We start from the raw sequence: 67,633 nt of genomic DNA on the forward strand, positions 1-67,633 counted from the left end.
CACCCCTGTAAAGCCTTCCTTTCCTTGCCTTCAGAAACTGATGTCTGGAGCAGTGACTCCTTTCTCCTTTCCTTCGTTTCTTTTGCTGCAGATGCCTTTAAAATCAGCCGGTCTTGAAAGACAGAGGTCAGATCTCAGACAATGTTAAGCCCAACGATAGGAAGAAAAAGACCACTGACTCAAATCATCGTGGCCAAATTGATTAAAACAAGCAATAAGTTAAAGCAAACTTTTTATTTCTGAATACGGGCTGTCAACCCCTAAGGGGAGATTCGAGGGGTCACCACTAGATGTGAGGAAGACAAGGCTTTCATAGCTCAAGGGTAGGGGGTTTCCCGAATGGGGGATCTGGCAGGCAAAATAGGGGTTACAGGAGCAGAACATAAGCATGACCATTTAGTCCTAATGACCTCCTCAAACAAAGTCGTGGTAGAAGGTGGACAGAACAAGAAAGTCAGAACAGCAGGTGGTCATAACAAGGTGGTCATAGGGGGTCAGATAACCTTTTGAAACAAACTGTAGGGTTGCAAGATGGCTATAAACAACTTTTTGAAACAAAGACATGATTGCCATTCCTGGAACAGGCAGTACAGAACCATGTGTAGTCAAGGTTACAAGTGGGGCACAGTTCAATCCTGGAGAAACAGGTTTAATCATAAACAGGAATGAACCTAGTTTGTCTTTATTATAGGATGGTTTTTAGGGCTGGAGAGGTGGCTCTGAGGTTAAGAGCACTTACTGCTCTTCCAAAGGTCCTGAGTTCAATTCCCAGCAACCACATGGTGGCTCACAACCATCTCTAATGGGATCCGGTATCCTCCTCCTGGCTTGCAAGGATACACGCAGGCAGAATACTATACATAATAAATAAATAAATCTTAAAAAGAAAAATAGAAAGAAATAATAAGATGGCTTTTAAGTCTAAGATGGAGGCAGGCTGGTTCTTCATCACCACTTGTAATAGAATAAAAATTGAGTGCACTTCCTGTCTCCGACTGTTTGCTCCTTAGAGCACAGTCAACGCTAAGGTACCCTTGTCAAGAGACTTTAAGTAGAGTGGTGTCTACTATAGGCTAGCTGGCTCCTTCTGTGTCTGCCTCTCCATCTCAGCCACAGGAGTACTAGGATTGCAGCTGCATGCCACAGAATACAGCTTCTTACATGGGTTCCAGGTATCAGATTGAGGTCCTCGGGTTTGTGCAGCTAGTACTTTTACCTTCTGAGCCATCTCCCCGGCCCTAGGTAGGTTTCTTTTTTTTTTTTCTTTTTTTTTCAAGACAGGGTTTCTCTGTGGCTTTGGAGCCTGTCCTGGAACTAGCTCTGTAGACCAGGCTGGTCTCGAACTCACAGAGATCCGCCTGCCTCTGCCTCCCGAGTGCTGGGATTAAAGGCGTGCGCCACCACGGCCGGGCTCCTAGGTAGGTTTCTATTGTGGCAGGGTCTCCCTAGGTACCCTCAACTGACTTGCAACTCACCATGTAGTCCAGAGTGGCTAGCAATCCCAATGCCACAGGCTTCCAAGTGTTGAGATTACAGGCTGGTATCATCACCCTCAGCCTCATTTGAGTAGGGTTTTGACAGTGATTCCATTTGGATTCTCTGAGCAGTAGTTGGCCCATGGGCTGAAGACACAGCTCCATGCCAAGGCTTATGAAACTGGACTTCTTACTACACCCTAGGAAATTTCAGGATGAGTCAGTATGAAGTAAATTTGGAATTAATTAAGAAGAGAATTTAACACAGACTTACACATGATGGGGGGGGGGCAGGCTTATAGGAAATAGAAAAGTACCTGCCCAAGTGGGAATGTGGGTCTCTCCAGACGGTCCCCCTTAAATATCTTTACAGTGGCCATGCAAGATGCCGGTGTCATCTGAAGTTCCATATCAAAGGGTTGCTAAAGGATTTAAATGTGGCCATAAAGCGCTCCTGATGTGTACTGGACAGTATTACAGCTGATAAGGTAAAACACTAGGGTTCAAGGGTTGCGTGGAGGGTTTTTGTTTGTTTTGGTTTTGAAGACAGGGTTTCTCTGTGTAACAGCTCTGGTTGTCCTGGAACTGTCTTTGTGGACCAGGCTGGCCTTGAACTCACAGAGATCCATCTGCCTCTGCCTCCTGAGAGCTGGGATTAAAGGCATGCAACCTCATGCCCAGCTGCATGGAGCTTTTACTGTAAACTTTTGTCTTTGAAACTCAGAAATTTTCAGGTTCCAATGTGGGAAAGAAGTAAACCCATATTCTAAGGTCATATACACGCAGGGCTTAAGCATGGGTCATTGTTATTTTAACATTGTTATTTGAAATTACTTCTGTATAAAAGAAGCATATTGCTTCTATGCAGCCAGTCTTCACAACAAAAGTCAGTTGTGCCGGAATTCTTGACTTTCAGCTAGGGAGGGGCTCCTTTTCCTTCCCATGTCTCCTTACTTTTTTCCCTGTCTTTCTAGCCTGCTTCAATGTTTACAACTTTTAACAGTTTGTTAAAATACTCAACACCTTAATACTGAACCTTGCTCGGACACACAGATCTGTGAGTCTTCCGTTGAGTGCTTGCCTCTGGGCCCCCTGCAGCTCACTGCTCTGATCCGGTACGGCCCCACGCAGTATGTCGGCCCTGTGTTGGGTACACACATCGTTGGGTGTGCGACTGGACAATTCGGGGCTACAAAAGAGGGCAGGGCTGTTTCTCAGTTTCCATCCTGTACATGGGCCTTGAAGCAGCAGAGAGCGTGATGGGGTAGGCGGCGCCAAGACTGCATTGTCTGGGACTGAGACAATGGCCTGTAACAATTTGGAGAGGAGGTGATGTCAGGCCACGCGAGGTAAGAGTCCAGCACTGGTCGGCAGGCTTACCCTGCCCAAAGACAGCTCCTTCCGAGCCATCCTCCAGCGCCCACTTCTTGTAACTCCCTTCCGAGTTCCCTTGAAGGGAGATAGCTTTCCTAGTGTGGGTGTTTCTCCTGCGCAGAGACCGCAATCCTTCTTCCGAGACATTGCTGGAATGCTGCAACCTTTTCAGAGAGGAAAGACAGAATCAACCAGTCTGTTCGGCAAGGGACTGAGCCAAGGGCTGGCCGGCTCGGGGGCGTCGTCTGGGGCCGGCCCAGGGACAAGAGGAGGGGTTTCGGGTGGGCTGAGATGAAGGACTGTAGGCGGGGTTGGGGATCAAGGGGCGGGACGAAGGGCGTGGCCAGGCTCTGAGAGGCTGGTGGGCGAGCGGTTCGAGGGCGGAGCCGAACTGCTTAGGGGCCGGGCCCCGCAGCTCGTCGGCGTTGGGTAGTGCAAGTACCGGAAAGGGCGTGGCCTGCGAGGGCGCGTCCACTTTCAGTCGGACCGCGTGCAAATGTTAGGAATTACTGCGTCTGTTTGGCGACCTGTTATGGAAAAATTCTCCCAAGTTTCCAACGCTTTACAGGTCTAAACAACTCTTGGGTTTTATCTTTGCACCTTGTTTAGAAACAGAGATGCTGAACCGCGGGAATTTTAGCGACCTCCTCTCCCAACACTTTACAGGATCACGAAGCTTCTACCTGAACTCCAGAATTCTGCTGGCGCTCCTTCTGCTTGTAGGTTCGCACCGGCGTCTCACCTCCATCTTGTCTGCAGGCTGCGAATACCTGCAGTCCCTAGGGAGTGGGACATGGAGTGGCCTTTTCTCAGCTTTGAAGCCTCATGTCAGAGACCCAAGACTCTAGAGCCAGCCAGGGCTTAAAGGAAATGGCCAGTTCCGGCCTTACCCTGGGAAGGAGGGCGCCAAAGCTCACATGGGCGTGGTCTGGTCTGCCATCAGAGGGCAAGGTTTCCTTAGGCCCAGGGAGTCACATTGATGGTGGGAAGTAGTACAACACTGGCGGAAATGTTCTCTAAAAATACCCTTACAAGGAAAAAAGAGAAAGCCTGTGTAGTGTAGGGGAACAATGGCTGGTTTCTATTGGTGTGATAAATCTATAAAGCTGAAAACTCATTCCCAGCACACCTGCCACCTGAGAGTCTTTTGGTTTTTGTTTTTTTTTTGGTTTTTCGAGACAGGGTTTCTCTGTGGCTTTGGAGCCTGTCCTGGAACTAGCTCTGTAGACCAGGCTGGTCTCGAACTCACAGAGATCCGCCTGCATCTGCCTCCCGAGTGCTGGGATTAAAGGCGTGCGCCACCACCGCCCGACTTTGTTTTTGTTTTTTTAAGGAGCAAAGCAGAGAAACCAAGGAGTCCCTGTAGGAAGGCCTCACCCTATCTGCAAAAACACAAGGCCTGCTTCAGAAGAATAGACCTGATAGGCAAGCGACCTGAGAGATGGTTAGGAACAAGGTTGGGAAGCAGCCCAGAGAGAGAATGGGAAGCAGGGTCTTGGAGGCACCCAGTTCCACTTAGAAGCTTGGTCAGAAAATCAGCATATATTTACATCCAAGTCATCAGGATTGAGAGGCACATACCAGAAGGGCTGGAGGTCCTGAGGTCAAGGGGGAAAGCAGACAGTGCTTACTCCTGTCTGGAGTTTCACTGCCCTCTGGAGCCCTGCTGGCCTCGTCCTCCTGATCCACAGAGAGGCCGCTGGATCCTGGTTAGCAGCAGGTGCCTCTTGTACTTTGGCCCTTGGAAGGCACCAAAATTTGTAGCTGGAGAAATGAGGAAGGAGTAGAAAGGGAAGAGCCGGAGCCTCATGTGGCCTGGGCCAAAGTTCTCTACCTGAAAAGGCAGGGCAGCACAACCAACAGCCAAAGAGGCTGGGCCACACCACAGCAGTGCCTCATCCATGACCGGTCCCCTTCCACCTCAGCTGCACCCCGAATAGAGACCAAAGAATACATCAAGTCTGTGAAAAGAAGATTTGTAATACTAGATCATGATATGCTAATAAAGCAATTTAATAGTAAGCATCAAATGTGTGTGTGTGTGTGGTAGAAAATGTAAAAGAAACAAACATGGGGAAGAATCAATGAATTAAGCTTATACAGACAAATATCAATTTGTGAACCTACTTTTCCAGCATTTTCATATTTCTCAACTTAGTTGAAATTTCATGCTTCTCATTAAAAGCATTTTTCTATATTCTGGACTGTATTCTTTTTTTCTTTTTGTAGTGGGTGGGACGGAGCCCTGACCTCCAGTTTGTTATGCACACACTCTGCTGTTGACTTAAATGCCAGTCCTAAAGCATAATTTTGTTTATTTTATTTTTTAGAGACAGGATCTTACTCTAGCCTTACCTATCTCGTGGAAGTGCCCACATTCAGGGAAGTGAATACAGCCAGAGACGTTCTTAGCACTCTGATCTGGAGAGAAGTTGAGCCAATCTTTTTTAGACATCAGTCCCCAAGACTGATCAACAGCCTCAGAACTGTTTCTGGTGATGCATGTTAGCTTTGCTTCCTATAACTGTTCTGAGAGGGAAAATTTATATATATATATATATATATATATATATATATGGAGAGAGAGAGAGAGAGAGAGAGAGATGTCTTTTGTATCCAAGATTGTAACGTCTTTTGTATCCAAGATTGTAAACCATCTAGATGTTCAATAACAGGAAAAATCTGAGTAAACATAGTTTGTTTCACCCACTAAATCTTAGGCTCCTGCCTGGTTGGTGGTACATATTGGAAATCCCAGAGTTTGGGAAGCTAATGCAGGAGGAACACTGCAAGTTCCAGGTCCGTATGGGCTCTATAGTAAATTTTAGTGAAACTTCATCTCAGACAATGAAAGAAGAAAGAAATAGAGGATGGGGTGGGGAGACTGTGTCCTGGGCAGGTTCAAGTGGGACCTGGCAGAAAGACAAACAGCTGTAGTATGTATGGGTCTTAGTTTGGATTCAACCTTTGCAGATTCTCTTACTGGTTGTTTGAGACTGTCTGTAGGTTGAGGCTGCTAGGTACTGAAGGGTCTTACTTTCTTCTTTAGGAAAACAGAACACATTCTCCAGGCTTCTTTGCCTTTGTATAGTTATGTGACCAGACATGTGAGGGATGGGGTACCCTCCGTTCTTCTCTTTTTCTTCTGGTTGAGTGTGGATGCAATACTAGAAAATTTAGCAGCCTTCTTAGGGAGAAATGACAGTTCCCTGCTGAAGGACTACACATCCCAGCATCCCTTGCAGACTACAGAAGTAATTTCCACCCCTATAAGGGGCCACCTCCCATTTTCCTCGGTAGGCATTTTGGCCATCCACACATGTGGGTGATATGATGTCCCCTTGCTATGAATAAAACCTCTCTTTCTGCCTTCTGTCTCTCAACAGCTGCCTTTTAAAACTATCTAACAAATGGAATAAAGACCAAGTGTTTAAGGTGGCAAAGCCTAGTAAAGAAAACCTGGGCCCTTAAAAATTATGGAGTGAACGTATTAGTCCTCATTATCCAACTCTGGACTTCCTTCTTAGGAAAGAAAATACAGGAATGTGTGTAAGTCACTACCATTTCCATTCGTTACCCATATACTAGTATATCCTTCTGGATTGGCTTCATTCCTTACACAGTGTGGTGTTTAAATAGAAAAGGCTTATTATATATTTGAGTGCTTAGCCACCAGGGATTGGAGCTCTTTGATAGGATTAGCAGGATTAGGTGTGGCCTTGGGGAAGGAAGTGTGTCTCTGAGGTTCTCTCTCTCTCTTTCTGCTTTGGGATCGAGATGTAGTTCTCAGCTACTGTACCAATAGTACATCGTGGTAGTGCTCCCTGCCATGATGATAATGAACTAAACCTCTGAAAGTGTGAGCAAACCCCCAGCTTGCTTTTCCTTTGTTTGTTTGTTTGAGACAAAGTTTCTCTGTGTAGCCCTGGCTGTCCTGGAACTAGCTCTTATAGACCAGGCTGGCCTCGATCCGGCTGCCTCTGCTTTCCAAGTGCTGGAATTATAGGTGTGCGCCACCACCGCCCAGCTTCCAGTCTTCTTTTGTAAGAATTGCCTTGGTCATGGTGTCTCTTCAAAGCAATAGGACCGTGACAAAGAGTGTTACACAGTTTGCTCTCTCTCCCTCTCTTTTCTCCTTCCCTGGTTTCTGTTTTTTTTTTCTCCTCTTTGACCACTCACAATTCGATCCCGGAGCCTGTGGCTGCCACTACGCAGAAGTAGGAGCATGTCACTCTTCTGAGAACCCTGAGCAAGTATCCATTAGCTCAATGTTTGAACTGCAGGATACTAAAACACGGTGACACAGTGTTGAGCAGGTGACATTGGGTGCCTTCTGGCTGCCAGCCACCCTGTGAGACCTTCAGAGATCCTGTCCTGACTATCAGCCTCCTTCCTGTTTCCTCAGCTTCTTATTGGTTTTCAGACCTGGCAGGTGTCTTGTCTATAATGGCATTTACAGCTCAGTGTCCTCTGTCCCCTCCCTGGTGGAGGCCATTCACCCCCTGCCAGCTTCAGCGTCCTCAGGCTGCTCCCGCTTGTTGGTTACTCCTAGGCTGCCCATAGCTTTCTCCTGCAGCTGCCTCCTTGCAGGCTTCACAAGCAGGGCTCATGATCTCAGGGCCACCCCAAGACTTCAAGGTTTCAGGAGCCCAGGTGTGAGAAGAGAGTTCCTTTTGGGATCTATCTTGCCGTCCCCTCCCCGCTTTCCTCCCTCGGAAGTCAAGAGTACATTTGAAGGGTCAGAAATGAACTCTGCAGATGTCTTGAGGACAGGTGCTACAGAGTACCTGTCTGTTAAGTCATCTATGTTACCCCTCTGGAAGGGGGCAGGTGTCACGGACCCCACCTTGCAGTCAATGCATGCCTGCAGGGAGGATGATAGGGATCGAGATGTAGTTCAGTGCTTTTCTGCCCTCTTGCCCTACCTCACCCCTGAAAGGAAAATATTGGGGTTGCTGGATTTTCTTGGCGGGTCTGCGGCTGGCTCCTCCTCCTAGTGGCTCGCACACTAGGGCGAGCTATCGGAGGAGAGGGCGGGGCAGATCACACACGGAAGTCAGGTAACAGCAGGCAGCCTGGCAGCCGCTCTCATACCTGCCAGCACCAGCATCCAGAGCCCCACGTTGACTCAGCGACCAGCCACCAACATGCAGGTGAGCCTGGGTTCTAAAGGAACATGCCTTCAGCCCCTACAGGTGCCACCCTTCCTTGGAAGGTGGCAGGCAGTTCCCAACAACCTGCCATCCAGGGGGAATGTGGCTAGAGTTGGATCCAGACCTATGGGGAATGAAGTAGCTTTGTAGCCCTATCTTGGAATTCTGGAGATTCCAGGGCTGGGCTTAAGGTTTTAGTGAGTGTGTGACTTAGGGTTTTTCTGCCAGCGTTGTCTGTGCAAGGTGAGGACCGAGATGCTGTGGTGGAACCCCCAGACCTAGGGCTTGCACCGAGAGGGAGGGACTATGAACACTATGATAGACTGGCCTAGGCAGCTGTGTGCCACGCTCTCTGGGTCCTGCTCCAAGCAGGGGCCAGCTCTAATGCTGAACTAGAAGCCTAGGTATAGAGCAGAAGGTGAGATTTGTGTGTGTATGTGCATGCATGCGTGTGTGTGTGTGTGTGTGTGTGTGTGTATGCGTGCATGTATGTGAGCATGCATGCGTGTGTGTGTGTGTGTGTGTGTGTGTGTTTTGGGGGGTGCTTTTTGGAAAGCATCACTTCTCCCCTTGTCAACCGAAAGGCCACCCGTGGCAGAGACCAGCACTGGTCTCCCCAGGGAGGAGGGAAGGGCGAGGTAGAGAGTGAAACCAGTTTCCCACTCAGGCACCAGGCCTACCAGAGCGGGCTGTGTGGGTGGCTGCTCCCTCTGCTTTTACTCAGTCCTCTCGCTGGGCCTCCCAGAACCCAGCTCTGGGAACTGCCTTCTCAAGCCAGCAGCACATAGACACCCCTTAGCCTGGCCCCAGTGCCCCCCTGCCAGCCTCTTTTCCAAGCTGTTTGGTGATGCAAAGGGAGAGTATGAGCCCTTCCATCCTCAGGGGACCTGGTGGTCCCAGCTCCTCTTGGTCCTCAGGGGACCTGGTGGTCCCAGCTCCTGTTGGTCCTCAGGGGACCTGGTGGTCCCAGCTCCTGTTGGTCCTCAGGGGACCTGGTGGTCCCAGCTCCTGTTGGTCCTCAGGGGACCTGGTGGTCCCAGCTCCTGTTGGTCCTCAGGGGACCTGGTGGTCCCAGCTCCTGTTGGTCCTCAGGGGACCTGGTGGTCCCAGCTCCTGTTGGTCCTCAGGGGACCTGGTGATCCCAGCTCCTGGTTGGTCCTCAGGGGACTTGGTGGTCCCAGCTCCTGGTTGGTCCTCAGGGGACTTGGTGGTTCCAGCTCCTGCTTGGAGCTGAGCCTGCTCTCCACTGTGTAAATTTCTTCCATGGTTCTCCATTGTTTTTGTTGAAGTCCATGAAAGCTTCCATGCTCTGGCTTCTGTAAGCTCTGCCCTTGCCCTTTATACTCCTACAGAATGGAAGCGCTGAGGACTTAGTCACCGGGAAGAGTGACTACCAAGTTCCCAGGCATGTTGAGGACTGAGTCCTGTCAGGACATGCATGTGGAGGGTCAGAGGACAGCTCTTTGGAGTTAGTTCTCTCCTTTGACCGTGTGGTCCTAGGGATCAAAATGAGGCTTGTTGGCAGGTGCCTCTATCTGCTGAGTGATCTCACTGTACTGAGCTCTTGAGAGCATTAGCTACTGAGTCTCTGAAGGGTTGAGAACTCAGTATAACTTCCAGGTGCAACCTGCCTCTCAGGACTGACCCACGCACATTCCCCTCTCCCAGAAATGCTGTTCCAACCCCTTTCCCCTCTTGCTAATCTCTTGCCTTACGAGGTAAAGACTGGGACCATCGCTCCCACCAGGTAGACGTGACTCCAGTCCCTATGTGCACCCACGCCAGGCGCCACCCTCCAGGGTTCAGCACTGAGAACACGGAATGAATCGCCTGTTTAGTGTCTAGGGATGAGCAGATGGCGGGCACACAAAAGGATGGACTGATGGAAGACAGGTGTTTACAGTCAGCTGCAAGGAGAGATGTGGAGAGAGACAGAGGCTTCAGGAGTTCCTAGGAGGCAGAGGAAGCAGAGATGGTGCCCGGAAGGCAGTGGGTTTGGGAAAGCAGACCCCTGGGCAGTAGAGGTGGCCTCTATGTTGCACACGGTGGTGGAGCTCGTGGGTCTCCCTGTGGATAATGAAACTGAAGAGTAATGTAGGCCTCAGAGCCCTAGCAAGGGAGGTAAACATGACCTTAGGGCCAGGTGGGTCACAAATGGGATGGGAAGTGAGGTTCACATGTCCTTTGCGTGTGGCTGGGATGCTGACCTGCATGTGTAGCATGTACCCACAGGTCAGGCTTGCTTTGAAGACGAATGGAGGGTGTTTGTTTGCACAACTGTCTCTTCTGTCTGTAGTGACCAGGAGGTGGAGAGGAGATGGACAGTAGGGAACAGGACTGCCCAGCTCTGGCTCTCTGCACTGCTGATCCTCCAAAGGGAGGTTCCTTAGGTGCTATGGTGTCCTACTCCCTGGAGGAGTGGCCTGTGTCCATAACAAGGAGCTGGGGTCCTAGATGAGCCCTGAACCCTGAGCCCCAGTTCACTGTATATGGCCTGCAAGACTGGGGGTGGGAGGGACAGGGTAAAATGGCAGAAACCTTAGTGCCTGGGCATGTGACTTTCTTCATTCTTTTCCTGTCCACGTATACTGTCAGGGTTCTTTATTGAAGAGGTGATATCCTTAGATTCTATAGGCGAGGAAACCGAGTCTCTGAGAGGGCTGATCACACCAGAGCCAGGGTATCTGTCTTCCTGAGCTTGAATCCTAGTCTGGCTGTATATGGCAAAGTTGGCACTGAAGGTTGATGGCTCCTGCTGAGTGTTTTGGTTCATCCCTGCCCCTGCCTTGGGTATCCCAGAGTTTCAGGAGGCCATACAGCTTCTTGGAGGTGAAACTCAATGGATTAGCAGCCAGAGGTTTTGAATATTTCAGGAACACTGAGCAAGCTGCTAGGCTGGAGGTAAAGGTACCTTCACCAGTTGGTCCAACACTAACAACTCAAGGTCGTCCTGAGATGCTCATGAGTATCATCATCCACTGGGGACCAGCAAGATGTGGCCCTGTGGTCCTGTACACACTGGCCCTGGACTGCCTGACCTGTCTGCGTGCTGTGGCCGTGGATGGGTTGGTAAGCCCAGAATGCATGGATGCAGAATTTGGTGGCTGGGCCTGTCTTGCTGTGGGCTGGAAATGGATGAACCAGGGCTAAGGGATCTCTGGCCTAACCGATAAGTTGGCCACTGTCCCTGTGTTGTGGTGGCAGTTAAAAGCTGGTGCAGCCCCCAGCTATGTATATATTGCTTTGCCATGTATATATAAATAGTGGTCCTGCCCAGAGTGACCTCAGCCTACCCTGACTGAGGTGACATCCCCAGCCCCATGAGGCTCCAGGTAATTGTTCCAAAGCTGCACACATCTCTAGTGGGAAGGGGCTTTCTAGCCTAATTTTTTGGGTTGACTAGAGACAGCCTCTGAGTCCAGCCTTCAGAGGTATGCTTTGTAGACAATCTCCTTTTCCCTAGGATCCGTCTCAGTTTAGATTCCCAAGTTCTATAGGTTCCTAGTTCTGTCCTAGGTCTCATCTCCACTCTAGTTTGTTCCAGACGTTTTTGGGTGTGGGAAGACATTTTTTAAAAACATGTATATTTTAAATTGGGGGGTTTTGTTTGTTTGTTTGTTTGTTTTTTGGTTTTTCGGGACAGGGTTTCTCTGTAGCTTTGGAGCCTGTCCTGGAACTAGCTCTTGTAAAGCAGGCTGGCCTCGAAATCACAGAGATCCGCCTTCCTCTGCCTCCTGAGTGCTGGGATTAAAGGAGTGTGCCACCACTGTCCGGCTTGTTCCAGACGTTTTAACACTTTGGTCCCACACTGATAATTCTGGCATATGGAAAGGAAAGCATGAGAGGATACCTGCCCAGGTTCAAAGTCAAAGACATCCCATAGGACACTTGCTGAGCCCTTGTGGTGGGTGGATTACTAGGCTGGATGCCAGGGACATAAGGGTCCCCTGGCTACCTATCCTGTTGGTTGAGATGTCCCAAGTGGAGACATGGGTGTTCACCCTGTCTTGCAGCTCTACGTGTAGGTTTCTCTCCTGGAGAAGTTTCCATCACTGCCCACAATACCTGAATACAGGTATTTGTGGGAAGTGGATGGGAAGCCAAGAGAGCCCAGAAGTCTGGGGAATTTTGTCAGAGGGGGAGAGGGTGGGAGCAGACAGACACGCCCCCTTGGGATCCCTGGTGAACCGTGAAGTATAGCACACGATTCTGTGCTTCCTCCGGCAGCTAGATGGAGATACAGGCAGAGGCAGCACCAGCCCATCCTCGAACCAGAAGCTCCTTGGGTATATATGAGTGTGTGTCTGTGTTCTCACGGGGATACAATAGGGTGTAGATTCAGCAACAAGACAAATGAACAAGCAAATAAAACAAAGCACCTTAGGTTAAAATGGATTTCAGATAAATAACTCTCCCTCCCAGTATAAGTATACTTAAAAACAAACAAACAAAACTCCTTCATTTTGTTTTGCTTTGAGACAAGGTCTTGCTATGTAGATTAGGCTGGCCCCAAACTCACCACCACCCTCTGAATTTCTGGCGTGTGCCACCATGCCCATCCCAAAGCCTGTTTGTCTATCTGGAATTCCTACACGACTGGGTGGCCTGTATTTTACCTGGCAGCTCTCGAACTGGCCTGTTGGAGCAGTATGGTGAGACTCTCTGGAGGAGGTAGAAGGAATGTGCTTGGGTAGGGGAAGCAAGAGCCAGACCTGGCATTGGGGTGACTTCAGGGATGGTAAGATGCAGTGTGGGGATAGAGGGGTTACTGAAGATGGGCACCGGGAATTGGTAACAAGACTCAGCGTCTATGAGAAGAGCATCCCAGCCTGCTGAATAGCCAGAGGAACAGCTTCATTTGGCTCAGGTGCCTAGAAGGTACCTGAGTGTACCTATTTCTGGGACACTGGAGCCACAAGGTCCTTGTCATTCTGGAATCCCTCTGGAGACCTTCCACCGACCCCTGTGTGTTGCTTTTAGGAGCATGGACAGAACTGTGTCACCATGTGCACAGAGCCAAGGGACACATCATGCACTACAAAACTGGCATCCTCAGCATCTGCGAAATGCTGTCTTCTTAACCAACGTGTCTGCCCATTCAACCCCTCCCTCGGCCCTTACTCCATCAGGTTTGGGAAAGCGCAACCTACTCCAACCTGCCTGGCAGCCCCCACATCCCCAATTCTTCCTCCCTGCTTCCTGCAGACCACACCCTCAGGGCAGAAGCCCCAATTGCCACTTAACTTTAGTCCGTAGGCACCTTGTTTGTTGAGAGTAAATGAAGTCCCCAGAACCCAAAACCCAGCACCCACTGAGACAGAGACCATGAGGCACCCATTGCCCCCTCCGTTAGTAGTGTCGTTTTGGTTTTGTTTTTTTTGAGACAGGGTTTCTCTGTGTAGCCTTGGCTGTCCTGGAACTCCACTCTATAGACCAGGCTGGCCTCAGACTCATGGAGATCCGCCTGCTTCTGCCTCCTGAGTGCTGGGATTAAAGGTGTGCGCCACCATTGCTGCCACCAGCACCCAGCTGGTAGTGTAGTTTTATTCCATCTGTGGGTGTTCCTAAAGATGCACCGCATTACTTGTGCTACTGAGGCAGGAAGACAAAAAACTTGATACCAGCCTGGGATTCATAATAAAACCCTATGTAAGAAAAACAAACAAGCAAAAACCCAGGCATTAGTGTCTTATGCCTGTAATCCCAGCACTCAGAATGGAGGTGGGATGACCCTATTTCAAGTTCATCTTCCCTCCTAGCCAATTTGAGGCCTGGGTCAAAAACTCAGAAACAAACAAACTGGATTGGGTATGTAGCTCAATTAGTAGAAAGCCTGCTTACCACACATGAAACCCTGGCTTCAAGCCCTAGTACCATATAAACTAGGCTTGGCTGTGTCTGTCAGTAATTCCAGGGCTGGGGACATAGAGGCAGGAGGATGAGCAGTTCAAGGGCTTTCTGGACTACGTAGTGAAGTTAAATCAATCTGATCTATATGAAACTATATTTCAAAAAATAAAGCAACATTACAGAGGTCATGGGTTCAATCCTCAGCGTGCACAGAGTGGCTTACAACCATCTGTAACTCTTGTTCTGGAATCTGATGCCCTCTTATTACCTCTGCTGGGACCATGTACACACATGGAAAACAGATATGCATGAAGGCAAAACTGTGCACAATAAAGACAAATAAAGATATAAAAAATTTAAACAAAACAAAATAGACCAGATATAGTGGTATGCATTTTTAATACCAGAACTGTGTAGGCAGAAGCAGATGGGTCTATGTGTTTGAGGACAGCCTGGTCTGCAGAGTGAGTTCCAGGCTAGCCAGGGCTACAAAGAAAGAAAAAAGCAGGTTGGTAGGTTGGAGAGATGGCTCAGTGATTAAAAGCACTGCTCTTTCAGAAGATCTAGGTTTGATTCCCAGCACCCACACAGTGGCTCACAAACTTCTGTAACTCCAGTTCCAGGGGACCTGACAACCTCTTCTTGCTTCTATGGGCACCAGGGTCAAACACAGTGTACAGGCATACATGCGGGCCAAACACCCATACGCGCAAAATAAATTAAAAAGTTAAAAAGCAGCTGGGCGGTGGTGGCGCATGCCTTTAATCCCAGCACTCGGGAGGCAGAGGCAGGCTGATCTCTGTGAGTTTGAGACCAGCCTGGTCTAGAGAGCTAGTTCCAGGACAGGCTCCAAAGCCACAGAGAAACCCTGTCTCGAAAAAACAAAAACAAAAACAAAAAAAAGTTAAAAAGCAGAGCTTTAATTGTTACTTGCTTTTCATTTTATAAAGAAGTATATCTTGCTAGGGACTTGAGAGACGACTCAGTGGTTAAGAGCACTGGCTGCTCTTCCAGAGGACCCTGGCTCGATTTCAGGCCCCCACATGGTGACTCATAAAAATCCGTAACTTCTCTGGTCCTTCTGTATTACCTACCCAGCTGCAGATCTGATGTCCTCTTCTGCTTTTCACGGTACACAGGCTCAGCCGGCAAAAATGCAGGCAAAATACCTATTCTACACACGTCTTTTAAAAAAGGCATTATGCTAGCCTGGTGATGGTGGCGCACGCCTTTAATCCCAGCACTCGGGAGGCAGAGGTAGGCGGATCTCTGTGAGTTCGAGACCAGCCTGGTCTAGAGAGCTAGTTCCAGGACAGGCTCCAAAGCCACAGAGAAACCCTGTCTCGAAAAACCATAAAAAAAAAAAAAGGCATTATGCTAGATGTAGATTCCCAAGGTTCGTTTTCTTAAAAACAAGCTTATTTGAGATTTTAGGTTAGTAATAGAGCTACAAGGTCATTCTGGTGTCCCTCAGCCCTCCACCAGCTTCCCATGACAGTCTCAGAACACACCTGTGCTGCCCGGCACTCTCAGCCACACACCCATGTCTTGTCACTCAGGATTCTGTGTGGCTTTTAGTTACCGTCTTCTTTATTTTTATTTTCATTTTTACTAGCCTTGGTGTTTTGGCTGTGTGCACGTCTGTGTGAGGGTGTTGGATTCTCTGGAATTTGAGTTACAGACAGGCAGCTGTGAGCTGCCATGTGGGTGCTGGGAATTGAACCCCGGTCCTCTAGAAGAGCAGTCAGTACTCTTAACCACTGAGCCATCTCTCCAGCCCCAAGTCACCATTTTCTTAGCTTCCCCTTAAGATACTTCTTCCCCTTATCTTGGTGACGTGACTTCCTGGACACTCTCCACGTGACCCTCTGAACGTCTCTGAGGACGTTCAGGTGAGACAGATTATAGGCATCCGGCAGCAGGACCATCGCTCACTTCCACAACCAGTCATGCGTCCCTGACTGCCATGGATCTAAGGGGCAACCACAACCTTCCTCATATGGATTGAGGCAATACTGGTGCCCACTATGTTTCCCATGCTCACAGCTTTCTCTAGGCACTGAACCTAGCCCAGAGTGGGGAGAGATGCAAGCCCATCTCCCAGAAGACCTGGGGTACCCACTGTGGTCCAGTAGTGAACCAGTCACAAGCTTCAAGTGCTCCAGATTCCACTCATGGCTCTCAGCACTGGGGAATAGGCCTGTCTTGGGGGATCTGTGTTCTCAAGAATGGCCTGGTCACAGGGTCCACTACTGCCAATTAAAATTCCAGTGTAAAATGTTCCCCAAGTTTGTGTGAACTCCTAGCAGTACACAGTGCATCCCTGATGTCCCCTGACTTTGGCATCCTCAGACTCCGACCTGCCCCTCCCTGATTCTCTGAGGTTGCCATTTCTTCACCCATCAAGAGCTTACTAGGCCTTCTTTCAGTGACATCCCTGTGAACCACTGTCTGCCGTGGAGGAACGGGGCTGTCTGACCTTCCTGGAAGCCCTGAAGGAACTCCTTGGTGTTACCACACAGACTCTGCTGGTTCTCTTGTCAACCTCTGCTCCCTTGTGACATCCTCAGCCTCACCTCCACCAGGAATGACCTATTTGCCAACTAGTTTCTGGCAGACCAGCCCCCAGCTTGGTGCAGAGTAGGGAATCTTGCTGCTTTGTTTACCAACTCAGAGAATGTAGGAGGAGAACTGCATGCTCATCTCCCCATTCTTCTCTGTTCTCCAGGGTGATGAGAGCCTTCAGATCTTTGTGGGACCAGAAGGGGACTGCTTGCCACTGATGGAAAGGGGAACTTGTAAGGTGAGGCTGATCAGACCTCCCAGGATTGGTTCCATCGACCCGTCACCTACTCTGTGTATTCTGTGCTTGGTTATGGTCCTACACCTCTTCCCATATCCATATCCTATGTTGGCTTCCTCTCCCACACCCTTTCCCATCCTGTGTCTTGCACTGGGTCCCACATCTACATTTCTTCCTGTCACTGTCCAGTGTTCTGTTTCTATCCCATGCCTTCTTCCTCCAGCTTGAGGACTCTCATCAATGGGACTGTGTCCTGGTGGCTGATCTCCAGACCCAGAAATTCGAGAAGCAGGTGCAGAGGCAACGACAGTTCCTGGAGAAACTCGAAAGCAAGGGCTTCCACTACAAGGTGGGTTAGTTTGCATCAGGGGCCGAGTCATGGGGAATGCCACATCATATGTCCCAGGAACAGGGGACAGGATAGTGGCTGTGGATGAGTTGGTTCCCCTGTGGCTCCCAAGATAATAAAGGACCAGAAGAAGGTGTTCTTTGGAATTCGTGCTGACAGTAGGATCTTTGACCTGTACCGGACTCTTCTCATGAAGCCCGAAGATCCTGGTCCCAGAGCCAAACTGAGCAATATTAACTCCATCCCAGTTACCACAAGGTGAGGATGTATCCAGAGCCCAGCCAGGAGAACCCCTGCCCTGTGTCCAGGCAGAACAAGGGCCACATCCCACCTGAGGAAGGACAATACAGTTCCATACAGTCTTAGCGTGGATGTCACAGAGGACCAGGCCTCACTTTTTGAGCAAGGCTCTGTGCCCCAGGATTCATTTTGTAATAGTAATAATGACAGCTTGTACCGGGCTTCTCTTTTTGGCCACCAACCAGCTCCCAAATCCTGACATGGAGACTTATTATTAGTTTTGAATTCTCGGCCTAGCTTAGGCTCATCTCTGGCTAGTTCTTTTAACTTGAATTAACCTGTTTCTCTTCTTCTATCCTTTGCCTCGTGGCTTTTTATCTTTCATCCCTTCTTTATATCTTATATTCGGTTTCGCATGTCTGGCTGGTGGTTGCCTGGCTTCTGGCGCCGAGCATCTCCCTTGTTTGCTTCTTTCTTTTTCCTCTTGTTCTCCCTGACACACACACCTAGATTTCTCCTCCTACTTATTCTCTCTGCCTGCCAGCCCCACCTATCCTTTCTCTGTCTAGCTGTTGACCATTTGGTTCTTTATTAGATCAATCAGGTGCTTTAGGTGGGCAACGGAACAAATGCAACAACACTTGTAAAACATGCAGCCTAAACAAATGTAACACACCTTTACACAGTTCAGATAATATTCCACAACAACAGCTCACTTCTTTTTTTTTTTTTTTTTTTTTTTTTGGTTTTTCGAGACAGGGTTTCTCTGTGGCTTTGGAGCCTCTCCTGGAACTAGCTCTTGTAGACCAGGCTGGTCTCGAACTCACAGAGATCAGCCTGCCTCTGCCTCCCAAGTGCTGGGATTAAAGGCGTGCCCCACCACCGCCCGGCAACAGCTCACTTCTTGACATCCTGTGAGAACTCCTAGTCATGGTTTTCCTTGAATCAAAGTCAGCCCTAAAGTGAACAGACACCTTTTCTAGTCTCTGAGGTCTTTATCTCCCATAGATCCCTTCCTCATCAGCTCAGAATCCCCTCTCTGGACATCTGGCTCCTGGCTATCTGACAGGGACAGCATCCTGTGTCCCCAGATACCTGCTCCTCCATGAACATTCATGCACCCCTTTCTGGTCCTTCTGTGTCTTCTACCCACCCCAGGCAGCACTATCTGGGGGCTTATCTAGTTGACTTTGGCAAAGGACAGTCAGGGAATTAAGCACCAGGCAACAGAGTCCTGTGAACACAGAGTTTTTTGGTACTGGGGAGGCTTGAGAGGAAATCAGAAGCTTAGAGGCACCTTGATTCAGGGCACGAGAAAGACAGACCCGCAGAGGGGCTTTCCATGTGTTCACAAGGTGACTGAATCTCAGACACTTAACTTGTGTCTGAGTATGGCTCTCCAAGTGCCTGTGTGGCCTTGGGCAAGCTACCCTAACCTCTGAACACCAGTTTTCACATAAGCCGAAGGCTTCATAACCACGAAAGAGGGCTTGTGCACGTTAACACTCAGCATGTACAAGCGAGTGTGGTCAGAGGTGGGGGCTCGATGTGGAACCCCAAGAGTAGGGGCAGGACCCTGTCCTGGAAGCCAGGCAAACCTGACCTGAACAGGGTTTCAGGGCGATTTATGGCCTCTGGGTTCTGGTCAGTATTGCTGGAGTGCCTCTTCCAGAACAGAGAGGGTAGAGAACAGGCCTTAAGGGGCAGGGTCCACTAGGCTATCATGGGGCTGTTCTGATCCTTAGATTCTTGGGTTTCAGGATCCGAATTGTGAGCTTCATCGTCAACAACAAGGCAAAACCCGGTGGTAAGCACAGATGGACAGGTGGCCTAGGAGGGTGCTGCTGTGGGCTGGATTCTCCTACCCTCCTCTCTTCTCTGACTGAGGTTCCCTGGAACCCCTAGATACCTTTGAGGATCTAGTGAAAGATGGGGTGTTTGAGACCATGTTTCCTCTGCACGAGGTGAGGGGTGACAAATTCAAAATGGGCCTGAGGGTGGGAACCCAAGGTAGGAAGCCAAGTTCTCATGGCCTGTCTTCCGTGACGCAGGGGGAAAAAGAACTGAAGAGAAAATGGGCCCGATGGAGAAACATGTTCCGGAAACAGCCGATTGATGACATTAGGTAAGACCACACCAAGCCGCTCACCTGTGTGCCATATCTGTGCTCAAACCAGATAACCTGTGACCCAGTAAATCCAGTCCTAGGTGACAGAAAGAGTCCCCACTTACACCGATGCCAGCAGCCCCCCCCTCAAGCCTCTCTTCATATGCCCTCACCCTATCAGGTCCTGAGGCCACTGGGGGGGTGGTGTTGATGGGGAAGCTTTCCCACAGGAACTACTTCGGCGAGAAGGTGGCCCTGTATTTCGCCTGGCTTGGCTGGTACACCTATATGCTGGTGCCTGCTGCTGTGGTGGGCCTCATCATCTTTCTGAGTGGCTTCGCCCTGTTTAATTCCAGCCAGATCAGGTAGGTGGGCTGGGGCTTGAGGCCTGCAGTCTCACCGAGGGCTAGCAATGGCTGTGGGAGCCTGGGCAGATCCTGCACCTGAGACTCACTGGTCTCTTTACTCCCAGCAAAGAGATCTGTGCGGCAGACGACATCTTTATGTGCCCCCTTGGTGAAAACAGTCACAATTACCAGCGACTCTCAGGAATGTGCGCTTTTGCGAAGGTTTGGTGTTACTAGAGTCTTTCCAGGGCGTATGCAAGGGTTGGCATAGTATGTCCCTCTAGAAGTGGGGAAGACAAGGCACCTGGATGCCCTGAAGAGCCAGGCTCTCCCTTCCCCATTGAGGACATGGGTAGGAGGCCCAGCATAGCCTTTCTGCTCCCTCTCCTCAGCTCACTCATCTCTTTGACAACGATGGCACTGTGGTGTTTGCCATCTTCATGGCTCTGTGGGGTGAGTTACTGCTGGGCATCCCTGCAGGGTCCTAGGGCCAGCCAGCCTGAGCTCACCCCAGGTGTGCTGTGACACTTCCCTGTGCTCACCACAGCCACGGTGTTTCTGGAGATCTGGAAGCGGCAGCGCGCCCGTGTGGTCTTGCACTGGGACTTGTACGGATGGGATAAGGAAGAGGTAGGATGGGGCCATCGGCATCAAGGCTGCCTGTTTCCAGTGTCCCACGTGGCCCACACCTGTGTCTGTGTATCTGAGGCGTGTCTGGTGACCTTCCTAGGAAGAGATGGCCCTTCAGCTCATCAACTGCCCAGACTACAAGCTAAAGACCCATCACCACTCCTACCTGAGCAGCACCATCATTCTCATCCTGTCCCTGTTCATGGTACTGTCGGGAACAGTGCTGAGGGCTGGAGACCCAGCTATCCCCATTCTTCATGGCCGCCCCCCACCCTTCGCAGATCTGTTTCATGATTGGCATGGCCCATTTGCTGGTCGTCTACCGTGTGATGGCCGCTGCTCTGTTCAGCAGCATCATGGAGCACCAGGTGACGACTGTCGTGGTGGTGACCGGAGCCGTGGTGCATTATGTAATCATAGTCATCATGACCAAGGTAGAAGTCAGGCATGGGGAGCCCTGGGGGGCTCGGCTGAAGTTCCAGGTGACTCCCGCTTGGTTCCTTCTTCCCTCAGGTCAACAAATATGTAGCCCTGAAGCTTTGTAGCTTTGGTGAGAAGAGGCCAGCCTCTCTCTGGGAGTTGGGGAGGACTCGGGGCTGAGAGTCATGGAGCTGTGATCAGACGTGGGGTGGAGACTTCCTGCTTTTCTGGGTCCTCTCATTTGAGAGGTGTAGGTCATGATGTCCTATCGGTCTAGGGAAAGACAGGATGGCCATGTCTCATTCCAGAGGATCCCAGGACCTTTTCAGAGCGAGAGAGCAAGTTCACGGTCAAGTTTTTCATCCTGCAGTTCTTCGCCCACTTCTCTTCTCTCATCTACATCGCCTTCATTCTGGGCAGGTATGTCCCCACTGTCCCAATTGCCCGTCCTCCGCCCCGGCCCCCAGCTCCCTCAGCCTCAGCGTGCCTGGCTTGTTTCTCGCTTTTTAAAGTGGCCAGATCTTAGTTACACACCTTCGATGCCAGCTCTCGGGGCGGAGTGGGGGGCAGGTGGCTTGGTTTGACATAGGCTGGCATTCCGTATTCTCGTTCATGGCACTCCTGCTTCAGTCTTTTGAGTGCGGGCATTGGAAGTGTGGCCACTGGATGGGACGTGAAAGCAGACGCTTTTAAGCACAAAATGACACTATGTGCAGTTACCATGGGGAGCTACGGAGGTCATGTTCAACAGACCTTGTCTGGATGCATCTGAGCCTGTGCACACCTAGAGTAAGGTGCCTCAGGGTACCGTCCCCTCCTGCCATTTCTTTCCTATTTTTCTCAGGTACTTTTCTATGGCTTTGATAAAACACCAGAACCAAGGCAACTTACAAATAAAAGCATTTAATTTGGCTTAAGGTTTCAGAAGTTAGAGTTCATGATGGCAGAGCAAAGGAAACCTTAGAGTTCACACCGTAATTGACAACCACAAGACAGAGAGAGAGAGAGAGAGAGAGAGAGAGAGAGAGAGAGAGATTTGAAACCTCAAAGCCTGCTCCAGTGTGACATTATCTCCAACAAGGCCACACCTCCTAATCCTTCACAGTGTTACCTACTGGGGACCAAATATTCAAGCCTATGAGTCTATGAGAGGCATTCTCATTCAAACCAGCACATTCCACACCCTGGCCCCCTGTAGGCACAGGAGCCTATCACAATGCCAAGTGTGTTCAGTTCAGTTTCAAAAGTCTCTATAGTCCTTCAGTCTCAATGCTATTTAAAAGTTCAAAGATCAAAGTCTTCTGAGACTCAGGTAATCTTAGTGCCCTGTAAAACAAAAAAGCAAATTACATACTTCCAACACACAGTGACACAGAATAAACATTACCGTTATGAAAAGGAGAAGTAGGGATATCCAGAAGAAATACTGAGCCGCATGGTGGTGGTGCGCACCTTGAATCCCAGCACTCGAGAGGCAGAGGCAGGCCACTCAATCTCTTTGAGTTCAAAGCCAGCTGGCCTATGGGACCTAGTTCCAGGACAGTTAGGGCTACACAAAAGAAACCCTGTCTTGAAAAACAAAACAAAAACAGAAATATTGGACAAAAGTAAGACTGAAAAACCCAGCAGGACAAACTCCAAATCTTGTAGATCCATGTCCCTTGTCAAAGTGTTTAGATGGCTCCAGCCTCCCGGCTTTGCTGCCTGCAACACACTCTCTCCCTTGAGCTGGGTCCACTCCCTGCATGGAGCTCTCCTTAGCAGATATCCCATGGCTCTGGCACCTCTAACATCTCCAATACGATCTATGCTTCATTTTCAGAGCTTCCCACAATGGCCTCTCAGGGACGTCAGGAAGGGACTCCTCTGCCACATGCCTGGCCACAGCGACTCTCCTTAATTGTAGATTACACGACCCCTTGCTTGTGTATCTTTTATGACTTTAAAGACAAAATAATGTGGGTGACACTGTCAGATCTGACGTCAGACTTGGGGTGAACCCTAGAACCCACAAATCACATTCATGGCAGCTTTATTGTTGGTATTTATTATCTTTGTTTCTTTAGTTTTTTTTTCTTAAAGATTTTTTAATTTATTATGTATGCGGTGTTCCGTCTGTATGTATGCCTACAGGCCAAAAGAAGGCACCAGATCTCATTACAGATGATTGTGAGCCACCATGTGGTTGCTGGGAATTGAACTCAGGGCCTCTGGAAGAGTTCTTAAGCTCTGAGCCATCTCTCCAGCCCTGTTTTCAAGATAGGGTTTCTTTGTTATAGTCCTGGCTATCCTGGAACTTGCTCTGTAGTCAGCTTCTTCATAGGCCTTGATTTTCTCCCTAGGATCAATGGTCACCCTGGGAAGTCCACGCGCCTGGCCGGCCTGTGGAAGCTAGAGGAGGTCAGTCTGTCCTCAGACCCCACTGCCTAGTTCTTGAGTCCCTCTCCTCCCTTGAGCGCCATCCCTGACCTTCACAATGGCCCCACAGTGCCATCTCAGTGGCTGCATGACGGACCTGTTCATCCAGATGGCCATCATCATGGGGCTGAAGCAAACCCTGAGCAACTGTATTGAGTACCTGCGCCCGTGAGCACCTCTTTCTACCCCACCCCAGCCTCCTATAGTGCCTGTCCCTGTGCCCTGCCATCTTTCTGTATGTCCCACACACTCTTGGTGCCCACAGGTGGTTTGCCCATAAATACCGCTTAATGCGGGCTTATAAACGTGGCATTAAGCCCAAAGACCCAGACCTGGAGGAGTGGCAGCGTAACTACCGCATGAATCCAGTCAACACCTTCAGCCTGTTTGATGAATTCATGGAGATGAGTACGTAAAGCTCCAGCGGGCTGAACAGATGGGGTGGGTATGCAGGGTGAGAAGTGGGGGGCTGTCCTGGACCCAGGGTGACATTTCCACCCTGCAGTGATCCAGTACGGCTTCACCACCATCTTTGTGGCTGCCTTCCCACTGGCACCGCTACTGGCACTCTTCAGCAACCTTGTGGAGATCCGCCTGGACGCCATCAAGATGGTCAGACTACAGCGGCGCCTGATTCCTCGCAAGGCTAACGACATAGGTCAGAGTGCACACAAATTGTACAGTGGAGAACTGTCAGGGCGCCGGGAAAAGCAACTTCCAACCCTGGGTTTTTCACCAGTCAATGCCGGGCCACCCTGAGGCAACTTGTAATCGCTGGGGCCCTTCCCCTTACTCCAGAGACAGATCCTAGATTTTCCAGCTACGGAGACTAAACCTCATGAGCTCAATCCCTAGGAAAAGGCAGACTAGAGTACACCCACCAAGGCCCTCCCCTGAGCCTCCAGTATCTGGCTGAAGGTCTTGTGACCTCTAAGGGGACCATGAGGAAGAGCTGGAGTCTGATCACACAAGAGGGAACAGAGAGTCCAAGGCCTCAGTCACTGGACTTACCATAGTGGGAATGACAGGTGTCCGGGAAGCAGGGTTTAGCTGCTAGATGTGGGGAGAAGCATTAGGAAGAACCCCAGGCTAGGGCCCAGGTTATGAATCCTCACTCGGGTGGGGTCCAGGAAATAAACAACCTGTTGAAGAGTTCCAGGAAGGATGGGATGGGGAAAGCTGAGTCCTTCACTGCTTATGTCAAGGAGAAGAGCATACAGCCATACCACGTCTGTCTTAGCTGGGGATTTCCTTGTAGGTAATCTGGCCCACATGGCTACAATAGGACCGTGAATGGAGAGCTCACAAGGTTCCTTAACCAATCAGCTTCTAAGTTTTTAGGGTGGGAGCCTACCAATGACCAGGATGGGCTGTTTCACTTCCCTGCTGTGGTTCAGGGACCTGGCTGCAGGTACTGGAGACCATTGGAGTGCTGGCAGTCATTGCGAATGGGATGGTCATAGCCTTCACCTCCGAGTTCATCCCCAGAATAGTCTACAAGTACCACTATGGCCCATGCGCACAGAACAGGAACTTCACAGCTGAGTAAGGTGTTAAATTGTCAAGCCCCCCGAGACACTGGCCCTTCCTTCCGGTTAAGCCCTTGGAGCCCAGACCTGGGGCTCCTCTGGGTATATCTGGATGCTGCCAGGGCTATCTGGGGCTGCAGTGAGGCTGGGACTTGGCTACTCCTTGAACTGTCTATACGACTTACATACCTTGGCTGGATCCCAGGAGCCTTGGTAGGGGGAGAAGTACCAGGCCCATTTGGTAATGAGCAGCCAGTACCTAAATGGCTTGCCTGCGAAGTGATACACCTCTGCCTTGCTTCTGGCACAGGAAGGCAGAGCACAAATATGTCTTGCTCCCTGCAGACTGGGGCTCTTTGCGTCAGTCCTAGCAGCTTTCTTCCTGCCTGGCCGGGAAGACGGTTGGTGACCCCTCAGCCTCTTTCACCCCTCCCCAGTATGGCCTTGTACTTTTCTTATGTGGGAAATGGAGGAGGCCTTCCATGGTATGCCCTCCCCCTAGTGCCCCCAAGATGCAGGTGAGTTCTCTGGAGAGGCCTCAGGCCACCAGAGTCCCACACTTCTCTCTCTCCAGCTGCCTCGAGGGCTATGTCAACCATAGCTTGTCTGTCTTCTACACCAAGCACTTCCAGGACCATGGCAAGACGGGAAGCCAAGCAAATGTGACTGTGTGCAGGTTTGGAGCCTCTTATCTCCCATAAAATGCCCTCCAAACTCCCGATTCCTGACTTTAGGGACTTCCCTATTTCAGGTACCGGGACTACCGAAACGACCGTGACTACAATTTGTCTGAGCAGTTCTGGTTCATTCTGGCCATCCGGCTGGCCTTCGTCATCCTCTTTGAGGTGGGCAGAATTGTGAGGGAGCCTAAGTAAAGGCAGGTCTCACTTTTCTTTCCCAGCCCCCAAATCCTAACCTGGCTGGGTCTCTCTCCTCCCTCCTCCCCGCAGCATGTCGCCTTATGTATCAAGCTCATTGCTGCATGGTTTGTGCCCGATGTGCCCCAATCAGTGAAGAATAAGGTTCTGGAGGAAAAGTACCAGATACTTCGGGAGAAAATGTGGTACGGATGCAGTGGCCCATTTGGCTGGGGGCAGGTCTGTGTCTGGGGACAGGCCTGGCCCCTGACCGGTACCAACGTCATCCTTTCTGTAGCTTCAGTTCTAGGAGCACAGATGTGTAGACAACCTGAGGCAGTGGAGAAATGCTGATTTCCAGGAGCCTGGACTAGGAAGGAGTCCCCATCTCTGCAGCTTGCCTCTGCCCATGACAGTGTGTATCTGTATGTTGAGGGAGGCTGTGAAAGGGTCCTCGGCGGTCTACATATATGTCAGTGAAAGACAATCATAGGAGGCCCTTGAATATGTGTAGGCATATTTGGACTCCCTAGAAACATACGTTATATGTTATATATGTTAACCAAGGGAGACTCTTGGATATGTAGGGGGTCACTGGAATTCCATGTATATTTGAGGGTATTTATGATCGGCACAGATGTGCCTGTGGAGTTTGTTCTAACTTTCCTAGGGTTCGAATGTGTCACAGACCTGACTTGAAACTCTTCAGTGACCCTAGTACCCATAGAACTTTAGGCTGCTCGTAAGATCCCACTGTAGTAAAATTAGCCCGAGTTCCACGGACCTCCTGGCTTCTGGGCCCCAGATCCTGCTCTGTGGTCTCCTACTTGGTGGGAAGCCCAGAGACTAACTTCTGCCCCCCCCCCCCGCCCCCCATTAGCTGGATCCCCACCACCGATAAAACTTTTTACAAACAAAATAAACCTGTGTGTATTGATCTCTGAGCCTCACGATGTAGATCCAGTTTCTAGGTATTATTTCTGCCCTGGGCTAGACAGAGGAGGGGTGCTCAGTGCTGGCAAGTCTGAAGTGTGGTAGCCTCGGGCCATCTGGCTTTTCTCTGGTTTGCCTCATCTCTTAGGCACAACTTATTGAAGAAGGTTCTCCTTTCAAAATATCTGGATTTTAGCATGGCAAGAGAAGACACAGGATCAGTTATGGGTGGGGTGTGGATCAAGACAGACTTACTTCCTGGACAAAATTGAAGAACTCAGGCTAGAAAAGCAGAACACCATGATGGTCGGCGGGGTGACCCATTGCTGGCTGGGCTGGCTGAGCTGGTTTGGTCACTGCCCCAATGCCGGGAAGGTTGAAGACTGAACTCCCAACAGTCTTCGGTACTAGCTTCAGGCATAAAGCGGGACACTAGGGTCCGCCCTCGCCCTGCCTGCGGGGCGGGGCTGCACCTGCCGCTGGGTCTGTCGCTGCTGCGCACCTAGGCCAGGTAAACGACCAGTTTCCGCTCGAATCCCAGGTCTGAGAGTAGGTGGGTGACAGTGGTGACTCAGACGCGTGGAGGTGAGGAGGTGAGTAGAGGTCGTGGTTCCTGGAGTCGCTCTAGTTCTAGGGTTGGGGACCTGGGCGCACTTTGCTCCTAGGAGCCTCGGGGCCATGGTCCCGCAGGAAGTAGCTCTGAACCAGGCGGGTTTCCCCAGCAGCCCGGAAGCTTGAGAGCGCTGCGCCCAGTTCCCTTCCCTGGTTTCGCTCTCTTTACTCTGCCCGACGTGATCAAATAGCTTTCCTCTTGACTTCAATGCGAGCAAGCCTTGCAGAGGCGGACCAGGGGCACAAAACCCCATCTTCACTCCCACGAGCGTATCTCAACCCCGAGCAATCTAGGACACCCTGGGCAGATTGAGGGGCTGACTGAGGCCCTGGCTCACGAGACCCCAGCAAAGCTTCCGCCTTCTGCGAGCTCCCCACTCGGTGCGCGTCCAGATTAGCTGTCGGCGCGCTTCCGCTCTCCGTGCGCGTTCCCGTCTTCTGCACGCGTGCCTAATAGACCCGCTTGCAGCACCTGTTGGGGCCGGGGAATCAGGTCTTTTGCCACCCACAGAAGACCAAGGGCAAGTTTCAGGAGCAAGATGAATTCGGGGAATAGGTTTCGTTGAGGCCTTTTATGCACCCTCCTTCCTTTAAAAAAGATATCTGGGGACCCAGCATGCGCCAGGACCTGGAGCAGCACTGGTCAAGAGTTGATTGAGTAGAAGTAAAAACCAGGCCGCGGGGACGCTGAGCAGCAAAACAGACCTGAAAGAGGGGAGCGGGCTCTGACTTTGGGGTTCTCAGCCCCAGGGTATTAACTTTTCCAATAGCACAGGCAGCTGGTAGAGCTCAAGGACTGGGCCTGGCGGGAGAAGGACCTGGGCTTTCCAGGAATCTCATAAGGTGGAGGCAATGCGGAGTGCTGCGAGGGTCCAGGCTGGCGTTTAAATTCCCAGACCCTGCGGGCCTCCAAAGGACTGCAGGGACAAGTGTTTGAGGCTCTCTGGGCTTTAATGCAAGGTTGGCCTGAGGCTGGGGTACTGGATAGAGCAGTGGTTCTCAACCTTCCTAGCACTGCGCTCAGTTAATACAATTCCTCATGTTGTGGTGACCCCCAACCATAAAATTATTTTCATTGCTACTTTATAACTGTAATCTTGCTACTGTTATGAACTGTAATGTAAACATCTGGCTTTTCCGATGGTTCTAGGTGACCCCTTCTGAAAGGGTCGTTTGACCCCAAAAGGCATCCCAACCCTTTGGGTTGAGGGCAGGTTAGAGGGTGGTAGATGTTAGCAGACAGAGGAAAGGAGAATGGTATTGACTTAAGATCCGGAGAGGGTGACAGAGACTAGGTGCTGGGGGGGGGGGGTAGGGGGGAAGCTCAAACATATGCCAGGCTTATTAGGGGGGCAAAAGTGCTTGAAGGCACTGACCTCAGTACTGGGACACTTACTCTTCACTTCTGACCTGGCTGCTCCTGAGCGTTGCTGCATTCCACCTTCTTCCTTTTTTAATTTCTTTATTTTTATTTCACGTGCATTGGTGTTTGCCTGCATGTGTGTCTGTGCAAGGATGCTGGGTCCCCTGGAACTGGAGTCACAGACAGCTGTGAGTTACCATGTGGGTGCTGGGAATTGAACCCAGGTCCTCCGGAAGAGCAGCCTGTTCTCTTACCCACTGAGCCATCTCTCCAGCCCTGCATTTCAGTTTCTTTACTCACAATATGGGAAGCACAGAACTGTCTCTGGCAAGGTCATCTAGTTACTGTGCCTATGAGGAGGCTTCAGGTAGCCAGCAGCTCCACAAGTACAGAGGACAGGGATCTGTTCCCGTCAGCCTTTCCAGCCCCGAGCCTAAGGGGCACCATCACCCAGAGGGCATGAATACCAGGCCACAGGGGTTTGAACAAGGCTGGGTCGTCATCAGGTAAGGCGGTAGGAAAGCCTGCTCCTGCATTGAGGATGCTCCTGGGTGGCCTGGACCTACTCCTACAACTGTGAGGGTGGAGGGAGGGGAGAGGAACTGGAGAAGACTCCTTGGCCAAGTCTGTAAATAATGCCACTGGGCCCCAAGACTCCAAGTCAAGAGTCCTTGGCAATAGGAGAAATGAGCTCTCTCTCTCTCTCTCTCTCTCTCTCTCTCTCTCTCTCTCTCTCTGTGCCTGTCCCACCTCAGAGCCAGAGGCTTGTGGCTCCTGTGTTTGGCACTTTACCTTGGAAAGGGGCTCTGCTCTCTCTCTCTCACCCAGCCCTAAACTAATGTCACAACTATCCGTCCACTGGAGTCTGTTGCCTGGGAGGTGGACAGGGTAAGGACCAGAGAGACGCTCTAGGTTTCATTATTGGTCACCAGTTTCTGAGAGATCCCCTTTGCTGCAGCAGGTCAGAGGTGAGACATGCCTGGGGCTTGTGTGTGTGTGTGTGTGTGTGTGTGTGTGTGTGTGCAGATAATATAATTCTTCCTCTCCACTCCTGAGTATGCTATAAAAAAATGAGAGTGTTGCCAGATTTGGAGCACACCTTTAATCTTAGCACTGAAGAGAAAGAGACAGATGGAACTCCGTTTGTTCCAGGCCAGCCCAGTCTACATAGACTGTTCCTGGTCGATCAGGGCTACACAGCAAGACCTGTGTCCAAAAGGCCGGGGTGGGAGGGATGGAGTCTAGGAGGCACGCTTCCTATCCAGTGTATATTTAGGATGATTCTGGCTGGGGGTCTCCTCATCAGGATGTCTTCACATCGCCGTAACCTCTGCCACTTGAGGTAAACACCTACGCTCTAGCACAGGAACAAATGGAGTGCTTAGGGGCTGGAGCAGTCCTGGGAGGAAGGGGCCTCTCAGAGTTACAGGAAGAGCCAGGCCAGGCGGGGCAAGGACCGCCAACAGCCCGCCCCACCAGGGGAAGGGGTGGGTACCTGGGTGGGGTTTAGGCTTAGGAGAGGATGTGACTATAAGGCCAGGAAACTAAGGGGAAAGTTCTGACTAAAATATATATCAACAAAAGCCAGGTCCTCGCCCAAGCTTGGTGATGCATCGTGGGTAGCCACAATACTGTGGCTCCTCTCTGGGGCCCAGCAGAGGGGACAATTTGCTCACAAGTTCATGTTACTGACCTCAATGACCATCTATCTCCCCTCTGGAGGAAAGATCCGGAAGCCAGGTGACTGTGCCCTCCCTGTTGCTCTGAGTGATCCTGTGGCCTTATGGTCTGTTCTTGGAGGTAGGCTCGACTGAGGAGAGGCCTATGGTGCTGAGGTGCATGAAGACACAATGTGTGTGTGTGTGTGTGTGTGTGTGCGCGCACGCACATGCGCGTGCTTGTGGCCCCTGAGATATTTGGGAGTGAGCCTGTGAGGTGAGGTGTGTGCGGCCCAAAGCCTGTGTGAAGAACAGTGTTGTATGGAAGACACATGTGTGCGCACTGGCTAGGGTGAACTCAGTGTGGCTGTGTAGGGGCCAGAGAGGCTGCGCATGCATAGAATGTGAAAGAGAAGAGGGCACAGGAGAGGGCACTGCTGCCTCAGTGAGTCACATCCTGGCAGGTTGGTCTTGATTTCTGGCAGTGTCTGCAACTGCCTTTGCAGGGGTCAAGGTCTGTCTTCTGAGCTTGAGGAGATTGAGGGCTATGGCAGGACATGTTCTGGGACCTGCTGGGCTGGGGTATGTATTTCTGGTCCCTCTGAGGAGCCAATTGAGAAATCTATCTTCTACAGACCCTTGGTAAGTAGTTTAGCTTCCAGGATTGTAGTAGGACTGCCCTTTATCCTAAAGGGTTTCTGGAAGGATCACCTTGCCACCCCTGACAGTGATGTGCCTCTTCCTGAACTAGCTCCCAAGGAGATTGATGTCTAGCCAAGCTGGAGATTTCTGACTGAGCAGTACCCAATGCAGAACAAAGGGAGACAGTATTTTAAAAAAAGCCTCTGGGGCCTTTGGGTATAGGAGGGGCATCTGAGGCAAGCCAGGCCCACGGTGTTGGGGCTCGACCCCATGCTCCTGCTGCCCATGTGTCTGGGTAGCATGGAGGGGACCAGGCACTCACTGAAATGTGTAAAGAGAGTGAACTCAGGGTGCCAAGGAAAGGGGTCACCTAGGGTCCTGGGCAGCTAACGAAGACCATCTTGAATGTTCCCTGAAGTCGTGCCATTACAGGGCTTACTGAGCACCAAGTGTGTATAATTGCTGTGAGCTGAGAATGGCCCAGGACCCTAGATAGGAGTCATCTGTGTTTGGGGTACCCGGAAGGGGTTCCCAAGGCCCTTCAGAGTGGCCTCTATACTAGCTTGGTCCCCATTTACCTCTTCTGGCCCAGATGAGCCTCAAGGTGTCGCCAGGTGTGGCGTGTCCATTAACATTCTGATGCATGACTGTATCCAGAGCAAAATCTCGCAGTTGGATTTCACTTATGGCTCATATCCCCTTAGTCCCTGGGTCCTGGCCAGGTGACGAGCACCCATGCACCCACCTGCATTCAGCAGCAGTCCATACAGGGGACAGCCAGGAATGAGGCTAACTGCTATCTCCTGAGGTTAGATCCTTTTTGGAGCATGTCTGCTGTATCCCTGGGTCACCACAGTGGCTCCGGGACAAGTGAAGGTGGTCCATGGGACTGCCTCTTCCAAGCTGTGTGAAGCAGAGTCTGCTCCAGCCTTGTGATATCTAGGAGTTCACACAGTACTCTGAGACTGGCCGAAGTTGCGAGGAAGCTGTCTGGTGTGCAGCCAGCACTCCTGGTGGCTGACGGTTACTGGTTAACTCATCCTGTTCCTGTTTAACTTGTCCCCTGGGTATGGGTGACAACCTCTGACCTCCAGGTACCTTGTCCAGCTGGCTGAATAGACAGAAAGGAGTCCTCCGCCTTCAGTGGACCCATCTGCTCGGTTAAGGAGCCCCCGTGGAGCCAGGGGTGGAACCAGTGTTCGGCCCGAAGAGGCCCTGGAAGAGCCATGGCAGGTAGGCAGGTCAGAGGAGGCCACAACCAAGTCTCCACCCCAGTTTCTGTCTGTGGAAATGTGGCTGGCTCCACCTCACACCCTCCACTGAGCTGTGCGCTTGGACACATGCCAGAGGTCAAAGCCTATGCTCATCCCTTCTCTCTCGCAGTTGGTTTTGAACTCAGGGTGGGCAGGGACGATGAGAGCCTCTACTTCTCCTGTTCAAGGCCTACAGAAGAGGCAGACAGGAATCAGTAAGCCTGCTGGCCATGGTGGCACATGCCTTTAATCCCAGCCAGCACTTGGGGAGGCAGAGACAAAGCGAGTTCCAGGATAGCTAGGGTTGTTACAGGATAGCCCGGGTTGTTACACAGCGAAACACTGTCTTGAGAAAGAAAAACACCAAAAAACAAACAAAAAAAGAAATCAGTAAGCCTAGGAGTCTCAGTTTGGGGGGAGGGGGGTCTTGGGTGTGGGTGTTAAATGAGATGATGCAGTGTGTACCTCTCCAGCCTCCTGCGAGGGTCATCATCCTCAAAGACGAAAAGTTTCGGCCTCAGAAGTAGAAGGGCAGGTCTGTGGTTAGTGGAGGGGGATTCTCGAAGCCCAGGCCCCAGCTTGCCCTGTCCCTGTGAAAGATGCTAGTGTATGGATTCTTTCAACTTTTGGTGCCCATAGTCCCTGCAACTCTTCCGTAAAAGCCAGCCAGGCTGAGGGAGGCGGGAGCTGGCCCTGCTCTGAGGGGTAGTGTGAAGGCTCCACTAGTGTCCCTTAGGGTTAAGCCAATAGATAGGCCCCTGTGGCCGGGCTGGCTCAGCTCAAATATGGATCTGGCCACTCCTCTCCCTGTTAATGTTCCCCCGGAGCACAAGGCTGGCCGTCACATGAGAGCCAGAAGAGCACAATTGGTCACTACTGAGAGAGGAATGCAAGCCTGGGCGCTGGCTACAGGACCTGTGGATGGAGCAGTGTGATCACTAACACCACTCCCCTGTTGCCTTGGATTTTCCCCCTTGATCACAGAGCATCTATGAACAGGATGAGGGACGGCATTCAAGCATGGCTGACCTGTGGTTCTCTTTCTGCAGGTGTCTGTGACAGGACCCCCAATTTCCTCTCCCCATCTGAAGACCAGGACTTGGGGCCTGCCCTTGGCAGTGCAGTTGCTTTGAATTGCACAGCGTGGGTGGTCTCTGGGCCCCAGTGTCCCCAGCCCTCAGTACAGTGGCTAAAAGATGGTCTTCCACTGGGCAATGAAAGCCACTTCAGCCTCCATCAGGACTTTTGGTAAGAGTCTGAGGTGTCCAGGATTGGAGTAACCACCAGAATACTCCATGGCCAACAGTCTTCTGACCTACACCCTAAACCATAAGAACCTGGACAAGGGCTGGGTAGTACCTGTGCAAACCTGACATGGCAAAGTGTTCCCATGGACACAGATAGAGGCTTGACTTTGGGGACAGGTCCAGAATTTCTTCATGACCCCTGTATATATTTTGTAGACTGGGCATAGACTCCTAAGTCCTGAATGGGTTGTTTACTAGCTAAGCCTGTAACCAGAGAATCCCCGGGAGCCAGGCCCAAATTCTGACCACTGAGCCCAAATCTGTAATCTCCCTGGGTGAATCCCAGACAGGTGGGACTCGGGGGTCCACTGATGTTCTTGGTCCCCAGGTGAGGGTATGGCCTGGTTTTCCCAGGGACAGTGCCAACTTCTCAGAGGTTGTGTCCAGTGTTCTGGTGCTCAACTTGACCAATACTGAGGACTATGGAAGTTTCACCTGCTCTGTCTGGAATGTCACCTCCCACTCCTTCACTCTTTGGAAAGCTGGTGAGGAAGTTCAAGGTGGTGGAGAGCAAGGGTTTCCTGAAGTCCCAAGGTTAAGGGAATAGTAATTCTCCCTGTCTGCAGGCCCTGCTGGCCATGTGGTTGCTGTGCTGGCCTCCCTCCTGGTCCTGCTGGTGCTGCTGCTGGTGACTCTGCTCTATGTTAAGTGTCGCCTGAATGTGCTGCTTTGGTACCAAGACAACTATGGGGAGGTGGAGATGAATGGTACGTGGGGTCCCGCATGGATTAGGGCACAGAATTTGGCCAAGGGCCTTACTGAGGTACCAGAAGCATGCTGGGTTCAGCCCTGGGAGGAGGGAGCTCTAGGGGGCTTTAGGTGTACAACCTGGAAAGGCAATGTCTCAAAAGGACACAGATGGGTCAACAGAATGAAGAGTCCTGGGGTCTGGCTCACTTGTTCAAAGGCGTGCTGGGCATGGGGTAGGGGTGTCTCTATAACTGGCCACACTGAATGACCTTCTCTGCAGATGGAAAGTTATACGATGCCTACGTGTCCTATAGCGACTGCCCCGAGGACCGCAAATTTGTGAATTTTATTCTGAAGCCTCAGCTGGAGCGGCGTCGGGGATACAAGCTCTTCCTGGAGGACCGCGATCTCTTGCCTCGCGCGGGTACCGCCCTTGCCCAGCCTCCTGGTCCCCACCCTGTTCCCTGAGTTCCACCCTTGTCACTGGCCCCGCCTCTCATCCGCGGGCCCACACCCTTGCCCACAGAGCCCTCTGCCGACCTTCTGGTGAACCTGAGCCGCTGTCGGCGCCTCATCGTGGTTCTTTCAGACGCCTTCCTGGGCCGGGCTTGGTGTAGCCAGAGCTTCCGGTGCGTCGGGCGCTTGGCTTGGGGTGGGGGACCGGGAGACCTGGTCCTGCCCGGCCTGACGGTCCCGTTCTCGCAGGGAGGGACTATGCCGCCTGCTGGAGCTCACGCGCAGACCTATCTTCATCACCTTCGAGGGCCAGAGGCGTGAGCCCATGCATCCCGCTCTCCGTCTCCTGCGCCAGCACCGCCACCTTGTGACTCTGTTGCTTTGGAAGCCTGGCTCCGTGGTGCGAGGGCTGAGGGTTTGGGAGAGGGTGCCTGAGGTGCTGGAGGGCCAGGGCACTTGCAACCAGCAGTGCTCTTTGGGTCTGGGTGGCTACAGGTTTCCAGTTCGTAGATCTCGATGTGTTTATACTGACGTTCCAAACCTGGCCCCCAGACGCCTTCCTCCGATTTTTGGAAAGAGCTACAGCTGGCACTGCCACGGAAGGTGCAATATAGACCTGTGGAGGGAGACCCCCAAACGCGACTACAAGATGACAAAGATCCTATGCTAATCGTGAGAGGAAGAGCTGCCCAGGGCCGCACCATGGAGTCAGAACTGGATCCAGACCCTGAGGGAGATCTGGGTATGCTCATCTGGCCTCAGTGCAGATCGAGGGGTCAGATACAGCTCCAGGTCTTAGTCAGGCATGGAGAGAGCCTGCCACCTGTAGGGGTTTGACCTCCACTGGCAGCGCTCCTAATTGCCTCTTACTGGGGAGATGTTTTGTCCCTAAGCCTCTGTGGGGGAACGTCCAGGGTTTCTAATGTCACTGTGCCTGCTGGGTGAGCATGGAGTAACCCTTCTGATCACAGATTCTAGAAGAGCGATGTAGACACGGCTGTAGACATGCAGCTTCAGGCCTTGTGTCCTGCAGGTGTCCGTGGACCTGTCTTTGGGGAGCCACCAACCTCGTTGCATGCAAGCAAGATCTCCGGAGAAGGCCCCGGCAGTGAAATGGACGTCTCTGACCTTGGCTCTCGAAACTACAGTGCGCGCACAGACTTCTACTGCCTTGTGTCTGAGGATGATGTGTAGCCCTTACCCTAGCAGCCCAGATCGTGGGGCCACGGCAGCAATTTTCAGGGTAGAGGCAGGCACCCCTTCTCCCTAGGACCGTAACCCTCGCCTGTAGCCTTGGACCCCTCAGGGAAGGAGTGTGGCTCCAGGGTCTCACAAAATAAAATCCTCTTTGCTCCCGCCTGGGCCTGTTTCTCATCCGGGTGGTAACTGCTAGGAATCCTGTGGCTTCCATGGCGAGGCCCTGGCCTTTCATTCATTTCGTTGTCTCCAGCACCAGGTTTCCCAAGCTGCTGTCCACTCAAATCTGCCCTCCATCCTCAGCCACCCCGGCGTATCCCTTGCTCTCATAGCCCCTGGTAGCCCTTCTTGGTTGGGAGTGTGACTGTCCCTAGCCCCTTCTCATCCAGACAGGTCTTTCAGTAGGAAGCTACCGTTGATAATTTTACACGGAAAAATGGATAGCCCTGTTTCTGTTATTACCGGACTACAAGCCTTGGGCAGCTAATCCGATCCTCTGTCCTGGGTACCTCCTAGCGCCAGCGCAGGGTAGACGGACTGTTGGATGTGTTTATGGTATGGCTACTGCTCATGAAGTATGGATACTGCTGTGTCTATGCTTTGGATAGCAGTAAGGCTGGCTATCCCTACTGTCTGCTCCTTCCCTATCCTGTGTCTTCTGCCTTGGGAGGCCTGTGTGTGATGCTGGAGTGGTGTCTTCTGGAACAGGTAGGCATGTTTGGGGACAATGCAAACCTGAGGATCTGTGGCAATCATGGAAACATGTGGAGCCGGGGCTATGTTCAAAACCACTTTATTCCCAGTGTTGCTGTCACAAGGCTGTCAGGCCACAGGCAGCCTCACCCCTGCCATTGTGACTAAATCACTACCCGAGCACCAGACCAGCTCAAGCCCTGCCCCCCTTCCCCTGCCCTGCAGAAGCCAATCAATCCCCAGTTGCAAGCCCCCATCCTTTCCTGGTGGCCCTGAACTCTCAAGGGCACACACAGGACTCCAGAGATAGAGTGGTCCTGTGGCCATCAGCTCCTCTTCCATAGGCTGTGGAACAGCAGGAACTGAGCCTATCTCTTGGAAGCTGAATCACTTCACCTCCAGGAGGCTTCACTTATGGTCCCAGAAAGTCCTCCTTCCGATAGCCTTTCTGCAGGGGAGAGGGCACAGGGAGATCAGGACTGCCTTTGCTCTCCCTGAAATCCTGCCTTCCCCATAACGTTCAAGGCAGAGCCTGGGCCCCTTGTCTCTGTGTTTCAGGCTTGTGTCCCTCCCTTGGTGACCTGCATCTTGCACTGGACTCCATGCCCCGAGACCCTGTTCCCAGGCTCTGTAAAACATACCGCCCTGAAGTCACGGTGGAGCTTGCTGTACTGCCAGAGGTTGGCCAAGAGACTGGAGGCTGCCCGGGAGGACTTCTCACTGTCAGGGCTGGGGGCATTCAAGAGGGTTAGGGTCAAGGCTAGGAGGTCGGGTGGTAGGGTGTACCTTGGCCACGTTGCCGTAGGTTGGGTTGTTCCTCACCTATCCCTCTTTTTTTTGATGAAGACCAGCTTCCGAAGCCCATCAAAGTAGAGCAGGTCCCGGGCAGCAATGGGACTGGCTACCACAAGGTTGTTGAGCACAGCTATGATGTTGACCAGCACCTCCGCTGGGGGACACTTCTCACCCACACTGCCTGGGAGCTTTTCTATCAGGTGGCTCACTACCTTTGTGGCTGATGAAAGAGGTTAGGGTCAGTCTGACATATTCCCTGCCACCGTGACACCCAGAACACCTGCCTACCCAGGGGGCTGGCACACACACACCTCCCACTCTATCTGACTTGCTAGCCAGAAGCCAGCTCCTTGGGAGACACGGGCTGTGTGCTGGACCAGGGACAGAACAACTCACACATCTCATCCTTGTTCCTGGCATTCCGAGACAGGTTCCTGATGAGGCCAGTCAATGAGCGCAGTTGGTTGTGGTCAGCGGTGCGAACTCGGTCCAACAAGGGGTTCAGGATGCGCTCCTGTTCCAGGGCCAGGCGGCTCAGCACACCTGCCCACTGCAGGGAAAGGCGGGGAGTGTGGTGAAGCCCAGCAGCACCTCAGCCAGCCCTAACCAGCTTTGTTCAGGACTGAGGCAGAACCACGTCTTCACTTCTTGTCTGATACCCCTGCTTACTCTGCCAACTCAGGACACGACCAGGTAACCCTTCTGCTCAGATCCAGGGCCCCATTCCTCAGGCTGAGCATGAGTCTCATGTCTTACTCTTAGGGATCTTTCCCCTAACAGACCATGAACTGCTAGGGCGTGGTTCCCATCCATGTGCCCTAGTGCCCAGCACAAGACCAGGAAGGGGGGCTTCTCAGCTCACTGACCCTGCGGTCACCCGCGGTAATATTCTGCAGCGCCCCTGCAGCCGCCTCTGTTGTGTGCCGGTTTAGTTCACAGCGCTGCAGCAGTCGATTGTACAGCCCCACGATCTGGGGACTCCACAGCCACTCCAGGCCCTTGGGATCCTTAGATACTTCCGCAAAGGTGAGTGCATCAGCTGTAAGAGGAAGCTGAGTGGGAGGATACAGGGGTCAACCTGGGCCAAGGGTGCAACTGAGGTCAGGGTATCAGACCGGCACCTCCTGTTCCTGGTCTCCCAGGTCTGTGCTCACCTCACGCAGCCTCCTACTCTGTGGTGTAAAGCAGCCCACCACTTCACCAGATGGTGCCCCGGTCATGTCTCTGCGGCCCCGGCCTTCAAGCCGCTGCAGTGCTGAGGGCGGCATCTCATCATAGAGGCGGTAGGACAAGTTCCTCAGCACACATACCGCATTCTCCACACTCTGCAGGGAACAGAGGGTGGTCAGAGTGGGCCGAAGCCCCTGGACCCCCTTGGCTTACCAGCTGCCCCTCACCTTGTCCTCACACTTGCCCACGTCCAGGGCATGGTTGATGTAGGTGACCAGAGCATCCACTAGCCCATGGCACTCACGCATCTTCTGGCGAGTGGCCTGGGAGGCTGAGCTGAGGTTCCTGGGGATGGAGGCAGATCAGAGCTCCCCCAGAGATACCCACACAAGTCCCCCCAGGGACCCTAGAAGTGCCACCTCAGAGACCCTTAACTTGAAGCCCCTGTCCTGGAGATGAACTATCAGGCACTGATCTTTGTATACCGAGTTGGGACTGGCCCTTGTGACCTCCTGTTCCTAGACCCTACCAGATACTTCTGGCCCTGCCTTCTCATTACCCATCCCCCAGTCAACTCCGCAAAGTTTAGGAAGATGGATGATGGATATCAGGACAAGGGACTTGATTTAATGAATCATAAAGCTCCAGGATGTCCTGACATCTATACCTGGTAGCTACACCTGGTCTAGCCCACTCTTCCCTCAGCCCCTAATCTTTTCCCTGCTGTTTACTTCTCCCTGCAGGCTTGTCTAACTGTCCTTGTCATTTAGGCGTCAAAAGAACATACTTCTTCTAGAAGCTTCCCTGATGCTTCTCTGGCACCTGGCTCTTTCCCCTCAGCATCTCCTGGCCCAGTGCCTCCACTTAGCACACCTGAGGAAGCCAGTAGCATTGTAGAAGATTTCTGCCTCAGAGGCATTCTGCTGGATGAGGGGGGGCCCACCTGCCCCTGACAGGGGGCTTAGCACCAGGTCTGTGAGCTGCTCCAGTGTATCTCGGGCTAGACGATCCTTCAGGTGGTCACTGGAGGACAGATTCCACAGGATCCCTGCACAGAGGAGGCCAAGGCTGTGGTTAGGACTGGGGATGGCGCAGAGGAGGCTGTCCACATCTGCTTCTTTTTAAAAAATATTCATTTATTTTTTAAATTCCGTGTGTGCCCATGCATGGGTATATCACAAGCACATGAGTACAGGTACCCGTGGAATACAGATGTGGGCGGCAGATCTCCTGGAGCTGGAGATACATGCAGTTATGAGCTGCTTGATGTAGGTGCTGGGAACAGAACATGGGTCCCTTGGAAGAGCAGCAAACACTTATTCAGTGAGCCATCACTTCAGCTCTTGGCCCCACACTTTCTTGGCCTTACTCTAGAAATCCACTGGAGAGGTCGTCAGGGTGACCCTTGGAAGCTTGGAACAGGAGCAGAGCAAGAGAGACAAACAAGGTGTGGGCATTTGAAGGCCTGGGAGTGGACGTGACTGGAGAGAGCCTGGGCTAGAAGGTGTTGTGTGGTGCTAGAGCCCTTGAATGCCCTGCTTGTATGCATGAAGCCTGCGTACCATACCTAGCACCACAGAAAATAAGGACAAAAATAGAGTTTGACACTATAGGTATGGTACTTGTAACCCCAGAATTTAGGAAGCTAAAATAGAAAAATTGCCATGAGTTGAGGCTATCCTGGGGCTACATAGAAACAATAGCCAGGGATAGTGGTACATGCCTTTAATCCCAGTACTTGGGAAACACAGGGCAACCTAGTCCACGTAATGAGTTTGAGGTCAGTCAGAACTACATAGTGAGACCCTGTCTTGACAACAGACAACACACACAACAATAACAAACACCACCACCAACAAGGTCTAGGTAGAAGGATTGCCATGAGCTTATGGCTAGTGTCTATACATAGTGAGATGGAAGCCAGTTTGGTGTGCAGAGGGGGACAATACAAATGGGGTGGGGTGGGCTGGAGACTTGGCTCAGTGGTTATGAGCACAGGCTGCTCTTCCAGAGTGCCTGTGTTTGTCTCCCAGAACCTACATGGTGGCTCACAATCATCTGTAGCTCTAGTTCCAAGTGATCTGATGCTCTCTTCTGATCTCCATGGGCATGGGGCATACACGCGGCATACAGACATTCATGCAAGCAAAACATTCATACACGGAAAATAAACTAAGTAAATAAATTGAATATATATATATATATATATATCTATATCTCAGGGGACGGAGAAATGGCTTAGTGGATAAGAATATTTGCTGCTCTTGTTTCTCACTACCCACATGGCTTTTAATAACTGTGACTCTAGTTTCAGGGAATCCACTGCCCTCTTCTGACACCCGGTAAATGGTGCATATGGTAAATAAACATACATACATGCAGGCAAGAACTTCATATACATTAAAAATAAACGAATCTCTAAAAGCATAGTAAAATAAGCCAGGCATAATGGCACATACCTTTAAAGCTACAGGTAAATGGTGCATATGGTAAATGAACATACATACATGCAGGCAAGAACTTCATATACATTAAAAATAAACGAATATTTTAAAAAATAGTAAAATAAGCCAGGCATAATGGCACATACCTCAGCACTCAGGAGGCAGAGGCAGGCATAGTTCTATGAACTTGAGACTAGCCTAGTCTACATCATACCTACCCTGTAGTGGGCTACATAGTGAGTTCCTGTCTCAATAAATAAGTAAATGGGTTGGCGGAGTGGCTCAGGAGGAAGTGGAGCTTTCTGATCAAGCCCAGTTACTTGACTTGATTTCCCAGAAGCCATGGTTGAAGGAGAGAACTGACTGCCAAAGTTGTGATCTCTGACCTCTACATATATGCTTGTGGCATGCATGCAGATACACACAGTACTAATAAATAAGAGAAACAGCAAAAAACTCAAACAACAGCTCTCCCCCAAATTCAGTATGGGAAGGCATAAGATAAAGACAGACTGTTGAGAATAAGGAAGGGAGAGAGGAGCAGCAGGGACAGGACAGGAGAGAGGGCAGACGATGGGGACGGAATGAAGAGGCTGGAGGGACCAGGGTACCTGTCACATTCTTGCGTAGCTCATCATCCTGCTCTCGAAGTGTCCGCAGCAGCTCAAAAATGCCGTTCTCTTCTACCAGCGCCAGCTTGTTGTCTGCATTGTCATAAATGAGGTTGCGCATGGCACCCGTGGCGTGGCGTTGCACCTCTTGGTTGGCGTGGTTAAAGAGCTTCACCAGTCTAGGCACCGCCTGAAGGCTGCGAGCCTGTGGCATATATATACAGATGTATGTGGGCATATGCAGACTGAAAATGCGTGCAGACATGTCCACATGCATGGAAATAAGTGCGTATGTGTGTAAGTCATCCAGATGGTACAGGTGATATATATGCAAGTTTGTACGTAACATGTGAAAATGTATTTTGGGGTGCACATGATGGAAATGGTGTCTATATACACTACAGGCGTATGCAGGGCTGTGCATATATGGAGGTAATCTTACGTATACGGCGATGATGTATATGTGCCACAGGTATATGTATGTAGGTGTATATAGATGATGCAGGTATACACAAACAGGACGTGACTGCCCATTCTCTGCTGAGGATATGGAGAGGAGGTTTGTCCAGACAGTCCAGTGATCAGCAAGGACAGCCAAGGACCAGAGGTCAGGGAGGGTTGGGGGCTGGTAAGAACAGTCATTGAGGGCATCCAGGGCCAGTGGGGCATTCATCAAGAGATAATAGGGGACAGTCAGTAGGATATGTCACCTGTTTCTTGGCCGCTGCATCACTGTAGCACCTGTGCTGGATGTAAGCTGCTCCCAGCACCTGCAGGTTGGGGTCTGAGGCCATGAGGTACTTGACTGCTGAGGGCAGGTCAATGTCGTCAAAGCTGTAGAACCAGGAGTTAGTCAGTGGTCAGGCAGACCTTAGGACTGTGTGGTACGATCCCTTCCCTACTTCAAGCCCAGCTCCTCACCCACTGCTGAGCCTCTGTAGCGTGCGATGGCCTGTGTAGCTGTCCAGTCCACGTACATCTGGCAGGTGGCCTGAGTCAGCCAGGCTAAGACTGAGACTGCGCACAGATGGGGCTCGGGCCACAGGTTCCAGGCCAGTACCTGACACTGACCCGGTACCCCCACGGCTTCGGTGGCTGCTCTGAAATCTCTGCAGAGTTCGCATGGCGGGGGCACGGATGGTCCGGCTGGGTGGACCCTCAGTGGCCTCTGACCAGTCCAGGCCTCCTGCCCGGCTAGAGCCAGAGCTGGCCTGGCGCTCATAAGCATAGGCCCTGTAGGTGGAGGCGGCTGCAGGTTCCAGTTGCTCAGATACCACGCTGTAACGGTCGTCCAGGCCCCCAGGCCCCAGCCTCAGTGAACGCAGGGATAACGTGTCATAGTCGGCTCTGCTGGCTGCCCCACCTCGTTCATGGAAGGACACTGGCCGGGTGGGCATAGGTGGAGTGGGATGGGCACCCCCATATCCCACAGCCCCAAAGGCACTGCCCCCATTGTGAGCAGAGCTCAGCCTCCGACTGCAGCTCAGGTCCACGGCTGAGCGGGAGGACCAGGAGGCTGGGCTGTAGGCCGGCTTGGCGATGGGCCGGAAGGTCTACAGGAGGGGAGGGCACAGTGAAGGCATATCTGGGGTATACCTGGTGCCCCCCTTCTGATCCAGAGCTCCCAGCCTCCCCTGTGGAGCCTCCCCCTCAGTGTGAACTCAGAGTTGACTCCCTGACTCACCGAGGTCTTGTCCCCGCTCAGGCCCTGGGATCGGGAGCTGAAGCCAGCCTGCATAGTGTGGTATTGGCCCCTGGGCATGCCTGTGGACAGGGACAGTGACAGCTTGACTATGACAGAGAGCAAAGTGTTGGCTTTTCTTCTGCCTTCTGCCAGGGGTCTCTGACCACAACCCTGAGACTGACATCAGGCGCAGAGCAGGGAGGCCAGGTGGGCTTTGGGGCTAATGCTTTGCCCATGGCTCTGCCATGGCTTCAGTTTGGTTTCACCTAATCTGTCCTGGTAGGCCCCCTTTCCCTAGAGCTCCAAAGTTCCTTCTCTCAAAGGAGGTCAGACAATTCATCCTGCTGACCTCTGGCCTGCCTGGAGAATGCACCAGGGTCTCCGTCAGCTGTCCAGTTCCCGCCAGAGCACAGCATCTGGCCCCCTCCAGGAAGCTGGCCCAGCCTGTCCCAACCCACAGTGACCTCCGTTGAGCTCCTCCTGTGTCCAGACTTCATCTGTACGACAGTCACAGGGCAGTGACACTGTACAGGCCAAGGATGCAGTCTCTCTGGGTCCATCTGCTCTGACGGACAGTGGGAAAGCCACCTGGTAGAGCCTGAGGCAGGGACCACACCCACCCTATCCGGCCGTATATTAGTTGAGGGCCGGGCGGCAGCCCAGCTCCACGGTCAGTGGACAGGAAGGTGATGAGTGGGTGGGGAAGCCGGTCAGAAGCTTGGCATGATATGTAGGTGAGCGAATCGGTTTGGAGGGAGAGAGGGCAGTGAAAGAGGATCACATAGGTGGACAGAAATGGGTAACTGGCTGAAGAGAGAGAGTGCGTGCAGAGGCAAGAGGCAGACACGAGACCATCCAGGAAACATCATCCCGAGAGCTGCTGGTGACAGTAGGCAGGCCTCAGGTGGATCAGCCTCTGCCTGGGTCTTCTGCTTTGGGGAAGGGCTCCCTGAGCAGAGCCACTACTATAGTATGGGGAAGGGGCCTTCACTCCTCCCAACCCTACCCAGCGGGTGGACAGTCTGGTGTTCCCCAGACCCACCCAGGTTAATGAGGCTTCTAGGCAGGGGCTGTTAACCCTTTGACGCTAGTGAGGGCCAGCCTAGGGGGCACACCCCAGCCTGGGGACCTTACGCCCACCCCCAAATTACTATCCTCCTCCCCCTAATTGGCGGGGTAGCCAGGTGATAATTAACCCCTCCCTGTGTCCTCCCCCACCCCATGACCCCTGGGCATCGACTTGGCTCCCAGTAAGGCTTCTACTCAGAAAGATTTCAGGCAGCACCCCAATTTCTGACCAGTCCTTCTGCCAGACAGCCCTCTCCCTCTGGCTAGTAGCTAGAGGCCATACATCATGTGGACCACTGTGAACTGAGGTCTGGACCTCTGAACAGAGGTTCATTGTAATGTCTAAATTTAATTCCTGCTGTTGTAGCCTGGCAGGTAGGGAAATGAATGAGTTTTTGAAATGACTGACTGCCTTGAGCCCGGCATGTCTGAGTGACCTTCTAACACACACACACACACACACAGAGAGAGAGAGAGAGAGAGAGAGAGAGAGAGAGAGAGAGAGAGAAAAACGCAAGCCCCTGAAGAGAACCCTACAGGCTATTCTCACAAAGAGTATCTGGGTCACTCCTGGTAGGCCCAGTTCTGTAATTCCTCAGGGAGCCCCTGCTCCAGACAGACCTGGGCTCTATCCAGGATTATCGGGCTCATACTACTGTTCTTCTCAATCCCGTCTAGTTAGCACCTTGGCTCTATCTGAGACCTCAAGAGAGCCCGTGTTCTGTGGTGATGGGAGGGGTTGCCAACAGGTGGTGTTGCCCTCCTTGTTGTCTTCCCAACTTAGGGGAGTGGGTGGGCCCAGCCATGGGACCCCTGTCCTGGCTGGGGAGGAGGGATGCCCCACCCAGGCTGCTCCCCATGCCTGCTGGGGCGGGGCAGTGACTCAGAGCAGGCCTCAGTGAGGTGAGTCAAGGCCTGAACCCCGAGCTTGTATGGCCTCTGCCCCTGGCACCGCCACCGCTGCCCTAGCCACCTGTACCTGCCACTGTCACCACTACCCCCTTTATCACCCCTCTGTTGCCTCCCATGCCCCAGTTGGCCTACCTCTGGCGGTCTCGACGGCGCCATCAAGCTCAGTAGACCCATTGTGCCGCGACTGCTGGCCCAACTGCAGGAGGCGGGCTCGGACTTGCTCCTGGACTCGGGCGGCTCGAAGCCTATCAGCCTCCGGCCCCTCAGCACCCCGGCGATCCAGCTGCAGGTCCGAGGGCAGCGCCAGGGAGCAAACACCAGCCTCAGGCTGCAGGGCAGACAGCAGGAAGTTACCCTCCTGCATAGTGACAGGGGCGACTAGCCACCCCACCTGTCCTGGGTCTCTTCCCAGTCTTGTCCCTCAAGGCCCGGTTCCAGAAGTCTCTTCCTGGCTGGCTCTCTTAGACGCCCGCCCAGCCCAGAGCTTGGCTGGGGGCGGGGACACCTGGGCCAGGTGGGAGGGAGGGGCCTCTGCCTGCTTAAGGTGGAATTTGGGCGGAAGAACAGGCCCAGCGCGTCCTCGAGTCACGGCCCGGCCTTCTCTCTTGTCCTATCCCAGAACGGGGCCACAGTGACTTGGGTTCTACTTGCTCTCAGCCTTCCAAGCCCAGACCAAGCCCCGTGGGTGCCAGCGCTCTAAGTACGAGAATAGGACACGGAGCCTGTAGGGGCCTGTCACTCCAAGCCATATGAGAAGGGGTGTCCCAGCCTGGGGGTTGGGAGCTCTGTAGCATCAAAGACCAGGAAGCCTCCAAGACATCTGGGACTGGGCTTGGTGAGGTCCAGGCAGGGTTGGCATCCAGAGAGAGTTTCATGTTTATAGAGTCCTGGTAAGGATAAAGAACTTGAGTGCTGGGGTTTTAAGGGCAAAAGCAGTCCCATGATGACCCTGACAACTCAGTAAGACTGACCAGTGAGGTAGACAAATGTCCACCTCGTGACCTGCAAACCTAGAAACGCACTTAGACTCCACCTCTACAGAGTCTTCAGAAGGGCTGCCTGGCCCTCTCTGGCACCTCTCCCCAGCTTCTGCCCCCCAGGCCTGGGGTGGGAGGCCCGTTCCCAACAAATGAGTCAGGGCAGGCAGGCGGAGCCGCCCTAAGGGGTTGACTCAGAGGGGCCTAGGCTCATGTCAGCACCTGCCAGGCTGGGGGGCCAGGAGGCTGGGGGGAGGGCTGGACTAGAGAAAATGGGAGGGCTGGAAATGAGGGGCATCAGCACTTGTCCCTAGAAGGTCTCCCAAGCACCCCTGCCAGGTAGACCAGCTTGTGAGTTAGGCTTGGCATCCAGGCAGATTGGGGGGTTAAAGGAAAAAGCTGGGAGCTGGAGTAGAGGGACAAGCTGCCTCTGCATGCCCCGTGTGCTTCCCGAAAGCATTCCTGCGACTATTTCCTAAGGCTCTGTCTTTTCTAGAACCTAGTCCCTGGGCTCAGTCTGAGCTGTCTCTCCCACACCGGGCACTCAGCCTTGAGTCCTGGCCCCTTAAAGACATTTGCTTTCACGGGGTGACTAGGAGCAGAAGCCTGGAAGTGGGAAGTGTTCAGAGAAAATAGCATCAGGGCAAAGCCAGGGTGAGTAGGAAGGGATGGAGGGTGGGAGTCAGAGGCCAGAGGTTGCTGGGGAGATAGCGTGGAGGGTGAAGCCCCTCCAGGATAGAGTCTGGCTTGGGTCTACCGGTCATGGGTGGAGGCCAGGGCTGGGCAACCTACCTTGCTTCTGGTCTGGATCCCACTGGCCCCTTGGCTCATTCTGGAGGCCACCGATGTAGGACAACTCCTCCTGGGCTCCATCCGGGTCCGAGATTCTGTGGTGGGCTCCATCAGGGCCCAGCTCCTGTGGGCAACAGCTTCTGTTTGGAGATGGTACCGTGGGGGCACCAGAGGGTGGGGTGGGAACGTTGCACGCCCATCTCATCAGACCGGTTGCTTCCCTGGGAGACGTGTTTCGTGTGGAAAAATCCTGGGAGACAAGTTTGTGCGGCGCCTTGAGGCCTGGAGGCACACGCCTGATCTGAAGAGGCCCGCCCTGTATGTGCTAGGTCCACCCAGAGCCCTACAGCAGCCAGGCTGGGGGGCAGAGGGGACAGAGGGTTCCAGGAGAGTGCTAAGCAGAGGGCCATAATTACACACGGCTGCAGGGGGCTTAGGTGTGGCTGTAGCCAGATAAGAAGGTACCTGGTGAGCATGAATGGCAGCTGAACGGAAGGCCAGAGTTGGCTTTGGGGGTCCACTTGGCGGAGTGCTGTAGGTACCCCAGTTATGATGTGGGGACTGAGAGCTGTATCCACCTTTTTAGGGCTCAGTGTCCCTAAAAAGCTTGGAATCTGGGTACTTCCTTTAATGGCTATCTGGCTTCGGGGATCAGTAATGTTCAGGGAGACTGTTCATCTCTCAGCCCCATGTTTAGATCTGTATTTGACCCCTGTGTCCAGTGTCCCCTCAGCTGTGAGTGTCCCTCTTCCTTCTCTTGGAGAGAGGCTGGGGAGGATGCAGCGGGGCTTCAGGAGGAGGTGGACTGATACAGAAAGGAAGTTTACTTGGGGCGCGTAGAGATGGATGGTTGCGTTTCTGCTATAATCAGGCCTAGAACCTCGAACTCAGGATCATGAAGAGTGATTATGAAGACAGAGGATGGGCTGTCACCTTTCTGCCACTCTTCCAGTGGCTGTTACCTCCCAGAGAAGAGTGAAAATCGTGGGTGGGGCCGGGGAAGTTCCTAAATGGAGGAGGAGTGGGAGAATTTTGCACTTGAGGAAAGAGCTGGGGGAGGGACACTGGGTGAGCGGGTGAGCGTCTGGGCTGGGAGACTGTGGATAGTACAAGGGCGAGGGATTGGCTTACTAAGAAGAGTGCTGGGATAGTAACAGCAGGATCTTCCAGACGCAAATGTCATGAGTATGCTGGGGCACAGACAGGTTAAGGAGGTTCCAGGTGCTCATGAAGCCCGAGGGGCAGGATGAGGCCATGCCAGCACTGCTGTGGTATGAGTTGATGAACTAGCTGGGTGCAGGAACCTGAGCTGAGACCAGTGGTGCACATCCCTGTGCTGGTGGTGTCCAGGAGTCTGAGGTCATCGTGCCTGCCCAAAGACTGCCTCTTTCACAAAGCCTACCCAAATTGCCCCATGGATGGCACTCTATGCCTTCCCAGAAATTATGCTCCCCTATCCCATCCTGGGCCCATGGCCATGCTGGTTTCATCATCACTGCCCATGCTCCAATCTCAGACTTACACCCCGAGGGTGGAAGTTAGCTGAGGAGTTCCAGTCCAGGTCACCAACACGTGTGGGAACATGTCCACCTGCCAGTCAGTCCATCCACATGAATCCATTCATTGTTCAAGTTCACCTCAGCCTGTGTACCAGGCACTTCTGGGAGAGGCTCGTGTGACACCCAGGACTCCTGGACTTGCAGCGATGACAGCAGTGCAGTCTGTGGCAGAGCAAAGTACCAAAGACATCAGTACGGTAATAAGGTAAAAAAATGGGAGGTCCTGTGCTTGTGCACATATGTGTGCATGCATGTGTGAGTGTGTGCATGAGTGTATGTTTCTGTGTGTGTGTGCAGTCAGCCTTTGCAGGGAAGGAATTCGGAGAAAAAAGATGCTGGTGGCATCCTGCAGAAGGTGTGGTGATGGGAATACTGCCGCATGGCAGTGAGTTGTCCCTAGAGTGTGGCTAATGCTGGCCCCTGAATGATGATGCACCAGGCAGGGTGATGAATTCTTTGTTCATACTCTGCCCTTAATCTCACAAAAACTCCAGGAGAGTGGAGCTATGACTACCTCCACTTATAGATGGTGAAACCGAGGCTCCATAAGATTAAATGAGTTTCCATAAAGTGCATAAATGGTACAGCAAGTCAGAATCTGTTTCAGGGTTTCTCTGTGTAGCTCTGGCTGGCCTAGAACTCTCTATGTAGACCAGGCTGGCTTTGGACTCACAGAAATTTTCCTGCCTCTGCTTCTTTAAAGATGGGAATAAAGACATGTCCCATCACATGCAGCATCTAGAGACATTTCCAACTTTGAGTAGCAGCAGAACGGGGGCGATCGGGGTGTGGCTTACTGACAAAATGGGGTCTTGTTAGATTTGTTGATAGTCATCTCTGTCTGGGCCACTTCCTGGACACTTCCTCCAAGGGGACAGTCTGTTTCTCTTATTGGTGGTGGTTTTAGCCTGTCTTGAAGACTGCTTCTCTGGTTCTGTGAATCCCCTCCTGAGGCTATGGAGCTCTTGGCTAGCCCTAGTGCTCACTTTGAGACAGGGTCTCTTTACATCCCCTGGCTGTCCTGGTCTTACTTTGTAGACCAAGCGAGATCCACCTGCCTGTCTCCAGAGTGCTGGGACTAAAGGCATGCAGTACCTTGCCCAACCACTTGAGGCCCTCTCTTCTAGATAGGATTTATCAGAGATCTTGCTGAGTTCCACAGCGGCTACCTCCCAGGTTAGCAGAGCCTTCCACCACCCTACCTTTTGCTGTGGAGGTCTCCCTGGAAATCCAGCCGCTTCATTTGCATATGTACTCATCACTCAGGGTTCCTTTGACTCTGGTCTTTATTTACTTTGGGGAAGTTTTCATTTGTTTTATCTCTGTCACCTTTGCGTGGCTGTGGTTTCCCTATTTGTGCTTTGTCAACTACTGTCTTTTCCTGGGCCACTTTTGTCGTTTTCTTTTTTCTTTCTTCTTTCCTTCTTTCTTTCTTTCTTCTTCTTCTTCTTCTTCTTCTTCTTCTTCTTTCTTCTTCTCCTTCTTCTTCTTTTGGTTTTATGAGACAGGGTTTCGCTGAAGTTTTTGAAGCTTGTCCTGGAACTAGGCTGGCCTCGAACTCACAGAGATCCGCCTGCCTCTGCCTCCTGAGTGCTGGGATTAAAGGCGTGCGCCACCACCACCCAGCTTGTTGTTCTTTTCTGTATTTGAGGCAGGATCTTATTATAGAGTTCTAGTTGGCTAGAACTCACTCTGTAGACCAGGCTGGCTTCTAACTTGTGGTCATCCTCCTGCCTCAGCCTCCTAAATCCTGGAATTACAACTGTGTGCTACTATGTCTGGTTCTTTATCTGTGTTATTTAGCATTTCATTCTGTATGATGTTCGTTTGTTCTTTCTTTCTTACTTATTTTGGTTTTTCGGGATGAGGTTTCTCTGTGTCACCGTTCTGGCTGTCCTGAAACTCACTCCGTAGACCAGGCTGGCCTTGAACTCACACAGATCTGCCTGTCGCTACCTCCCGAGTGCTGGGATCAAAGACGTGTGCCATCACTGCCCAGCTGTTCTTCCTTTTTTTTTTAAAGATTTTATTTATTTATTTATTTATTTATTTATTTATTTATTATGTATACAACATTCTGCCTCCATGTATGCCCGCACACCAGAAGAGGGCGCCAGATCTCATTACAGATGGTTGTGAGCCACCACATGGTTGCTGGGAACTCAGGACCTCTGGAAGAGCAGCCAGTGCTCTTAACCTCTGAGCCATCTCTCCAGCCCTCTTCCTTTCTTTTTTAATTGATAGTTTTGTGCGAGTTCTGGGGATAAATTTCAGGGATTTTTGTATGCCAGTGGAACATTCTAGCACTCAGATCCCAAATACTAAAGTGGCTTTTATTTCTGCAAAGATCTTATTTAACTTTTTACATTTTTCTACCTAAGTGCCAGCCATAATTTCTATTTCCATTGTTTTCATCATCAATTTTCTAAATTTTCCTCAAATATTTGCTTGTTCTCCCGCCCAGAGGGCCAGGAAGGCCTTTGCAGGATTGCTCGTCCTGCCTACCACAAATGCAGTACCACTCAGATGTGCTGCTTTCTTTTCTGGCCTTATTCCTTTCAACACTTGCCTTTAACTGACACGATGATGTCAGACATTGTGTACTAGCATGACTGTTTGGTGCAGCACCCAACAGCCCCACCCACTACTGTGCTAGGATGTTAGTCCTCCAAGGAGGAGTCCTGCCCTCTGGCTGGTGCTCATTGAAAACACCTTAACATATCAGGGCAAGGTGGCTCACACCTTTGGTCCCAGCACTGGGAGGCAGAGGCAGGTAGCTCTTCCTGAGTTAGAGGTCAGCCTGGCCTACATTGTAAGAATCAGGACAGTCAGTCAGGGCTATGTAGAGAGACCCTGGTTGGGCGGTAGGGAGAGAGAGAGAGAGAGAGAGAGAGAGAGAGAGAGAGAGAGAACTGCCTGCTGGCACAGACTTCTAAAAATAATAGATTAATCTGCTTCACTTCCCTTTTACTTATGGCTTTTCCCCTTTCCTTATCTGTTTTCTTTCTTTCTTTCTTTCTTTCTTTTTCTTGAGATGGTGTTTCTCAGTGTAGCCTTGGCTGTCCAGGAACTTGCTCTGTAGACCAGGCTGGCCTTGAACTCACAGAAATCTACCTGCCTCTGCCTCCCGAGTGCTGGGATTAAAGGTGTGTGCCACCCTGCCACTGGGCCAAGGATGTTTCTTTTTTGGTATTCTCCACCCCACTTTGACACAGTCTTGCTAAATAGTCAATGTTGGCCTCAAACTTGAAGCCTTCCTGCTTAGCCTCCTGAGTGATGGGGCTTGCCTGCATGCACCATCACACCGGTTTGGTTTTTGTTGTGTTGTTTTAATTTTAAAGGTTTTTATTTTTATTTATGCGAATGTGTGTATGCCATCTGTGTGCGGTGTTCACAGAGACCAGAGGAGAACGTTGAGTCCCCTGAATCTGAAAGTTACAGGCAATTGTGAACTGCCTGATATGAACGCCAGGTTCTAACTCAGGTTCTCTGGAAGAGCAGCAGTGCCTAAGTGCTGAGCTGTCTTTCCAGCTCACATTTTGTGTGCATGTGCTCATGAGTGTGCATGTATTGTACCACGTGTGTGCAGGTCTGGTGTGTGTGGAGATCAGAAGAGGGTGTTGGATCCCTTGGAACTGGAGTCCTGGACGGTTGGGAGGCACCATGCAAGCTGGGAACTGAATTCTAGCTTCTGCAAGAGCAGATTTGCCGAGCCAGCTCTGCAACAGAGCCCACGTCATTTTTTTTCCAAAAGAGGAGGTTCTTTTCTTTAACTTGCAGTATTTTTTTAAATGTATTTGTGTGCAATGGCATGCTATGGAGGCCAGAGGACAACTTGTAGGAGGCTAGTTCTATTATGTGGTTCCTTGGGTCATCAGATTCAGCTGCTGATTCATCCTGCCAGCCCTGGTAGCATGCCACCTTCTTCTTTATTTTCTGAGATAGGGTCTCATTATGTATTTGGGCCACAGAGATGTTACAGTCTTTCTCCCAAATGCTGGGATTAAAGGTGTATGCCACCATGTCTGGCTGTAGCACATTTTCTTTTAATTTTTTTAAAGGTTTAATACACACACACACACATGTACACACACATATATGATGAGTGTTTTGCCTACACATATGTGTGTGTCCCAGGTGACCTATCAATAGGGTGTTGGATCTTTGGGACCAGGGTTAGGTTTAATTGTGAGACACCATGTGGGTGCTGGAAACTAACCCCAAGTCCTCTGCAAGAGCAGCGAGTGCTCTTAGCCACTGAGCCATCTCTTCAGGCCCCAGGACACGTATTCTTAAATCCAATGCTTTTCTTGTAAAACATCTGTAAGAAGGGGCACTTCATCTGAACTAGACATAGAGAAGGCCACGTGGGTAACTGGGGACTTTGGCATGTCTGCTCTGGTTGTGTGGGTCCTCTCCTGTGGAGTGACAGATAAAGGTCATGCTAGAGACTTGGTGTCTCCGCATACGCTGGCTCAGCGACAGTTCCTGTGTGGGAAGGTCTCATGCAATGTCTGCTCTGAGCAGCCAGACTCCACAGAAACCAGGTGGAAACACAGAAGCTAAAGGCAGGAAGTGGGTGTGGGAGGGGAGGATGCATTGCCCACAGCCGCTCCGGTAACCAGGGCTCTGCCTCACAAGAGAAGAGTCACAGAGAACAAGTCAGAACTAAAAAAAATATTTCATTTCATTCTGAATAAAAAACAGAACAGACAGAACTCTTGTAAATTCTGAAAACAATGTCATTGCTACGGAAAATTTCACAGAAATCATCAGGGAGTATGGGGACCAAGGTACCAGCCCTGCCATGAAGGCTGCCTATCCAGAGTCACAGAGGAGGCGTTGAGGGACCAGCACAGGTGGTGGCAGAGCCTGAATCAGGCACAGGCTGCAGCGTCTAGCTGCTGCCTCAGAGCCCAGTGACGCGATGGCTACCGGGTCTTCAGGATCGCTGCGTGCGGGCCCCTTTGCGGCTGCGTGTGGCCCACATGCCCCGCTTTGAATGGTAGTGGTGGTAGAAGTGCCGTAGTCGAAGCCTCTCCACCTCCAGCCCTGCCTGCAGGACCCTGGGATGGGTGGGTGGCAAAGTCAGAGCCCTGGTTCTCTGCTGGGGCTCAGGGCTGCCCTGAGACTGGAGAAGCCCGGAGGTGGGAAGGGTTCTTGGGAGTGGGGCAGGTGGAAGGGTTTTGTGATCCTGTCAGGGTCAGTTTAGCATTGGAGGAAGAGGAGAGGTCTCAGTGTGAGGTAGGGGAGGGCAGTCACCTGTCCAGAAGTTCCCAGTCCTCGCCTCCCCATTGGTCACGGAACTCCTCAGTGTTCATGCCTCCTACCCGGTCAAAGTCCGACTTAAAGATCCCGAAGAGGCCAAATCCGTTCACTTCCCAGTAACCTTGAGGTGGGGAGGGTGATCATTAGGCAGTGGTCCTTAACATTCTCTCCCAAGGAGGACTGAGGACCTCGGGAGGAATTCCAAGAAGCCTCCTCATTTTGGAGACTCTTAGAGGGGTTGGTATTTGATCATAACCCACAAACTCCTAAGTCCACAGAGGAAAGGGTCTTATGACCCTGCACTTCTGGGTCCTATGAGGTATTGCTAGGGTCCTAGGCTTACCCGGGAGGTTAGGCTTGGATTTTTGCCCTGGTGGTTTTGAGAAACTGGAGTTCCTGGGGAACACGAAGGTCCTTACCGTGTGGGTCCCACGGTGAACTCCCACAGCCCAGACGCATGACCACAGGGGCGAAGGCCAGCTTGCCCTCCACACAGTGCTTGCGGATGCTGTCCAGGATGTTAGGTGGGAAGTGGATGTGCAGGTCACAGAGGAAAACGATGCTGCTGGGGTCCTGTAGGTTGGGAGGTCTGAGCCCTGCCCACCTCCCCAAGGTGTGCTCAGCACCCTCATTCCTCTCCCCTAAGCCCTTGACTGGCCCACAGACCTCCACTGCATCCACTCCAGTTTGCAAGCCTGCAGAGCGTTCAAAGTTTCCAGTTCGTCTCAGGTACTGGTACCTGGGGAAATGAAGGAATCACAGGAACCAAGGGTAGATGGTATCAGGACAACCCACCTCCCACAAGAGGAAAGATTTGACCTCACTAAGTGCTGGTGGTAACCGTCATTACCGAGGTAGCTTAGCTGCACGCAAGGCCTGCTCCACATCCATGTCCTCGCTCTCAAAGTCCACTAAGATGATATTGAAGTGCGAGTCCCCCGTATGCACATGCAGCGCGGTCATATCTGACAGGAACTGCACTACCCAGCGAGCCTGATTCTTTACTGAAAGAGGGGGGTGCCACTGAGCTAGCATGACTGGACAGCATGGTTTCCCATTTGGAAGATCCCCTTCAGTCACCCATGCCCATGGCGTTAGCCTCCCCCTCCCCGCTTGAAGCGCACATACCTGGCACAATGAAGTGAACCATGACATCCTGTCGCCAAGCCAGATGCAATGGCCGGCAGAGTTCTGGGCGACTGTCTGGTGGGATCGAGGCTGCAGGAGGGGGCTCAGGACTTTCTCCATCCTCGTCCCCAATGCGTGCTCCAGGCAATCGCAGGAAGACATATTCTGATAGGCGCTGGCGGCCGCCTCCGCGCTCTTGCAATTCCAATTCCAGGAGGAAGCGGCTTCCTCGTGCGGAGTCACGGCGCTTCTCCACGTTCACGATGCGCAGAAGCGAGAAGCGCCTGCGGGGCAGGGCTGATTAGCCAAAGACCCGTAATATTCCACTTAAATCCCCCCATGTCCCACGTCCCCACTTCACCCCCAAGAACCACGCAACCACGCTCCTCGGACTAAATAGCACCTGTAACCCACTAGGTAGTTCCCAGACACAGGCTGACCTTCCCACATCTCACCACCACCCCCCCCCCCCACCGCCCCAGTCCCCAGCAGCAGGAAGGAGTAGGGAAGGGTACACTAGGACCGTGCTGTGAGCCCAGGATTGTCAGGTTCTCCCAGATGATTTACTTTGCCTAAGTTTCTTTGCTGTTTCAATCCTCTTCTGCTGTAGGTAGCCTTCTACAGAGCCCCCAGGAGGAGGATGTCAGTCCTCCCTGGCAGGGCCCCACCTCCAGCAGGCCCCTCCATTTTGTCTCAGGCAATTATTCTCAGGCCTCAGGCTATTCATTCATTCTGCTTCCTATCTTCTGGCAACAGCCAGTGCTTCTACAGGAACCCATCAGCCAGCGTGACTTCAGATGGGCCCAGACTGCCTGTGACTCAACCGCACCCAACACAGGAACCTCTGCCCCCACAACCAAACACGCTAGGTTACTCCTTGGGGCTACCACACCCTAGGACCCAGATGTGCAAAAGTGAGGTCATGCCTTGACCACTCAGGGTGGACAGTCTGTCCCCACAGGCTGCTTTCGGGAAATCTGTCCTTTGAACCACCAATGGTGAGAGGGTCTTAGGCCACCTCTCGCCACCCTACTTTAGGACTGTCACGCTCCTGTCCTCTGGAGCAGCAGGACAACCCCTGCCCTGTTCAAAACTTCCTGGTGAGCCTGGCTCTTTCTAACCATCGGCTGGACACCTTGTCTTGATGACCCTGTATTCATCCAGGTCCACAGAAGGTTCTACCTTTCTTCTAGGCTGACACTGTACAGAACAGACTCTCATGAGAACTCCCTCAAAGAAAAATTATGGCCTTAAGCTCCCTCAAAACGGGGTAGAAACAACTTGGAATCCTAAGACCTAACAGGCCAAGGGGGATCAGTAACAGGGGTCCTGGGCTCTCCCCCTTGAGTTAGACATAGTCCCCTAGACCCTTCAAAACTCTACAAGGAGAGGTTTGGCGGTCCTGAGCTTGGCCCTTCAGTGTCTCTTGTCCCTAAAAAGGCTCTCTCACGGCCTGGCTAACCCTGGCAGTTCATCTTAGAGTTTCGGTCCAAGACGACGGACTTGGTGCTTGGCAGTAAAGGGATATGAAGCCAGTCTGGAGTGGGGCTCCAGAGAACCCTTCAGCCTGGGTAAGACACTCATGACTGGAGAGGGAAAGGGGGATCAGAGAGCTGTGGAGAGCCAAGAAAGGTCTGGGATTCCCGCAGGGAACACCACGCCCTCTGGCAACCTGCCACGCCCTCTCGCAACCTGCCCCGTACCCGCCATGGCGCGCATTGAGTCGCTCCATGTACTGAGCCACCACATCCACTGCCTCAGCCTCGGGAAGCTGCAGGTTCCCTGACACGTTGCAGCGCAGGTCGTTCCAGTCGGAGCGCAGAAGCTCGAAGTCCATGGCGCCCACGCTGAATGTGCGCTGCCAGTCGATGGCATCCTCGCGCCAGCGACCCAGCGGCCGCCCAGCGGCCTGCTCCTCCTCTTCCTCACTGTCTTCTGATGTGGCCTCATCACCAGGGGCCCCATCATCCTCCCCTTCTTCACCCTCTCCAGGCAGCTGTGGCCTAGACACCTGAGACAAACTCATGAACGAGGTCACAGGCTGTGTTTCCACGGAGGAGTTCAAGTCCATTGTGGGCACCGTGAGTCCCTGTCCATGCACTTGACCCTCCTGGCCTCTCTGGGTGGTCTGTGCCCTGACTGGGGGCTTTAGTTCTGTGACCTTGGAGCCACTGGTCCTATAGCCCTGGGTCCGAGGTGGGTGTGGGGGCACCCGCAGCTGCACTCGGGGCAGAGGCTTGGGGCGCAGGAAGACGCCAGGGAAGGGTGGCCAAGGTGAGTCTTTCAGTGCCTTCGGGGAAGACCGCTGTCCAGGCCGCACTCTGGTCACGTACACCTTTGAGGGAGACTTCTCCACAGTTCGGGGAGGTGGAGCTCTCCCTAAAAAGAGGGGCAGGGGGCGTGGGGCCCAATTCAGTGCCCGGGAGTGTCTGGGGGTCTGCTCATCCAGCGGACTGGTTGTAGGTGGAGTAGGGGTGGCTGTAGTCCCAGCGGAGGTCGTCGGGGTGGGTGTCTTGTGGCTCTGTCGTAGGGATGCATCAGTGGGCTCTAGACTGTCTAACAGTCCCTGCTCGTCCTCATCATCCAGGAAGTCTGCAGAGAGTATCTGGTAAGTGGAGAATCTGGCAGAAGGGCTGGGAGGGCAGTAGGAATGGGGCACTCACCATCGGGGTTGAGGAAGAGGAAGGCTCTACGCTGAACTTCTTCTTCCTCATCTTCCTCTCCTTCCTCCTTGTCCATCTTCATGTATTTATAGAACCCAAACCTGAAGGAGAAAGGGCATCAAAGACCTTCTTCACGGAGGCTCCTTCTCCTCACTTCTGATAGGACAATACCCCACCCCCAACCTACCTTTCCAGGTAGAGCGGGGACTCACGGTAGAAACACTTGTTGTCTGTCTCCATGTGAGTGAGACGGGTGTGGTCGTTGGGATAGATGAAGGACAGGTACACCTACGAGCAGAACCAAGAGCTTAGGGGTAGGGCTTGGGGAAACCGTCGCTTTAGGAAGCCTCTCTCACTGGGTACTTACAAACTGTAGTCCTTGGTATCGGGCTATGGGAAAATCCTTGAGGACGTAGGTGGGCGCATAGGCACAAGGCTCCAGTACATTCTCTAGGCTCAGAGGTTCCATCCGAGGAGCTATTTAAAAAAAGGGGGGGACATCACTTGGTGGCCTGGCCTCACCGCACTCCATCCTCACCCTTTCCTGGAGCCTCCTCTTACTGAGAAAGAAGGTGTCCCGGGGGTCTGGCTGCAGCATGTCGGCGCTGGGTTCCTTGTTTGGTGGGTATCCCCCTACATGGCTGGCTGGAGACTGAGGCACATGGGTCACGTGATCCATCTTCAGTGATGACTCATCTGAGAGCAGAAGGACGTCTGGAGCTTTAGCCTACCCTTCACCATCCCCATGCTGAGCCCAGCAGAACCCAGCCATTCCCCTGAGGAAGGACCCAGCCCGCACCTGTGTACAGGGAAATGTGAGCCGAGCCAATGATCTCGAACTTCAGACCAGGCAGGAAAGCTCGCCACTGGGGGTGTGGGGATAGGAAAGAGGTTGGGTCATGGTAGGTGGCCTTCCTTAGTTCAGGGGTGAGGGACTAGAGAGTGAAATTCTCAAAGGATGGAAGAAGCTTGGTGGGTAGAGAGGGAGGGAGGGGCTTAAGGGAGAGGCACCTGACAGATGCCCCACAAAGTTGAAGGGTTCAAGGGGCAGATCCAGACCCTATCCAGCTTCATCCCCTCCTTAACTTATGACCCCATTTTTCCTCTGGTTTTGCATGTTGCCTTCCTGAGGTCCCAGACCTAGGACCTGTCACCAGATGGGCTCCCCATGCCCCAGCTCCCCAGTCTCCTGGCAGCTGTGTTCTTTCCACCTCTGTTAACCTAGGGCTCCTGGGGGACTCACTCTGCACTTCTGTTGCTAGCTTGTCCTAAGGGTACCAAGACTTCTGCTTCCCTAGGACCATCAAAACCCCGTCTCCACTCTACTGAGTTGGGATGGCATGTAATATCCTATGGCATGGAGGCTGAGAAAGAACCCCCATTCCTACTATAGTTCCTGTACCTCATCCTCCAGGTTCTTCTGTCCTGCTGTGGAACCCTTCTCCTACCTCCCAGCTCCCTGCCTTTTTTCCCTGTGATGGCTGATCCCGATTTTCAACCTAACAGCATCTAGAATCACTGGAGACACACCTCTGGGCATGTCTGTGAGGGATTGTCTAGGTGAGGTTAACTGGGGGGAAGACCTACCCTAAAATGTGGGCAGTACCACTCCATGGACTGTGGTCCAAAACTGAATAGAAAGGAGAAAGTGAGCTGAGCACCAGCATGAATCTCTCTGTTCCAGACTGCAGATGCGATGTCACCAGCTACCTCAAGGTGCCTGCTGCCATGGCCCCCCTCCCATGATGGATTGAATCCTCAAACTGTGAGCCAAAACAAACTCTTCCTTAATCTGTTTCTCGTCAAGTACTTTGTTACAGTGATAGTCATGGCAATAAGAAGATAACAGCATACTTTCCGAGGCTCTATCTCTCAGCCTCCCCTTGTTCCAGAGGCCAGGGGGCTTCCTGGGATGCAAACCTCACTGCCCCGCTCCCAGACAGTCTGAGCCGCTCAGTACAGCATTGCGGGTCTAGCCTGATCTGGTTACCAGATTCTTGGCGTCTCAGAAGATGCTAGAAAATGGGGCCAGTTCTCCAGATATAGAATTTACACGCTGTGTTTCCTGCTGTACACTTTCTCCCCCACCTGTCCTGGTGAAGGGCCACTTGTCATGCAGTCCCTCTAGCAGCCAGCAGGCACAACGCGCCCTCCTGACCTTGGCCCACGCCCAGGAACAACTGCTAGGCTGGAAATCCCTTTGGGCTATGGACCAACCTACAGTGCCTGTCCAATAAGGACATGGGAAGTGGATGGGAGGAGAGCTATGGTCTTTGGAGCTCCTCCAGAGGGCAGGTCACACTCACACCCACTTCCACATGGTCTGAGCCCTTGTCATCTTGCTTGTGAAGCAGTTCAAAGTAGTATCTCCGGGAGGCCATGAGCCTGTGGACATAAGGAGTCGGGGTTGTCTCCCACCAGACAGATTAAGAGCCTGGAGAGCGGGGAAAGAATCTCACATCCCTCTGGGATGGTCGGTCCCTCAGGAGGATGATACTTGTGTAAGATGGGCAAGGGCGATACCCAGCCTCCCTCACGTGCCAACACAAGCGCGCACATTTGATAATGCACCCTCAGCTACTCACCGTCGTGGCTTAGACACCTGGGAACTGAACTTGGTGAACTCTCCAGGTGCTGTCCACTCAGAGCCAGTCTAGGGGTGAAACAAGCAGGGCAGAGGAGGGATCACATTTTCCTTGTGGGCAGCTGAGACATTCGGTCTGTATTTTCAAGAGGTCGCAGGAGACCCGCTGAAGTTAGATGTGGTGCCGATAGAGGAGCTAGGGCAAGAGGGCAGAACCTACCTTGCCTACAAAGGCTACAAGCTGGGCAGCCGCTGGGCTCTCATCCAAACTCAGCCAGAACTCAGAGTTGTCATCCGAAGCCACGGAGAACTGAATGTCTCCTAGTCGACGGGACAGAGGTTCAGGAAACGGGACTGTTCAAGACACCTTGTCCCTGGCATACCCCACCTACTCACCGTCTCTGGCTGGGTGGATGAAGCCGAAAATCCGGAGTCCATAGTTCTTCCACTTAGGGGACACGGCTAACTTTGTCACAGTAGTGCGAGTCTGCCGGCAGTGCAACAACCATTGACTGGCTGTTCCCTGCACACCGTGCCCACTGTGCCCACCCATCCTTCCCTGAGGTACTCACATGAGGAAACAGTGGGAAGTGCAGGTTCCTTCTCAAGTGGCCCACAGCACCCCCACACCAGTCCTCAAATACGTGCAGGTTCACCTGTCCCTTGAACTAGGGGCCAGAGGGGACTTTAGCTGTTATACAGCCTGCTTCACCCCCTTCCCAACCCAGCCCAGCCCAGTCCAGTCCAGCCCAGCCCAGCCCAATAGAGCTCACTTCTTCCCGCCATGGAGGTGTCTGGTGGGTGAGGTTCAGTGGTGGCGGCTTCCTAGCTCCTCCATGAAACAGCATGTTTGGGACCCGCCCCTCAGGCTGCAGGAAAGGGTAGCCATGTCAGAGTTCTAAAGGCAGGAAGTAGCACTACTGCACAGTCCATCTAGGGACACACAGCAAAGCAGAACGTCATGGTCCCCCTTTTGCACATCACCTAAATACTCTCCACAGACACCCTCAGCCAGTGTGCCCAGGCAGATAGGATGCATTGACAGGAGGCACAACACAAGCAGATCAGCCACAACTAACAGGCACAGCATCCAGGCTAGGATGCTAACACTTACATACAACCCATCCAAAAGAGGAGTGGCCTCTTGTGCATAGCCTTTTCTGGCCACTGCTTACCACCTGCTCCTCTTCATGACTTTCACTGGAGTCCTCCGCCCTCTGCGTGGATGATACCGCTCGGACACCCCTGCCGTCTGTCACCCCAGTCAGCTTCTCACCATCTGCAGATAGTATGGGAAGTGTGTCAGGTCCCAGACTCTAAGGTCAGCATCTTTATGGATGGGGTCAGATGGAGTGGTAGCAGCAGGAAGAATTGCTGAAGCTCCTGCACTCCTGCTTGCTCACTCAATCTGGGGCCCTTCCAGAACCCACCGTAGGTGGGCAGTGCAGAGTCCTTCACCAGTTCTTCTCCAGTCCCGGGACTATATACACACTCACCCCAATCTGGTGATCCTTCAAATGGCTTTGTCTTGCGAAGAACTGCAGATGGCCTAGCACCTTCGATGCCTTTCCCATGTGCTAGGGTACTTGCCTCCTGACTCTCCCCAGATCTATGTGAAGACACGTCCACAACTGCCCTTCCAGTTTGGGGAAGACCACCCCAGTACCTTGTTTTGTCCCACTTCCTGGACCTTCTCCCTAAGCTGCATGCCCACTGCATTGATGGGTGTCCACTCTTCTGGATTTGAGTCTTCAAAGGCAGGAGGATTCACTTTATCCCAGTCCTGTCCCTCCTGGTGCTCCCAGGGAGAGACACCAGATCCAGGAATCCTTCCTGTTTCAAACCATGCTTTGCATCCACATTGGCGCCTCAGTGCAGATCTCAGAAGCCAGGCTCTTGTACAGGTACAGCTGATACCAAACGGGACTGAACTATCTCGAGGTGAGGGGCTGCCTGTGTGCTCTTCCCTTGAAATCTCTCTGGTACCTCTCGCTTGCTCACATTCTAGATCCTATCCTGACCAGCCAGGAAATAAGCAACCAAGACTTGCGTGGTCAAATTCCCAGAGCCTGGCCTGGATATCACAGCCCATCGAGCTAAGTGCAGGCATCTGGAGTTCATTGGGGAACCCTGTAGTAGGGTCTCAGCCCAGGCTACCATCACTATCTTGCAGCAGCTAAGCCTCAGCACAGAGGGTGTGCGTCAGGCTTCTGCCCCAACCCCACTTGGAGAAATCTGGAAGCATAGGCTGCTGGACACCCACTGAATGCTGCCTGCACTGAAGACGGACTATACCGTCAGGAAAACCGTAAGCACACACAGCTTCTCACAAGCCTTGCAGTGCCTGGGATCCCAGGTGACCAGACAGGAGATGGGACTTCAGTCGAGAGTAAAGTATGTACGGCTGGGGCCCTTCTGTGCAGCCCAGGCAGCTTCTAGCTGTGCCACTGGGCAGCACTCATCTCCAGGATCCAGAACAGATCCTACCCATCTAGGAGGAATCAAAGCCAGATGCCCTAATGATCCAACCTTCAGCGGTGGGGCTCCCTGTCTTCACCTCTTCCTGGTTGGTCTCAGTCAGAATCAAATTGCTCAGTAAGTCAGCCAGGAGGAAGGGAGGCCTATGGCTGTTGAGAAACCCACAAGGGGAGCTGATGGGGGCTGGGTTTATTGGGTACTAGGTCAGCTCTGGGTCCAGACCTATTATCTCACAGCTGAGGCGAGGCTTCTCTTAGGGATAGAGTTGTGCCAAGATATCTTGAAGCTGTCACAGTTATAAGGTACATGGATTGGAATGGGTCTCAGGGCCTTGGCTCGGGATCTGGCGGAAGACAGATGGAAACAGGTGTCCAGGCACTTGAGGAGGCAGAGGGCCTTCTGCAGATAGGAGACAGGAGCAGGGCTGAACAGGGAGTTTTCGGATCCATCAGGTGGGGTGGACCAGGATGTCATAAGTCAGTGTGCTGCTCTGATCTCTCAGAGGGGAGATACTTGCTCCCTTCCTCAGCTCAACAGCCGCCTTCACAAGGGTCAGAGCCAGCCTGGCTGGGCTATATATGCAGCTTGGTTGGACTTCTCAGACCCAGACCCTGGTCTTTTTCTACCTAGCTGTCATTGATACCCACCCTGCTCTGGAGCTTTTCCACCAAAGTTTGGGTCAATGGCCACCAACTCCATAGGTTCTCCCCTGCTTCTAGCCCACAAGGCTCGCCAGGCCCAAGCTGCTTTGTGCATCCCCTACCGACTCTTAAATGTGTAGACTACAAGCATTTACTCAAGTTAGCATTGGTCCCTAGCACGCAGACGTCTCAGTACAGTCACAGGTGTAGCTAGGGTTTCCAACTGTTTTGGTCACTCTAGGCAGCTGGATCCCTCAATGCCACCCTTAGCGCCCCCTTCCCCCAGTAGACAAGGAAACTGAGGCCCTGCTAAGTAGGCAACGGCCTGGCAGGCCTCTTGGCTAAGGGTACGGGTGCCTGCAAGAGCCCACCGTTAACTCTATCAATACTGGATCAAAGCCAGATTCCAGGGTCCGAAAAGGTTAGGGATGCGCCCCAAGTGGGTCCCTGGCGTTACTGCTGACGTCACTGGGAGTCCTGCCGAACAGAGCCGCGACCCCTCCCCCAATATAGCGGAGCTGGGATGAGGAAGACAGCGGTGGGCTCTGGACAGTCAGACCCCTGCGCCTTGGAGGCCCGGGCCCTCACGCCCTCGCGTACCTCGCCCGTAGCCCAGCCGCTGGCGCAGCGCGCGACCCGGGTGCACCAGGCTCCGGTGCACGTACGTGAGCCACGCGGCGCAGGTGAGCAGCAGCAACAGCAGCAGCAGCTTCATCTGCTTGCGGACCTTCTTCACCGGGAACCACGGCATCGCGGCGCCACACTCAGGGGCGTCGCTGCGGCCCCCCGGCCCCGCCTGCACCGTCCCACATCCCCCGGCCCACCCTCCTGGGCTCAGCGCCTGCAGCCCCGCATGGCCCTTTGTCCGCTGCCGGGGCTACGGGATTTGGTCGCGACGCCCGGGCTGCTCGGGCCGCGGTCGGGGTGGGCGGTGGGAGCGGCTCCTCGAAGCGCTCCCCCGCCCGCCCCTCCCGGCTGCTCACGCTCCTCTGGCCGCCGCCGCGGGACCGAGCAGCATCCAAGCTGCGGTGCTACCCACCGTGAAACAGGACCGGCGGCCGCGTGGCCCGAGCCAATCGGCCTCGGCCAGCCCGTGCACAACCAATCCGTGATGCTCGGAGGCGGAGCGGCGCGTTAGGGTGTGCCGGTGGTCCTCACGACGCGCGCACTCACCTGGTCTCTGCCGGCCGCGCGCCCGGGGATGTGGGGGTTGCGGGGACTGAATTTGCAGTGAGGGAAACCAGGGACGTTCGGGAGAGGGATGTAAGAAGTCGTTGTCACGGTGGAGGCCATGGCTGGGGCGAGCGGTGCTGCGGAAAGCCGGCTGTGTGTCTGTGAAAACCTTAGGGATAAAGAGCACGCAGAGAAAGCTTGCAGACCAAAGAGGAGCTCAGCCTAGCTCTCAGTGGGACTTGAACCAGGCTGGGATGTTTAGCTGTGATGGAGGACAGCTGGGTGGAGGGTGGTTCTGTCGGGATCACTTCGGTTGTGCACTCCATTTGCTTTCTTGCTGGCGCATCTAAGCCCCTCCGACTACCACCGCTCTTCCACCTTGCCACCAGCCGGTTCTTCTTGGGGTTCCAGCCTATTAACCACAGTACTTCAGTTGGTGTAGCGGAAGCTGCTGTGAGGCTGCAGAACTCGTAGGTTAGGAATGTGGACTGGAGATTTGAATAGTCTCCCCTCCTCCATGATGCCACGGCCTTAAATGGAAAGATGCCATGGGAACGGGATGGATCACTTAGAGACCTTCTCACCCTGGAGTGCTTGTGCCCCAGTGGAGATGACTGGGTACCTTCAGGTCTGTTCTAAGGGGTGACCTCCAGTTCAGCAAGCAGTGGAGCTACCCTAGACCGTGTGCATCACTGTCAACCCACTGTCTCTGTTCGGGAGACTGCTTTGCTTCCCCGCCCCCCTTCTTTCTTTTTATTTGTTTGTTTTTGTTTTGAGACAGGGTCTCACTCTGTGGCCTCTGCTGGCCTGGAGCTCTTAGGCACCTGCTTGCCTCTGTCTCCTGAGTGCTGGGATTAAAGGCATGTATCACCGCGACTGGCTTCCCTGTTTTCTCTTTTAACATTGCCCCATCATCACTGTGTATTGTTGGGACACAAAACCAAATTGGCCACATTTCTGTCCTTACAAAGTTTTTATTTTTGTTATTTTTTAAAAACTTTCTTCCAACCATCAGCTGCTGTTCTCATTAACTCGCCCCTTGTTCTGACTTGTTTCTGTTGCCTGCACGTGTGTATATCCTAAACATCATCTCAGTGTTCTGCTTCACACTTGCACAAACACCCCTGCCTTACATGTCACACGCTGTAGCTGCTTTTGTGCCCTCGTACTTCTTCAGCTAAGAGACTAGCTGAATAACTAAGAGACTAGCTGAATAACTAAGAGACTAGCTGAATAACTAAGAGACTAGCTGAATAACTAAGAGACTAGCTGAATAACTAAGAGACTAGCTGAATAACTAAGAGACTAGCTGAATAACTAAGAGACTAGCTGAATAAGAGACTAGCTGAATAACTAAGAGACTAGCTGAATAACTAAGAGACTAGCTGAATAAGAGACTAGCTGAATAACTAAGAGACTAGCTGAATAACTAAGAGACTAGCTGAATAACTAAGAGACTAGCTGAATAACTAAGACTAGCTGAATAACTAAGAGACTAGCTGAATAACTAAGAGACTAGCTGAATAACTAAGAGACTAGCTGAATAACTAAGACTAGCTGAATAACTAAGAGACTAGCTGAATAACTAAGAGACTAGCTGAATAAGAGACTAGCTGAATAACTAAGAGACTAGCTGAATAACTAAGAGACTAGCTGAATAAGAGACTAGCTGAATAACTAAGAGACTAGCTGAATAACTAAGAGACTAGCTGAATAAGAGACTAGCTGAATAACTAAGAGACTAGCTGAATAACTAAGAGACTAGCTGAATAACTAAGAGACTAGCTGAATAACTAAGACTAGCTGAATAACTAAGAGACTAGCTGAATAACTAAGAGACTAGCTGAATAACTAAGAGACTAGCTGAATAACTAAGACTAGCTGAATAACTAAGAGACTAGCTGAATAACTAAGAGACTAGCTGAATAAGAGACTAGCTGAATAACTAAGAGACTAGCTGAATAACTAAGAGACTAGCTGAATAACTAAGAGACTAGCTGAATAAGAGACTAGCTGAATAACTAAGAGACTAGCTGAATAAGAGACTAGCTGAATAAGAGACTAGCTGAATAACTAAGAGACTAGCTGAATAAGAGACTAGCTGAATAACTAAGAGACTAGCTGAATAAGAGACTAGCTGAATAACTAAGAGACTAGCTGAATAACTAAGAGACTAGCTGAATAACTAAGAGACTAGCTGAATAACTAAGAGACTAGCTGAATAATGACCTAGGGTTGTTACAGCTGGAAGGCCTGAGGGTGCAAAAGTGAGATAAGGTCTCTGCTTTTGTGGAACTTAGGTACTTCTGTTTTACTGGGCAGAGACAAAATAAGCAGCATTCAAAGAAAGCAACTGTTGGAAAGCAGATAGTAACAGAGAAGTGTTTGGAACCCTTCACTGGTCCCTGCCTAGGGAATCTCCTCTGGTCATCTGGAATCCAGCAAGTAGAAGAAAGGGTGGTGGCAGAACAGCCGAGTAGGCGGTCTTTGACCAGCTAGACAGCTGTTCCTCGTGTTAACATATCTGATTGTGACCACATCTCACCCCAACCACGGAGGGAAATGTCACAGTCTAACCGAGCTGATAAAAACACAACAGCCCTCGTGATGAAAGTATGCACAAACACTTAGAAAAACTATTTACTTAAAATTTTTTTAAAAGCCAGTCGGTGGTGGTGTACACCTTTAATCCCAGCACTCAGGTGGATCCTTGTGAGTTTGAGGCCAGCCTGGTCTACAGAGCTACTTCCAGGACAGCTAAAGCTATTACACAGAGAAACCCTATCTCAGAAAAAAATTTTTTTTAATTGTTTAATGTGTATGGGTATTTTGCCTGTATGCACATCTGGTGTGTCATCTGTATGCCGGGTGCCCACAGAGGTCAGAAAAGGGTCTTGGATCCTCTGGATAACTGCCAGGAGATAAGTGGCCATGTGAGTGCTGGGAACTCACCCTGAGTCATCTGCAGAACAACTAGTGCTCTTAACTGCTGAGCCATCTCTCCAGCTCGACAACTGTGTTTAACCAAAGCAAAACCACAGTTCAACTCCAGAGGAACCCGGTCAAAACTTCACATTCACCTTTGGGTGCTATTCATTCCTGTAGCTGAGTCACACTCCTTGAGCGCGCCCGAGAGGTAAATGATGCAAACACAGAGACACATTAGCCGCTGTGAGTACATGTGGTGTTGGATGGGAGGGAAGCCGGAGGAAGAAAAGGGAGGCGAAGGAATTGGTCACCGGAGGGTAAGAGGAAGCACTTACCATTCAGTCATGGGGTTGGAGTAGCACTGACAGCTACCCTTTTGGATGGAGCTTTCTGATACCTTTG

The 67,633-nt window shown here is 52.1% G+C and overlaps 4 protein-coding genes and 1 long non-coding RNA gene across 11 annotated transcripts; 2 read left to right on the forward strand and 3 right to left on the reverse strand.

Moving 5' to 3' along the window:
- Positions 1 to 219: 219 nt before the first annotated feature.
- Positions 220 to 4,608, reverse strand: LOC121457759. 3 transcript variants are annotated; one of them, XR_005975779.1, is made up of 5 exons: positions 4,431 to 4,608; positions 3,533 to 3,628; positions 3,292 to 3,376; positions 2,856 to 3,013; positions 220 to 2,664 (listed from the first exon to the last, which is right to left on the reverse strand). It is a non-coding gene; the product is annotated as an uncharacterized LOC121457759 (long non-coding RNA). The 3 variants fall into 3 exon arrangements; XR_005975778.1 differs by having other exon boundaries at positions 220 to 3,013; positions 3,533 to 3,619; XR_005975777.1 differs by having other exon boundaries at positions 220 to 3,013.
- Positions 4,609 to 7,899: 3,291 nt separating this feature from the next.
- Ano9 (anoctamin 9) lies at positions 7,900 to 26,437 on the forward strand. The gene is made up of 24 exons (XM_041666739.1): positions 7,900 to 8,002; positions 16,581 to 16,655; positions 16,879 to 17,004; positions 17,117 to 17,262; positions 19,005 to 19,051; positions 19,150 to 19,208; positions 19,296 to 19,369; positions 19,582 to 19,716; positions 19,824 to 19,920; positions 20,091 to 20,151; positions 20,246 to 20,328; positions 20,429 to 20,533; positions 20,610 to 20,762; positions 20,842 to 20,878; positions 21,057 to 21,168; positions 23,091 to 23,148; positions 23,237 to 23,334; positions 23,432 to 23,574; positions 23,672 to 23,824; positions 24,564 to 24,711; positions 25,270 to 25,371; positions 25,447 to 25,540; positions 25,646 to 25,758; positions 25,851 to 26,437. Exons 1-24 carry the CDS (start codon positions 7,997 to 7,999, stop codon positions 25,876 to 25,878), a joined length of 2,253 nt encoding a protein of 750 aa, XP_041522673.1. The 5' UTR covers positions 7,900 to 7,996; the 3' UTR covers positions 25,879 to 26,437.
- A 488-nt stretch (positions 26,438 to 26,925) lies between these two features.
- On the forward strand, positions 26,926 to 35,822 carry Sigirr (single Ig and TIR domain containing). Of its 4 annotated transcripts, none has more exons than XM_041666724.1 (10): positions 26,926 to 27,078; positions 31,855 to 31,993; positions 33,063 to 33,261; positions 33,675 to 33,805; positions 33,887 to 34,027; positions 34,291 to 34,434; positions 34,537 to 34,639; positions 34,716 to 34,866; positions 35,019 to 35,208; positions 35,500 to 35,822. In XM_041666724.1, the coding sequence occupies exons 2-10, from the start codon at positions 31,987 to 31,989 to the stop codon at positions 35,658 to 35,660; spliced, it is 1,227 nt and encodes a 408-aa protein (XP_041522658.1). In that variant the 5' UTR covers positions 26,926 to 27,078; positions 31,855 to 31,986; the 3' UTR covers positions 35,661 to 35,822. The 4 variants fall into 4 exon arrangements, with proteins under 4 accessions (XP_041522658.1, XP_041522660.1, XP_041522662.1 ...); XM_041666726.1 differs by having other exon boundaries at positions 26,932 to 26,996; XM_041666728.1 differs by having other exon boundaries at positions 26,965 to 27,078; positions 31,868 to 31,993.
- A 604-nt stretch (positions 35,823 to 36,426) lies between these two features.
- On the reverse strand, positions 36,427 to 45,519 carry Pkp3 (plakophilin 3). Its single transcript, XM_041666512.1, has 13 exons — positions 45,173 to 45,519; positions 43,061 to 43,140; positions 42,298 to 42,929; positions 42,087 to 42,210; positions 41,377 to 41,581; positions 39,195 to 39,369; positions 38,549 to 38,666; positions 38,306 to 38,476; positions 38,018 to 38,203; positions 37,548 to 37,701; positions 37,179 to 37,371; positions 36,998 to 37,085; positions 36,427 to 36,804 (listed from the first exon to the last, which is right to left on the reverse strand). The coding sequence occupies exons 1-13, from the start codon at positions 45,402 to 45,404 to the stop codon at positions 36,769 to 36,771; spliced, it is 2,394 nt and encodes a 797-aa protein (XP_041522446.1). The 5' UTR covers positions 45,405 to 45,519; the 3' UTR covers positions 36,427 to 36,768.
- A 7,529-nt stretch (positions 45,520 to 53,048) lies between these two features.
- Positions 53,049 to 64,161, reverse strand: B4galnt4 (beta-1,4-N-acetyl-galactosaminyltransferase 4). 2 transcript variants are annotated; one of them, XM_041667185.1, is made up of 20 exons: positions 61,508 to 61,885; positions 61,187 to 61,290; positions 60,785 to 60,880; positions 60,584 to 60,679; positions 60,408 to 60,498; positions 60,232 to 60,332; positions 60,013 to 60,080; positions 59,734 to 59,812; positions 58,227 to 58,293; positions 57,989 to 58,123; positions 57,795 to 57,904; positions 57,615 to 57,715; positions 57,428 to 57,528; positions 56,468 to 57,356; positions 54,765 to 55,048; positions 54,487 to 54,640; positions 54,303 to 54,375; positions 54,056 to 54,209; positions 53,631 to 53,757; positions 53,049 to 53,434 (listed from the first exon to the last, which is right to left on the reverse strand). In XM_041667185.1, exons 1-20 carry the CDS (start codon positions 61,728 to 61,730, stop codon positions 53,311 to 53,313), a joined length of 3,177 nt encoding a protein of 1,058 aa, XP_041523119.1. In that variant the 5' UTR covers positions 61,731 to 61,885; the 3' UTR covers positions 53,049 to 53,310. The 2 variants fall into 2 exon arrangements, with proteins under 2 accessions (XP_041523119.1, XP_041523120.1); XM_041667186.1 differs by lacking the exon at positions 61,508 to 61,885 and adding an exon at positions 63,731 to 64,161 and having other exon boundaries at positions 53,051 to 53,434.
- Positions 64,162 to 67,633: the final 3,472 nt, after the last annotated feature.

Source organism: Microtus oregoni, unplaced genomic scaffold (genome assembly GCF_018167655.1).
Source record: "Microtus oregoni isolate MIOR12 unplaced genomic scaffold, Mior012 000016F_ref0000370, whole genome shotgun sequence".
In the NCBI taxonomy this organism is placed as follows: Eukaryota; Metazoa; Chordata; class Mammalia; order Rodentia; family Cricetidae; genus Microtus; species Microtus oregoni.

Coding starts and splice junctions, on each gene's coding strand:
- Ano9 (XM_041666739.1), top strand. Junction 16,656..16,878: donor TGGAAAGGGGAACTTGTAAG/GTGAGGCTGATC, acceptor TTCTTCCTCCAG/CTTGAGGACTCTCATCAATG. Junction 20,329..20,428: donor ACGGATGGGATAAGGAAGAG/GTAGGATGGGGC, acceptor TGACCTTCCTAG/GAAGAGATGGCCCTTCAGCT.
- Sigirr (XM_041666724.1), top strand. Junction 34,028..34,290: donor TGGGGAGGTGGAGATGAATG/GTACGTGGGGTC, acceptor CCTTCTCTGCAG/ATGGAAAGTTATACGATGCC. Junction 35,209..35,499: donor AGACCCTGAGGGAGATCTGG/GTATGCTCATCT, acceptor TGTGTCCTGCAG/GTGTCCGTGGACCTGTCTTT.
- Pkp3 (XM_041666512.1), bottom strand. CDS start 45,404: ATGCAGGAGGGTAACTTCCTGCTGTCTGCCCTGCAGCCTGAGGCTGGT. Junction 37,702..38,017: donor TTACCGCGGGTGACCGCAGG/GTCAGTGAGCTG, acceptor CTTTCCCTGCAG/TGGGCAGGTGTGCTGAGCCG. Junction 37,372..37,547: donor CAGGAACAAGGATGAGATGT/GTGAGTTGTTCT, acceptor CTCTTTCATCAG/CCACAAAGGTAGTGAGCCAC.
- B4galnt4 (XM_041667185.1), bottom strand. CDS start 61,730: ATGCAGTGGGCATGCAGCTTAGGGAGAAGGTCCAGGAAGTGGGACAAA. Junction 55,049..56,467: donor CTCAATGCGCGCCATGGCGG/GTACGGGGCAGG, acceptor CCTGCCCCGCAG/GCGCTTCTCGCTTCTGCGCA. Junction 53,435..53,630: donor GACTGGGAACTTCTGGACAG/GTGACTGCCCTC, acceptor CACCCATCCCAG/GGTCCTGCAGGCAGGGCTGG.